Raw genomic sequence first — 71571 nt, 5'->3', positions numbered from 1 at the left:
GAGACGATTAGGCTCGAAGATTCTAAACTCTCTTTAGCTCCACGCCTTCGTCACTGCTGAGCTGGGAATTTCATAATTATAACGATGGGAAGAATCTTAGAAGTCATCTGGCTCAGAGATTCTCCATTCTTTAGACTTTATCAAAACTGGAAGTTTGAAAACTGAAGAGGGAGAGGGAGAGGTCTGAGAGCTTTTCGTCTGGAAAACCACAAATATCAAATACACACAGCTATCTTGTGTGGCAGCCATCGCTTTACATTTGTAGACCAAAAGGCAGAGGATGGTTACATTCTCTTAGTGAGGTGGCCTTAAACAGAAGACATGCAGCATAGAAACGGACACACTTTACGTGGGGACATGGTGGCACATGCCTGTAGTCCCAGCACTTGGAAGGTGGAGGCAGGGGGATTCAGGCATTCAAAGCCATCCTCTGTGACACAGCAAGTTCCAGGCCAGCTCGGCTTTATTCACGCTTTTCTCCTCGTTCCACGCGTTAGTGCCTGACAGAGGGCAGGCACTTGAAATCTACTGCTCTGCTTCGCTGCTTTTGTTTGTTTTTGAGACAGGGTTTCTCTGCATAGCCCTGGCTGTCCTGGAACTCACTGTGTAGACCAGGCTGGTCTCGAACTCACAGAGATCCGCCTGCCTCTGCCTCCCGAGAGCTGGGATTAAAGGCGTGCAAAATCAATGCTGGTGGTTTGCTGCTCTCTCTCTCTATATATATATAGTAGCGCAACGCCTGCACTACGTTCTAAGGTATGGTTCGTGAGTAGGGCAAGGGGCTGGAGACTTAAACACACACACAAACACGGATAATGCCAAGAATGCCTCTTTATTGTGTTCTAGGGCAGCTTATATAGGGTCTCCTTCCATGCCCTAACTCTCAGCTGCAAGCTCACCGGAAACTACTCTCCTAACATCAGGAACTCCTGAGGGTCTCGTGCTCAGAGCAGCTGCAAAACAAGTTGTTTGCACAGAGCAGCTGAAAGCATAGGAAAACAAATTGTTTACTCAGGCAGGGGTCACAGTCCCCAACTCTCTCTCTCTCTCTCTCCTCTCTCTCTCGTCTCTCTCAATCTCTTAGTCTCTCTCATCTCTCACTCTCTCTCTCTCTCTCTCTCTCTCTCTCTCTCTCGTGTGTGTGTGTGTGTGTGTACATTTGTGTCATGGCATGCATCTAGAGATCAGAGGGCAGTTTACAGGAATTGGTTCTCTCTTCCCACCATATGGTCCCGGAAACTGAATTCCGGTTGTCAGGCTGAGCCCAATGTCACTTGGGCCTTCACTTCTTGACGCCAGAACACACGTCTCTTCACTACTGTATGCTCAGAGCCATCGTGAACTTCATCTGCCAGATTAACGATACCATGAAACCATGGGACCGAGAGCCCTGAAAACAATGAACATTCTGGGTATGGTGGTGCTTGTCTATAATCTCAGCATGTGGAAGACTGAGGCAGGGGGATCCAAAGTTCAGGCTAGGACTGGAGAAGGAGGCACAGTCGTTTAGAGCACCGGAGGCTCTTGCAGAGGGCCTGGGTTTAGTTCCCAGCACCCACATGACAACTCACAACTGTCTGTAACTCCAGTTCCAGAGGATCCAGTGCCTTCTTCTCACCTCTGAGGGGACCAGGCATGCATATGGTACATGTCCCACACATGCAAGCAAAACATTCATATTCATAAAAATAAATAAGTCTTAAAAAAAGTTCAGGTCAGTCTGGTTACATGGGGTCCTGTCTCAAACAAAAAGCAATAAAGAAAATAACGAACATTTGTTAAATATGTAATATATCCCCCAGCTTCTGAAAAACATGTCTTTTTAATTGTATGTGATTATGGAGGAGGTGTATGCATGTGAATGTGGGAGCCTAAGTAGGTAGATGTCAAATCCTCTCAGAGCGGGAGTCGCAGGCAGCTGTGAGCCATCTGACATGGTGCTAGAAACTGTACTTGGTTCACAGTAAGAACTCATAAGTGTAGACCCATCTCCCCTGCCCCTGTTTCTTTTCTTTTTTTTTTTTTTTTTCTTTTTTCTTTTTCTGGTTTTTCGAGACAGGGTTTCTCTGCAGCTTTTTTAGAGCCTGTCCTGGAACTAGCTCTTGTAGACCAGGCTGGCCTCGAACTCACAGAGATCCGCCTGCCTCTGCCTCCCGAGTGCTGGGATTAAAGGCGTGCGCCACCACCGCCCGGCTCCCCTGTTTCTTTTTATTTTGAATTTATTTGCATGTGTGCAGTTGTTTTGCCAGATGTCATGGAATAATCTTTTGTATACTGTGAAGATGTGTCTTTTTTAGGTGCCTTCTGATTGGTTTAATAAAAATGTTGCCTGGCCAACAACTAGGCAGTAAGAGGTTAGGTGGGAGAGCCAAACTGAGAGGATGCTGGGAAGTAGAAAGGCAGAGTGGCAGGGTTGCCAACCAGATGCAGAGGAAGCAGGTGATGAACGTGCCAAGCTGAGAAAAGGTACCACCACGTGGTAAAGCACAAATAAGAAATATGGGTTAAGTTGGAAGAGCTGGTTAGTAACAAACCTAAGCTATCATCCGAGCATTTATAGTTAATTTTAAGTCTCTGTCCATTTATTGGGGACCCAGAAGTCCTGACAAAAAACTTCACCTACAGCCAGCACATATGTGTGTACATGCATGCATGACCTGCGTGGGACGAGAAGAGGGAATCAAATCCCCTTGAATTTGAAATACAGATGGTTGTGAGCCACCATGTGGGTGCTGGGAATGGAACCGGGTCTTCTGGAAGAGCAGTGCTCTTAATTGCTGAGTCATCTGTTGAATTCCAGCCCAAGGTTCTTAATCTGTGGGTGATGAATTTATGGGGGCCTCATGACTGACTGTGGGAAGCCCTGCAAAGATTGGCAACCTTAAAATGTTTCTGAATGTCCACTGACCAAAAATTAATACGCTACCCCCATGAACCCAAAGGTATCTTTGGATTAATCATATTCGTCTGTGTTGTATTGTCAGTGTTCACTATATATATATATATAAACAATGTTTGCTTGGTTCTGAACACACAGCATGCATGCAGTGTGCATACAATCAAGCCACGCAACACCAACATTTGCCTGAAACATCTTGGCTTAGATTTGAGATCAATGTTATGAACTTGCAGTGTTTTATTGTACATACAAAGCTTTCTGTTCTTACAAAAACATAATGGTTTAATTACAGAAAGCAAAGACTCAATATTTTCTCACTGTCTTTCCTCAGCTGTAAGTTAAGTATCAAATTAATATATCTCTGGATTGTAGTGTGTTAGAATGCCTGGCATAGAAATTTGCTGACTTGAGTTTCATTTAAAAAAAAAAAACAATTGTTAGCTGGGCGGTGGTGGTACACACATTTAATCCCAGCACTTGGGAGGCCAAGGCAGGCAAATGTCTGTGAGTTCGAGGCCAGCCTGGTCTTCAAGAGCTACTTCCAGGACCAGCTCCAAAGCAACACAGAGAAACCCTGTCTCAAACAAACAAACAAACAAATCATTAAGTGAGGCCTGGCATGGTGGCACACAGATATAGGCGGGATCAGGAGTTCAAGGCCATCCTCAGCTGCATAGTAAGTTGAAGGCCAGCCTGTGCTATGTGAGACTGTTTTAATAAATTCCTTCTCCCAAAAAATAATAAATTTTATTACCAGTTTTCTTTATTTTTATTTGGTGCATATGGACGTATTGTTTACTGTTCACGCATGGCCTGGCTCATATGTGGAGGTCAGAAGACAACTTGTGAGAGCCTGTTCTCGCCTTTCATTATGTGGTCCTTGGGGATTAAACTTGGGCCATCAGGTTTAGTGGCAAACACCTTTATGCTGTGGAACAAGTTTTCTGTACACTGTGGATATTCATTACTCTCATGGGTTTAGTAAGGGCTGAATGGCCAATAGCTGGGCAGACAGAGGTTAGGCAGGACTTAAGGGGAAGAAGAGGGCAGAGTCACCAGGAGAAGCATAAAGAAGCAGGATGAACATGTCATGCTGAAAAAAGGTACCACCACACAGTAAAGCACAGATGAGAAATGTGGGCTAATCTAAGTTGTAAGAGCTAGTTTGTAGGAGGGTCTTCTTTCTATGTGTTGTTTTCATTGGTTGAATAAAGAAACTGCCTTGACCTTTTGATAGGGCAGAACTTAGATAGGCAGGGAAGACAGAACTGGAGGCTGGGAGGAAGAAGGCAGTGTGTCAGATGCCATGCTTCTCCTACCCAAGATGAACGTTGGTTAGACTCCTGCCGGTAAGCCACAGTCAAGTGGCAATACACATTAATAGAAATGGGTTAATCAAGATGTGAGAGCTAGCCAATAAGAGGCTAGAACTAACGAGCCAGGCAGTGTTTAAATGAATACAATTTGTGTGTTGTTATTTCGGGGTGTAAGCTAGCCAGGTGGGACGTAACAAAAGGGCCCCCACTCCTCATCACTACACTAGTTGGTAACAAGCCTAAGCTATTGGCCAAACATTTATAATTAATATTAAGTCTCTATGTGGTTATTTGGGAGCAGGAGGTCCTGACAAAAAACTCCGCCTATGCCTTTATCTACTGAGCCATCTTGCCAGCCATACATGAGCTTTTGGATTGGTACTAGGACAGGAAGTTCTAACAATTTTTTTTAAAGATTTATTTATTTATTATGTATACAACATTCTGCCTCGATGTATGCCTGCACGCCAGAGGAGGGCGCCAGATCTCAGTACAGATGGTTGTGAGCCACCATGTGGTTGCTGGGAATTGAACTCAGGACCTCCCGAAGAACAGCCAGTGCTCTTAACCTCTGAGCCATCTCTCCAGCCCAAATTCTAACAATTTTTGAAATGGCTCTAAACATGCTTCTGCCTTTCTTTTTCTTTTTCCTTTTCTTTTTCTCAAGACAGGGTTTCTCTATGTAACAGTCCTGGCTGTCCGTCCTGGAACTCACTTTGTAGACCAGATTGTCCCTGAACTCACAGAGATCCACCTGCCTCTGCCTCCCAAGTGCTGGGATTAAAGGCGTGCGTCACCACGACCCAGCCATGCTTCTGCCATTTTGCACTACATATTTATCAAAGTGGCATTCTCAGCATTGATGATTATAGATTCAAAATGTCAATCTACCAGGAAAACATTGAAGATGACCTGTGTTTTGTAGTATCAAATATTAAGCTAAGATTTAATTCTTTATGTGAAAATAATCAAGCGCCTCTGTCTCATAGGTATACAAATTTGCTCTACTCTTGAATAAATAATAGAATTATATGTATACCAAATAATTTAAAAATAATATATATATGCATATTTTTGGAACTGAGGACCCAACCAGGGCCTTGTGCTTACTAGGCAAGTGCACTACCACTGAGCTCAGTCTTCAACCCTTAAAAATATTTTGCTTTTGAGTCAGGTGGTGGTGGTGCACAACTTTTATCTCAGCACTCGGGATGTTGGATCTCCGAGTTCGAGGCCAGCCTGGTCTACAAGAGCTAGTTCCAGAATAGGCTCCATAGCTACAGAGAAACCCTGTCTCAAAAAAAAAAAAAAAAAAAAAAAACAAAACAAAAAATTGCTTTTGAAGTTTTGGCCCAGGTATCATATAGCTCAGGCTAGCCTCAAACTCACTATAGTGATAATTCATTTGCATTTTAATAAATAAAGCTTGCCTGAAGTTCAGAGAATAAAATAGCCACACTGGTCAGTCTTACAGACCAGGCAGTGGAGGCTCACACCTCTAATCCCAGCAGCCACACTAGTTTGCCATAGAAACCGGGTGGTAGTGGTGCATGCCTTCGATCCCAGCTCTAGAGAGGAACATAAGATGGGAGGAGATGGCTCTACACACAGACTCTGAGATTCCTGGAGGCAGGGTCGCCATTTCGGACTGAGACCGAGGTAAGACCCAGTACCTTAAGGTTGAATGCCATTTTTTTTTTTTTTTTTTTTTTTTTTTTTTTTTTTTTGGAGAAAGGGTTTCTCTGTAGCTTTGGAGCCTGTCCTGGAACTAGCTCTTATAGATCAGGCTGGTCTCGAACTCACAGAGATCCGCCTGCCTCTGCCTCCCGAGTGCTGGGATTAAAGGCGTGCGCCACCACCGCCCAGTTCAGAACCCCAATTTTTGTCGCTAGGCTTTTTATTAGTTGTGCTACAACTCACTATGTAGTAGAGGATGACATTGAATTCCTAATTCTGCCGCTACCTCCAGAGTGTTAGGTCCAGGTGTGTTCCTCCACACACATTTTCAGGTGGTGCTGGAGATCAAACCCAGGGCTTTGTGGATGTGGACGTCACATAAGTCTCTACCAATGGCACTAGACCCTCATCATGTGAAATAACTTCCTTATGATTTACTTTCAGTAAGTGTTTTATCGGAGTATCTATTTTATGCTTATTTTGTTTTGTTTGTTTCTTGAGACAGGGTTTCCCTGGGTCGACCATATTGGCCTCGAACTCAAACTTGGTCTGCCTCTGCCCGATTAAAGGCATGTGCCACCATACCCTGCTGTTGTTTTATATACCTGTGTACCTAGCTATGGTCGTGTGGGAAATCCTAGGCAAAGGGGAGTCACCAGTGAAAACTTAAGAAATGCTGCTGTGTGCTATGTGTGCTTATGTGATTTTGACAAGGAACTGGCTTTACATCAGGGCACTTGGAAAAAGATGAAAATGATAGTAGATGAAATATTTTGTTTGAAAAGAACGTTTCTCTGAGTAGTTCCGAGATGTTTGTGCAAAAAATGTGTAGCATTACTGCTAGTGATAGCAAAAAATTGGCACTAACCCCAATACCAATCAATAGGGAACCTGTTCACAACCTGGTCTGTAAGCAGCCTCTACAAAGAACAAAGTAGACCTGGATGCGCCTGTGTGGAAAACTGCTAGAGACACGCTGTTTAAGAAAAACGGTTCTATTTCTGTTCTACACACAGAGAAAGAGGAAGGGGGCGGGGAGAAATGGGCAGAAAATCTGAAAGGGTAATATAACCCGAATTGTTGATAGTGGCTCTTTCTCTGAAACAGCAGATTTTCAGGGATCTTTCCCATTTTTAAGCATTCATCTTTCAGTAATGATGATAGTAATTTAAAAAAAAAAACATGAAGCCGAGTAGTGATGGTGCACACCTTTAATCCCATCTCTTGGGAGGCAGAGGCAGGCAGATCTCTGTGAGTTTGAGACCAGCCTGGTCTACAAGAGCTAGTTCCAGGACAGCCAGGGCTTTTACACAGAGAAACCATGTCTAAAAAAAAAATTGAAGCATGTCTTGTCAGGTACAGTGGTGCCCATGTGTCCATTTGTGTAGTCCCAGGTACCAAAATGGCTGAGGCAGGAAGATCACAAAATGCAGGCTAGCCTGAGCAACAGTGAGATCCTGCCTCCAACAAATACCCCCAAAAACATAAATAGGAGAAAGACTTTCTGTTCTAACCAGATCCCTTCCCCACCATGTCTCCATTCCCTCTAAGCCCTGTGTCAGGCCCTCAATATCCCTTGGTGATCTAGGGACCTCATTTTCTGGGTCTTTTAATCCCAGCATTTAGATCTCTTGAGTTTGAGGCCCAGCATGGTCTACAGAGGGAGTTTCAGGACAACCAGGGCTACACAGAGAAACCCTATCTCATAATAAAAACAAACAAAATTTTATTTATTTTTAAAAAATATTTATTTTATTATGTAAACAATGTTCTGTCTGTGTGTATGCCTGCAGGCCAGAAGAGGGCACCAGACCTCTTTACAGATGGTTGTGAGCCACCATGTGGTTGCTGGGAATTGATCTCAGGACCTTTGGAAGAGCAGGCAATGCTCTTAACCTCTGAGCCATCTCTTCAGCCCCCAAAATTTTAAATTATTTTTAGGGGCATCTCCTTGCAGCTCACATCGGGATGACAGGGGTGCTGGGAACTGAAATCAGGGTGTTTGGAGAGCAACAGTACTCTTAACTACAGGGCCATCTCTTCAGCCCAGTTAACCTGAGCCTCTAAAAAACATGTTTGTACTCAATGACTTCTGAGGTTCCTTCAGATGTGAATTCAGGGGAGTTGGCAGCTCTGGTCTCTCCATTTTTAAAGTGTGTGTTTGGAGAGGGAAGATTTGGTCATTTCAGTCTTGTTAAATGAGAATGGTTAGCTGAACAGTGGTGGCGCACACCTTTAATCCCAGCACTTGGGAGGCAGAGGCAGGAGGATCTCTGTGAGTTCGAGGCCAGCCTGGTCTACAGAGCGAATTCCAGGACAGGGTTCAAAGCTACAGAGAAACCCTGTCTCGAGAGATAGAGATAGATAGAAAGAGAGAGAGAGAGAGAGAGAGAGAGAGAGAGAGAGAGAGAGAGAGAGAGAGAGAGAATGGTTTGACCCAGCTTTTCTCTCTAGTGGTGTTTGCATTGGAAGGAAAGCTAGCTTGCCAGCTTTGGTTTTAAACCAAGAAAGACTCCTACCATTGTGCATGTAAACTGAGGACAGGGTAAGGGACACATTGTGGGGGACAGAGGGAGGGGTGCACTGACAGTTTCTACAGCATCTTTGGAAACACAACAGGAGATAAGTGATCTCTGATGTGGGTAGCAATGGGTGCTGGAGATTAAAGCCGGGCACTGTGGGGAAGGGATCGTCTCAGTTTCGAAGGCTGACCTTGATTGCCTTGCTTAACCTGGCACTTTGAGTTCTCAGGGTGTAAGAACAAGAACATGATCTGGATGGGGTGCACATATTAAAGATTTACACAAGCACCGATAATCTTGTTGCTCCAGGAAGGAGGTTTAGCCATTTAAAGTTACAGTCCAGAGCACAGGGAGAGCCCCACTGCAGCAGAGATGTGGGGCTGTGGAAAAGTACACACTGTGCTTGGCTTCCTTGGGAAAATATTCGTGGAGTTCAAATTCTCCTGTCCCTATCATGTATTAGTTGATTAAGAGGTAAGAATGGGGGGGGGACCCCAAGATTGCTCAGTAATGATGGCACTTAGGGCCAAGTCTGGTGACCTGTGTCTGATCCCGGGGTCCTGCATGTTGGAAGGAGAGAATGATTCCTGATGGCTATCTGCTGACCTCCAATGCCCTCTGTAGCACTCCACCCGGCTCTCCTAACAAAATAAATAAATGTTCAGTTTTGAAAGGTAAGAATAAGATAATGGGCTGGAGACAATTAGTGGTTAAAAGTACCCACTGTTCTTCCAGAGGACCTGGGTTAAATTCCCAGCACCCACATAGCATCTCACAACTGTCTGTAACTCCAGTTCCAGGAGACCTGATACCTAAGGCAAAACACAAATGCACGTAATATAAAAAAGTAAATAAAGAAAGAATAGGAATAATAGTGCAAAATGATAATACTACCCATTCTCTGGGGGCTACTAAAATTAAAATATCTAGCTGGGAGGTGATAGTGCACACCTTTAATCCCAGCACTTGGGAGTCAGAGGCAGGAGGATCTCCAAGTTCGAGGCCAGCCTGCTCTACAAGAGTTAGGACAGCTAAGGCTGTTACACAGAAAACCCTGTCTTGAAAAACAAAACAATCAAAAAGAAAGAAAGAAAAAAGCCAAATCAAGATGGGCACAGTGGTGCTCTCCTTTAATACCAGTATCTGGGAGGCAGAAGAAGGCAAACTCTGTAGGTTCAAGTCCAGTCTGGTTTACATGGTGAATTCCAGGACAGCCAGAGCTACATAGTGAGACCCTGTCTCAAAACAAACAAAAGCCCCCAAATTAATGCGTGTGTAAAATGTTTAGACTTACAGGGCCTTGGCACTCAGGAAGTACTTAATAAGGGTTAGCGCGAACTACTATTTCCGAATCCCTTGTGGGTGTAGGGAGACTTGCTGAGCCTAACAGTTTTAGCTTCAGTTATTAATAAATCTTTGACATTTTCCTGTTGCCAAACAGGGAAAGCGAGTCGCGAAGCATAAGGAATGCTGTGAGTTGAACCCGAGGGGGCAGATATCAGCGCGGGGTCTATGTTTGGTTCTCAGGACCTTCTTGGGTAGATAGACACTCTCTAAGCCTCAGTTGCTCCATCTGTAAGACAAAACGATGCCTGAGCCTCATTTCTCAAGTTTCCCCCTCTTCTGACAGTTCTTAAAGCCGTTTTTTCCTTCTATAAATCTAAATCCAGTTACACCTGACTCGAAGACGGGCACCTGGATTGCTGACTACTCAGGGAAAGAAGCTCGCCTTGTGACTGCCCTTCGGGTGCAAAGTAGGCTCTAGCCGAAGCTTTCCTGTTCCAACTGGCACCAACACCAGGAACTCTTGTCTTCCAGAATCCACAGCTCCTCCCACTCCCCTCCAGGCTCCCCCAAACCCGAGCGCGCTGGGGAGGATGCTGCGAGCACGCCACCGGGTGTGCGTCTGACACCCCGGCCCCCGGGCTTCCTGTACCCGAGGACCTGCGGGCGGGGGTGGGGGAGAGCGGCCTCCGCTGAAGACTGGAACCAGCACCCTGTCCCCTCCACTTCACCCCAGGGAAAGAGGGCTGTAAAATTCCGGAAGAGAGATTAGAGGCAGGGGATGGGTGGGGCGGTGAATCAGTACATTCCTTCCTCCCCCTGCCTCCTCCTCTAGGGTTATCACTCTTGGGAGGGTTGGGCCACTTCTCACAGCTTTCTCTCTTGCTTCACTGGCATGATCCGGACAAACTGAGCAATGCTAGGCGGGGATTTCCCATGTTCATCTGAACTTTGTAGAGCCTGGTTGACTTAATTTGCAGCTCATGACCCATTTGATTTCGGGCCGAAGAGTTTTAGCTGGGACTTCCAACTTGGCCCTGTGTACGCATTCATCAGGAGCCCCTAGCACGGTGTCAATCGCTCTTAAGTGCCTATAAACTTATATTTAGTGTCAGAGACAGGGAAATCTGGGCTCAGAAAGGCTAGGTAACTTCCGCCTGGTCACGCAGTGGCTGAACCTGGAACAACTTCAGTTTTGTTGGTTGCCTGTATTTCCCACCACACCCAATTACTTCCTTTACTTGAGGTCACTGAAAGGCAAGGCTTGTTTGTAAAAGGGGCGGGGAAGTAAAGAGGATGGACCACTGCCACTGTGCCAGATACTTTTAAATATGGTGTCCTTAATTTCTAGGTTCCCACAACTAGGATGAAAAAGATGTGACCACCATGCTCTGGTCTAGATGAGGAAGCTTTAGCAGGCAGGAACTTTTGAGTTTCAAGAACTAAAATCTCTGTATGTAGAGTTATAGTATGAAGTCTCTGCTCTTTTTGAAGCCATAGGGGTAAGACAGGGCCTCACGCTGTAGCCCAGGCTGCCCTGAAACTCACTATGTAGCCTAGACTGGCTTCAAACTTGTGGAAATCTTTTAAAACACTTTTAAACCTTTTCTCTGTGTTGCTGGAAGCTGAACCCAGGGCCTTGCGCATGCTAGGCAATTGCTCTACCACTAAGCTATATCCCCAACTCAGTTTTTTTTTAAGGATTTTTTAAAATTTTATAATTTATTTGTATTTTTTTTGTACATTGATGTTTTGGCTGCATGTATGTCTGTGTGAGGGTATCAGGTCCCCTGGAACAGGAGTAATGGACAGTTGTGAGCTGCCATGTGGGTGCTGGGAATTGAACCCAGGTCCTCTGGAAGAGCAGCCAGTGCTCTTAATCACTGAGCCATCTCTCCAAGCCATCCCCCACTCCCGCTTAATTTTTTTAGTGATGGCATGTCACTAAATGAAAAAGTTAATCTCTTTATTTCATATGTGTGCTGGTGAGCATGGAGGCCAGAAGGCAACCCTGGGTGTTGTTTCTTAGGAGCCACCTGCCTTGTCTTTTTTTTTGTGGGGGAAGGGGTGTACAAGACAGGGTCTCACTATGTAGCTCTGGCAGTCTTAGAACTCACTATGTAGAACAGACTACCCTCAAACTCAGAGACCTCCCTCCCTGCTTCTGCCTCCCAAGTGCTGGCATTAAAAGTGTGCACCACTATGCCTGGCCACTTTGTCTTTTATGAGGCAGGGTCTCTCACTGGCCTGCTACTCTCTAATAGGCTAGGCAGGCTAGTCAGTGAGCCCCAGGGATACACCTGTCTCCACTTCCTCAGTGCTGGGGTTTCAAGTGCTTATCACCACTTGAATCACCGGGTTTTTTTTTTCCTGTGAGTTCTGGGGCTTGAACACAGGTCCTCAAGCTTGAAACAAGTACTTTACTAAGACTCACTTCTTAGCCCTTTCTTTGCATTTCACAGAAGGGGAAACTGAGACTCTGAAAGGTGATATAAGGCTCTAAGAGGTCTTAGTTTGCCTGCTAGTGCTGCGATAAACACCATGATCAAAAGGGGGCTGGGAGCAAAGGGTTTATTTCACAGCCCATCTTGAAGGGAAGTCAGGGCAGGAACTCAAGCAGGCATGGAGGAGTGCTACTTACTGACTTGTTCTTACGGTTTGCTAGCTTCTATCTTATATATACCCTAGGACCATCTGTCCAGGGATTGGCACCACCCACAGTGGGCCAGGTCTTCCCACATCAATCATTAATGAAGAAAATACTACAGACTTGCCCATAGGCCATTCTAATGTAACATTTTCTCAACGGAAGTTTTCTTCCTGAATGACTCTGGCTTGTCCCAAGTTGTCAAAAACAAACAAGCAAACAAAACCCCCCAAAACAAAACAAAAACCTAACCAGGACCTGAGGTTACATAGCAACTTTGTGACCATGTAAGGATGCCAGGTGAAAGGGTATAGACCCACAAAATGGGAAACAGGTACCTGGGCTGTCTCCCAACCTCAGCACCTCAGTTTCTTTGCCATACCTTCCTTACTTCTTTGGTACTGCCTTTATGACAGGCCCACACACAGCTTTGGCCTCCAAAGAGATCATGAGCCAGGAATACCGCCAGCTTAGCTTCACAGGGGTGCTGGGAGGATTAATAAGCTAATGGCACTTGGACCTGCTTCAGCAATGGCCCTGGATAAACTCAGAGTACTTATGTGTGAAACTCGCTGCCAAGGGTGGTTTGTGTTTAATAAGGCACCTGCAGCCTGGTTCCCAGTCTGTTTATGGCGAGGAGGCAGTAAAGCCGCAAAACAACCTTCTCTGGGAATACATCTAAATTGGAGAGACTAGCACACCTCCTTGCTGGCCTGTGGGTGAGGGCAAAGTTTTGATGACCCTGCGGTCTCTTACCAGGCAGGTCTCCGAAGACTTGAAAGCTTTCCAGCTTAATCCAAGGGACACCAATTATTGACGGAAGTCAGAAACTAACGCGATCATTTGAACCCCTGAGGCAGACAAACCTGGGCCAAGTCCTGCTTCTGCCATTTCGTTTCTCCATACTCTATACTCTTAAAATGAGTTAATAATACCTTCCTCATAGGGTTATATAGAAGCATAAATTTGGTAATTTATTTAAAAGCACCTTGCCCAGAGCATGGAGTAGAGTAAATGCTTTAAAAATGGCTATTAGTGTAGCTATTATTGTTATCCTCATGTTGTTACGTTACTTATTTTTATTTTAGGGCCAGGCTGACAGCCAGATGGAGGGGAAGATTCGTTCGCTTGGCTATCTACTAGTTTGCCCTAAGTAGACCCGCCAAGCAGAGGAGAATCATGAACACAGGCATTTCTAGTTTGTTGTACTTGCTATGATAGAGTGTGCATAATATGGTGTTTTGAGACCATAAAGGGAGCATCAGTAACCAGGAAATGCAGCAAACGTTCTGCAGGGGAGTTAGCTCTTTCTTTGCATGCTGTCCTTTGAGAAAACACTGCCTGACTGAGGCTGGTAGAATAACTCAGCTAGCCTCTGAGCTTCCTTCCACACGCCAATGCCAACCAGGGGCCTTGATTCTAATCTGCAGGCTCTCTTGCTCCTCAAGGCCTTTTAACTCCTACGCAGCAAGGACAGCCAGTTTTGCCCTAAAATACCCCTTCCCGGGCCACCTGCTGGCAGTAAACAAGCTGAGTTCTGTGCTGTGGCTCGATGAGGAAGTCTGGTCTTTAAGATCTTTCCTTTTACCCCCCCCCCCCCAAGATCTTTTCTTCCCTTTTAAATCTAAGTTGTGATGGAAGGCTCTGGTCTGCCTTGTGGGAAAAGGCTAATGGACACCAACCACGACTGTGATCCTCACAGTGCAAGGGCAGGATTACTGTGTTGGGGATAGACAGCCCAAGCGGCATTTATTTTTTATTTTATTTTTTATTCTGAGACAGGGTTTCTCTGTAGCTTTAGAGCCTGTCCTGGAACTTGCTCTGTAGACCAGGCTGGCCTCGAACTCACAGAGATCCACCTGCCTCTGCCTCCCAAGTGAAAGTGTGGGCCACCACCGCTGGGCTTCAAGGGACATTTCCATTTTCTTGTAAATAGGTGTCAATTCTGGGCAGGTTAAACTTCCCAGGATGGATAGTAAGCACTGACTTTTCTCCTCCCTCCCATCTCTCTGGGGGAAGTCTACCCACTTCTCAAACTAGCCTCCAGGGCCTTTTGCTGCTCCATCTGGCAACAGCCCAAACCAGTCTCCCAACTCACGGGTAACTACATTTTCCTATCCAGAACTCAGGACACATGAACTGGCAAAGAATTTCTGGCCAGGTTTCAAATGCAAAAGGCAAAAATGTTCCCGATGGAGAATCTCTAGAATTATCTTCAACTTGTTAAAAGGGGCATTGATTAGATTGGCAATTAGACATCCAACCCAACCACCCTTTTTTTGAGGGATCAAGAGTCAATTTAGGGAGCTATAGAACCAGTTCCACAGTTTTTTTTTTCTAAATCACGCTTATTCTTCATAATTTATATTGGTACCGAATAGCATCTGTGAAAATGAGATTATTTCCGCTTAATACTTGAGAATACTTAGGAAAAAACTTGTTCCTTAAGTCTGTATTTCCGTCTGCCAAGGAAGGTCTGTGTTTTGCTAGCGGGGGAGTGGGCTGGAGAGGCGGACAGAAAGAGCCTTCGCGAAGTACACGCCATTCGAGGCCTCCAGGAAGGGCAGCCAAGTACTGAGCTACTCGGTTCCGCACTTCTGAGCAGGAAATCCCCATGCTCAGGCCTCAGTCGCCGCCCAGTCCCAGTCCCAGCGGGATCTGGCCCGAGGACTCGCCACCCGGGAACGGGAATCCGCCCGCGACCTTGCGGGTCACTGGGCGGCCAGAGGATCTAACTTACACCCAGGTGTGGATGGGGCGGTCGCGGCGTAGACGGGCGCTTTCCTCGGCCACGTTTGTCACCCCGCTCCCCCCACCCCGCGCCGGTCACATGGACGCCTCTTCCGTCGCCCCCAGTGTCGAGTGGAGCAAACCACGAAGAGGCGGAGCGCGGCAGGCGCCCAGGGCAGTGGGTCGGCGCCCCGTAGGCAGGGTGGGCGGGGCCAACCGCCGCGAGCCGCCGGTAGCCAATCACCGGCCCCGGGGCGTGGCTATGGCCTCGCGCGCCGCGCCCCGCAGCGCCCCCTGAGGGGCGGCGGCGGGAGCTGGTCCGGCTGCGCGCGCAGCGGTGGTGGCGGCGGCGCGATCGGCCAGGCTGTAACCGTCGTCCGTCCGGGAGCGGCAGGAGCGGCAGCGGCGGCCGGGAACGGCGCGAGGCGACGCCAGCAGGCAGCGGCGGTAGCGGGGGCAGCGGCGGCAGCGGGGGACGCAGCGGCAGCAGCGGCAGCAGCAGCAGCAAGACGGACTCGTGGACACGCGCCGCCGCCGCCGCCGCCGCCGGGCCGGGCCGGGTGTCGCGCGCCGAGGCTGGGGGGGAGTCGTCGCCGCCGCCGCCGCCGCTCCCGCCGCCGCCGCCGCCGCCGAGGTGACTGAGGAGAGAGGCGCCTCCTCGCTCCCGCCTCCGCCGGCCTTCAATGCCCAGTCCCCAGCTCGCCAGCGTGAGTGCGCCCCTCCCGGGCGGCCCCGCGCGGCGCCCGGGCCTCGGGCAGGGGAGGGCGGGAGGCGCCGCTGCCATTAGAGCAGGCCCGAGACACGTCCCCGGAAGGAGGGCCGGGCCGGGCAAGGGGCGGGGAGCGCGGCTCGAGGTGGGGGAGCGAGCGAGCGAACGTGAAAGAATGCGGGAGAAGGTGCGTGTGCGGGCAGCATGTGTCCTTGTGGGGGCAAAGGTGTGGCGAGAGAGAGCGGGGGTGAGGAGGAGCGTGGCGGTCGAGGAGGTGTGCAGGGGTGCGCCTGCGTTTGTCCGGCGCGTGAGCACAGGCATCCTGGAGGCCCCTGGGTCTTTGTGTTGCTAGTGAACCTCCGTGTCCAGGGTCTAACTCGCTCAGAAGCGTGGGATCCGTGAGTTGCGGTCAAGTAAGAGAAAAGGGTTTGAGTCTCCCATGACGCTGATCTTTGGCGCTTTTTTCCCTCCTTTCGTAAAAATGTATGTAAAATTTTGAATTTCTAGAGATGTCTTTGCCATCTCCCCACCCCCCATTTCCTAGCGCTAACTAATCAAGCTTGACTCCTGCCCGGGATCCCGAGTTTTTGCCGGTAGCGTATTGGGAAGCGTAAACTTTTTTTTTTTTTTTTTTTTGTGGGTAAATGCTTAGTGTCCAGGTCAAGGATATTTAGTGAGGTAAACTGCAGTGCCTTTGAGGCCGTGACTCTCTTACCCTTCTGCAGGAAAGCGCCTAAGAAACAGTCGTAGTATACAATGTCGATAAATGCCATAGTCAAGTTTCTGTCTCTGGATTTGTCAAGAAATATAAAGTGACTAATCTAGTGTCATTGTAGGCATTCAGCAAATGCGTCGCTATACCTGGATTAGTATATGTATTTACTTGTTTCCGCGCTCTGTGTTCTGAGCAGTTTCAGACAGGAAGTGAGAGAAGTTGAGCCTTGTTAGGGTGCAAACGGAAACTAAGGCTATAGAAGAACACATTATCAGGACTTCGTTTTCTGATCTGGACATTTTTAGTTTCGGATTGAATGATCCGACTTTATTGTTACTGGATTTTTCTCTGTTTGCGCTTGAAGAAGGAATTCGTTTCATTTGTTTTATTTTACTACTTTTAGATATTCCAAATAGGATCCTTCTTGTAGTTCAGTATGGTCTCAAACTCTTTGTAACACAGTTTGGCTTTGAACTCTGATCTTGGTCTTCCAAATATTAAGATTATAGGTGTATAAGTAGACTGAATTGGGGATTGGAGATGAAGAATTGTTGAATTTTATACCTTAATGATGTAATCATAGATGGTAATTGGAAATACGTAAGCAAAGTTGAAGTTGGTGCCATAGCTCTGTAATCTCTCCTACTTTGGGGTCAGAGGCCAGAGGATGGCCGAATCAAGGGCAGTTTGTGAAACTTTGAGAGCTTATCTGAAAATAGTAAAAGGGAGTCTGGGGAAATAGCTCAGTGGTAGAGCACTTTCCTTGATATAGAGAAATCCTAGGTTTAATTCCCAGTGTTACTACTACCAAAAAATGTTGGGAATCAGGAAAGTTTAAAAAAAGGCGGTTCTTTTTGATAATGAATATAGACTTACAGACAAAAATCAGTATATTACGTGAAGTTAAAAATTTTACATGTATGTAATATCTGCTAAAATATTTTTAAGAGTGAAAAGTTTGGTTCTGTAGCCTGGTCTGGAACTTCGCAGCCCATGCTTGGCCTGGCATTTGTGGTAGTGCTCTTGGAGCTTCCCCAGTGCTGGGAATGCAGGCATGACCCACCAAGCTTAGGAAGAAATTAATGGTTTTCTTAGTGTCCCTTTTCTCATACTGAGCTTGAGAAGTGGTTTTGTCATTCCCTGGAAGATGGGGGTGATTAGTAATAAGTGCCACTGTGCTACAGGTGTTTTTAATACTCATTCCCTGCTCATATCCACAAAAAAGTTGGAGGATATCCTCATTAGATACCTTGGCACATTTGTGAGATGCTTGTTTGCCAGTCACTAGGGATTTGGTGATGTGCCCCCTTGACTGTATAGTGATGGTGTGAAATATATGAGGAGCAGTTACTTTGTTCAGTAACACAAGAACTGGATTAAAAATTAAGGTCATCTAAAGTCCCTGATTTTTTCCAGGACACCAAACCATTCTCTCAGCATCGTGTCTGACTTTGAAATTTCTTGTTGTTAGAGTCATTCAGCAACTTGCACACACAGGAGCTGTGGAAGCTAATGGAGAGGACTAAGTGTCTTTGAGGCAAGAGGATCCTTGTAGGAGATGCTGACTTGAGGCTTTTGGGTGCCTAAGCTAGGCTTTCATGTGGGAGATTCTACCTTGAAGCTGTCTTGGGGCCCCAGGGTGTGTGCTTTGAGACAGTTTTTATGAGGCTCCTGGGGTATGTCTGGGAGGAAAGTCTGATTAAAGAAATGTAGCAGACTTTATGTTTGTTGATTTTGTGTGTTGTATGGGGTGCGTTTATCGGAGCTGAGGAGTTCACTGAAGTTGCCACTTTGAAAGTTTGTATCTTGGGATGTGCAAATAATTAAGAGATTGTAAATCAGTTGTAAGAGAATACACTTGAAAGTACTCTGTTAATTATAAGTTGGACTCCAGATGCATAGTATTACTAAGACAACAGCTTGTTACATTTAGTGTCTACAAAAACTGGCCTTTCAGAACACCTTCACCAGTGAAAAATAGTTCAGAACTTCTGAACTGGGTATTTTCTGACTCAGAACAGAAGTCAAACCACTCCCTCTATGAGTCAGTCAAGTAATATTTAATTTGATTGAACCAAGTTTATAGGCAGAAACCATTTACAACATCACTGAACTTTGGTGGCATTAGGGAAGGAAGAGTAAATGAATGCTTCTGCTTTTTGTTTGTTCGTGTTTTTGTTTTTCAAAATAGGGTTTCTCTAGGTAAGAGCTCTGGCTGTCTGTCCTGGAGTTCTCCCTTGTAGACTAGGCTGACCTTGAACTCCCGGAGATCCACCTGCTGGGATAAAAGGGGTAGTGCTACCGTTGCCCAGCCTGCATGTTTTTTAAAGTCAAAGTTTCATATGTGTATTTATATACTTGCTGAAAATTGTGAGCAGAGTAAATTGTAATTCTTTTTCTCGAGTTAGCCTCCCCTTACACCTAGGCCTATACTCAGCTGCACTTTCAACCCTCTAAGTGAACTTTTTCTGTCCTTCACAGATAGTTTCCATTATGTAGTAATTGCAGACTACAGTTTTGACACAAAGTTGAAATTCAGTAGGGATTTACATTACAGTTTGACGGTTTATTGGAATTTGTGGTTGGAGATCAGTAAAGCCTCTGGAGAAAGCATTGATAGAACGCTTCAAGAGAGCGACACACAGCTTTCAGACTTTGACTCTGGAGATGGAAACTTCAGTTAGAGCCAAACCTAAGTAATGCATAGGTAGAAGTTGGGGATCATTAAATAAAATTTTGAGTAGAAATCAGGACTCCGTTTAATGTGGTAGAGCAAATAAGCTTAGTAAGGAGGATAGTGGTAGAATGTGGTTTGGATGCTTGTCAAGTCCATTAACCTTCAGTGCTCTGGGTTCCAGCATCCCCTTCTTTAGAGGCCTTTTTATGTCTGATCACAAACCATCACCTTTATGTCCATCCAGGTGACGGTTCATCAGGTAAGGGTGCTTGTTGCCAACTGACAACCTGAGTTTCATCCTTAGAGCTCACAAGAGACAAACTGCAAGCTGTCCTTTGATCTCCACACATATGCTGTGGCCCTCACAAATGCACATGAACTCACAATGGGCAAAATAAATATAAAAAAATCCTAAGTCATCACATTCTAAATTAATCCTTATAGTGCTAGTCTTTCATCTTTACTAGTAAGGAGATTGGTTTATAGAGTAAATGTTGGATTCCTAGTTTTGGAATCTAAGCTAACAGAACAAGGTTGTGAGTGAAAAATTGTTTTCCTTTTGGAATTAAAGCTCTTACACTCCTGCTGAAGCAGTGGATGCTACTAATTGACTTTGGGAAATGGCCATTTGAATTTAATTTGTTGGACACAGGAAGAGTCTCTCCCCCCCCCCCCCCCTTTCAACTTCAAAACTATTATACACAGATGTGTCTGGTATCTTCATGAACTAAATGATTATCCATGAATTACATTCTCTAGTTCACTTGGCTTCCTGAACTGCTTTGGGCCTTGGTGCCTTATCCAAAGGATTGTCTGGTGTAGAGCTGAAGTGGGTGTTGTACATAAAGCTCCAGCTCCTGGAGTTGTAGAGGTCTGGGCCATTGTTAAAGTAACCGTTTTCCCTGACCTCCATGAAGAGAAACTGCTTAAAGCTGTAGGCTCTCTGTCTTCTTCTCACAAGTCCTCAGGAAGTTGCTAGGACTTGGGTGAGAAAAATAACCTTTCTTTACGTTCTACACCTTTTGATGGCATTTTCCCTCTACTATATTCTCTCTCTCCCCTCCCACCACCTCTTTTACCCCCTCCTTCCTGCCTCCTCCTTTCATTTTCTTCCTGAGACAGGGTCTCTCTAACTATCTGGCTGTCCTGGAATTCGCTGTGTAGTCCAGGCTGGTCTGGAACTCTTAGAGATCACCTGCCACCACCTCGTAGTGCTGGAATTGAAAGTGTTTACTATCACATCTGGGACCCTTTGTACTATGTTTTCAATTATTGTAGATTTTTAAAGCATCAAAATCTTTCCAAGAAAAATTTGAAAAGTTGATCAGTTATATTTTAGTTTTTGTTATTTGATTGCGTGTTCTTGTTTGTATGCACCAGTTTTTATACTTAGGTTCAGCCTAGAAACTTAATTTTTATTTATGTAATTTATTTTTGTTTTTTCAAGACAGGGTTTCTCTGTGTAGCCCTGACTGTCCTGGAACTCATTCTGTAGATGAGGCTGATGTCAAACTCACAGAGATCTGCCTGCCTGAGTGCTAGGATTAAAGGCATGCACAGGGACTTAATTTTTAATTTTTTTTTTGGAAACATAATTTTTAATCTAGAGGCTGAGGATGTAAGGGAGCTTTGAGGTTACTCTGGGCTACTATGAGGCTATGTCTCAAAATGTTCTTTTTCTAAGTCTAAATCTATCAGGTATTTAAAGACGAGGCTTTTCTGTGCTCCTTTCTTTGCTAGTTGAGCCTGGTCTGGAATAACACACTTTGACCATTAGAGCAATATCCTTTAGAGAAATGATGTTTAATTCCTTTCATAGTACTTTTGGATTGAAATTTCATTCCTCTCAGAATATTAATTACTTTGGCATAAAATGCACCTATGATATATTTGTTTTAGCAGTTCTGATAAATTATATTTTTATTTCTGCAGTGGTAAAAATGTTAGCTTTAAGTAATGTATCATTTGACAGCTCAAAATCAGATCTGCTTTCTTCTAGTTGTCTTACAGCTTTAGGCAAAGTTTGAACATCTCCCCTATTGTTTTACAGGAGGTACTATATTCTCACTTATTTGTGTGTTTAACCTGTATGAATGTTTGGTATTTATGGTTGTTAGTAGCAGGATGAGTTGATGTGTTTTCTACCTTGCATTACAGTGAAAAGCTTATCATAAGGGAACAGAGTGGCTGGTTAGTACAGAAGGATATGTATGAGTCATCAGCAGGGTTTGTCAGCAAATTGAGAAGGATGTGATAGAGGAACAATAGATTCTAGTGACATGATTCTCCACTTCACATGTGTGGTTACAAACAAGTTTTCATCTGGTTGTTAGTTTATTATGTAAATATGAGAAGTACTTCAAACATGAGTCACATATGTACATATACATGTGGTGTGTGTTCTGTGATCGATGGGAAGCTAACACAGAGCCTTTGGTATGCTACTTAAGGTATATCCTCATTCCTGACTGTTTTGACAGAATCTTGCTATGTGACCCCGGACCCAAACTGTCAGTACTCCTGTGACAGTTTCTGAGACCTAGATGGAATTCATCATGTTCACCATACCCAGCTAAGCTATGTTTTGTTTTGCATTTCTAGTGAAATGAGATCTTTAGTTAAATTCTGTTCCTGGGAGAAGAAAAAAAATATCAGTGATCAAGTATGGTTAATGAGTATAGAATTTGTGGGGGGTGGCGTTTTGAGACAGGGTTTCTTAGTAAATAGCTTTGGGGCCTGTCCTGGGACTAGCTCTTGTAGACCAGGCTGGCCTCAAACTCACAGAGATCCACCTGCCTCTGCCTCCTGAGTTCTGAGATTAAAGGCGTGCGCCACCATCACCTGGCTGAGGATATTTTTGTTGTGAAGTTTTGTCTGTGTGTGTGTGTGTGTGTGTGTGTGTGTGTGTGTATACGCGCATCTGTGTGTCTGTCAGAGGAGGCAATCCCACTCTGACAGTATTTGCTCAGCTCTTATGATCACTATTCCACTTTGGAATTTTTAAGGATCTTAAGTGCAGTTTGAACTGACCTGAAATTCTCTTGTATGGTCAAGGTCTCCTCCAGTGTTAATCTGGTTGACCAGAGGCTAGTCTTTTCTCAGGTCACATCATGTCTTTCACTGTGCTTACTTTTTCACTGTTCATATTTTTCTTTAGGAGTCTTTTCTTTCTATTAGGTGTGTGTCTCTGTGCATGTGTGTGTACATTTGTGTGTGACAGAGGACAATTTAATGGGAGTTGTTTCTCTCCTTGGACCCAGTAGACTCCCACTTTTATGCTTGGCAGTAGGTACCTTTACAGACTGAGCCAATTTGCTGGTTCTCTTGAAGTCTTGATCTTCGTGATCCCTTTTCACTCTTTTCCTAACCTATGTAGTGTTAACATGAAAACTTCATGTTGATCTTGCAGGAAGGAGCTTGATGCTGAGTAGGGTGTATGTGGTGTACACAGCTGTACAGATGCCTGGTCACAGATTTTGGTATCATTCAGGACTGGTGGGGTCTTACAAATGGAGGAAGCATTTAGAAGAAGAGGACAAGAAAGACTTGATTTTATGTTCTTAAATTAGAGCCCGTGTTAAACTAAGTGGCAATAAAGATTCTTGGCAAGATATCGGTGATTTCACCAGTTTTACTTCACACTCATACATAACATACACCATTTATTTTCATTGTGAGTTTTTTAAAATCGGAAATATTTCTATGTTTAGTGAAAATAACCATGCCATTATTGGACAACTAGTGATTAGATAACATATTAAAGAGACCTACAGACACACATATGACTATGAAATGGGATTCATAAAAACAAGCATAGAGGAAGTGAGGTGTAACTTAACCAGTTTTCATCGAAATGCAGACAAAAATGCCCTAACAGCAGAATGTTCTCTGGGGCTCAAAACAAAGGACTTTATGCTGACAAGATGGGTTTTTGGAATGTCTTATTTGGTATCCTGAACATAAAGAATCTCTTCCCCCTTTCAGGGGTGGATACTGGACAAACTGTGGTTTTGTCAATGTATTTGTCAAAGTGAGAATGGAAAGTTCTGTTGACTATGCATAGCTGGGAAATTCTGAAAGACTGTATTATAGATGCTTAAAAGGGCCATTGGGTTTTTGCTTTGCATGCTGCTCCTGTGTGGTGGTTATTTTGAAAGGTGATTCATATAACCTTTTCCAAATGTCTGTTTTGCAACCTCAGGAACTTGCAGCTGCTCAGTCATTTCAACTGTCCTGATGGCAGCGTAGAAACATTTCAAAGTGGTGTTGACAGGCAGAAGCCAGGTGTCTTGGGATTTTGCTTCTTGAATTTGCTTTATTAAAACTGTTAACAGTTGGAAGTCAAGATTTGGGTGGGTTTGTTGATTGGTTTGGTTTAGGATTTTGATTCTGGAGATTTGAGCACACTAGCCAAATGCTTTTACTACATAATAATACCCTAAGCTCTCAAGTGTATCTGTTAATGAAATAATTCAGTAAGCAGGTTTTGAATTAATGTGTATGGTGAAGTTGAAAGTTGAATTAAAATGATTAAGATTTAGATTGTTTCCTAGGGAAACTAGTTTAGTGAGATTAAAGAAATAAAGATAGAAAGAACAAGAAAAACAAATGTTTTTTTTTGTGGCAGAGGAACTAATTGGAGGTAGTTCTTATTGTGTGAGAAGGTTACAAAGTTGTTTAGAAAATGAATGAGCATAACTTTACAATAAAAGGGGCTTTGAGTGTCCTGAAATGCAAATAACTAGTCTTTAAACATAAAGCCCATAGAAAGGATGGCCTTGATACTTTCCTTTACAAATGACAGTGTGGATGAGTAGAATCAATATAACAGGAGTTTATTTTATTTTGGGTTTTTGTTTGTTTTGTTTTGTTTTTGTTTGAGACAGTGACTGTCCTGGAACTCATTCTGGAGACCAGACTGGCCTTGAACTCATTGATTCACCTACCTCTGCCTCCTGAGTGCATCACCACCATCTGGCCCAGCTGTTTTAATTTTTAAAAGATTAGCTGAAAATAATTAGATGAGCACCCAATGTTAGGATTATACCATTAGGTTTTTTTTTTCATATTATTAACCAGTATAATTTTTTTAAAGAAAAAAAATTAACCCCTAATATTGTGAATTTGCATTGCATGTATTTTTTTTTTGTTTTTGTGCTTTTCAAAAAAATGATTGTTATTTTAAATTGTGTGTGTGCATGCGCATGAGTGCAGGTGGCTGTAGAGGTCACAGTTGTTGGTTTCTCTGAAGTTGGAGTTACAGGTGGCTGTGAACTGCCCTGTGTGGGTACTGGAACTGTAGTTGGGCCTTTTGCAAGAACAGTAAAAGCTTTTAAACCTCAGCCAACTCTCCAGGCCATTTTGTGTTTTGAAAGTCTCATTCTGTAGTTCAGGTTGGCCGGGAACTCACTGTAACCCAGGTTGACTTTCTAGTTTATGGTGGTTCTATTGCTTTTGCCTCCTGAGTGCTGGTATTACAGGCATGTGCCACCAGGCGCAGATTAATTTTATTTATGGAAGGAAAAAATGACAGTTTAGGACAAAATATTTATCTGGAGAAATGCTAATTTTTAGAGGAAAAATATATCATGCTGTTGAAAAGTACATTTTCAAATGTGGCTTGAAAAATGCTACAGCGCTTGTCTTAAAACTTTGTAGAGGAATATATCACTAAAAAAGGGATTTTTCTAATCACCAGGATACAAATTTGGAAACCATTCCTTTTCATTTGGGTGGAAACAGGGCCCACTGGATGTGAGTGAGCAGCTGTCAGTGTTCTCAGAAGCAGGTGGTTGTTGGTTAATTGCTTTCCTTTCCGTTTTGAGTGGCAGGCCATGTGTCTTTGCTGATTCTGAAATGTGAAGACATTTCCTACCATCAAGGTCATAGCTTCTTTTTATAGAATGGATTATTGATTTCTGTACTGGAACTTCGTTCTCAAGTTCCCTTCTTAAAGGAGGAAGTGCAGGAGTGGGAATAAGCAAGGAGTGCCTCTGAAATTCTGAAAGCTGTTCTCTTTAACCAGTTAAAGATGCTGCCCTGCTATTTTTATCTTATTTATAGATATTTTGGTTCCTGCTTTGTAAAAAACACAGCAGATACTTTATTGTCTGTGATCAGAGTCAGTGGAAGGAGGGAAATAATATGAATCTTAGAAGTTTCAAGAAGCTGTGCCCCTAGTTTTTGTTTGATAAATTGTAGCATTAGAGGATAAAACAAGCTGGGTGACCCATGCTGGAGAGAGCAGTTGTCTCAGCAGTGTTCAGGTTGGAGTAAGTCAGGAAAATGAGCAATTTTAGTTTGAGACTAGTTAACCAAATGAGAAGTGTTTAATTGGTAAACATGAGTTCTCTTCAGTTTTCTCAAATAATCAAAAAAGTACAGTATATTTTGTTCAACAGTCTCCCTATTTTTGATGGTCAAGATGATTTCGGTCTCTAGTCTGAGTAGGTGCCTATGAGTTTTACAGTTACTCAGGACCTTAAATTTTACCTTCAGTATTCAGTGTGTGGACACAGCCCTCTAGGTTCTGCTTCAGAATGTCTCTGAAGACTGACTTATGTTATCCTCTGGGTTGTTACTGTCTTCTAAGCTGCCTTATTTCCTAGATTGTAGCAACAGGCCCCCCCCCATCCATCTTTGTGCTTCTACCCATATCATTTTTCCAATCTGTTTTTATAAAGCAGCTGGAGTGATCTCTTATTTAAAACAAATTGTCATTTTTGAAAGAAACTGTTAATTGCTTCATTTGAGGGTCATTGTTTTCTGAATGAAAGCCAAAACCTTATGGAGCCTTTAAGGTTCTCACTTCTGACTCTGCATTTCTTTGTCCTCTTTTCCAGTAGCACTGGCCCTCCTGTTTTTCCTGGAACACCCAAAGCATGCCATTTATGATTGTAACTACAGCTTATCTGCTTGTCTAAAATGCTCTTGAGTATTTTTTTGGATCACACCCTCTAGGCTTGGTTAAAATGTCACTCTTCTAGCAAGTTCTTTCTTTTTAAAAAATTGGAATCCCTGTTTCTTCTGGAACTACAGATTGTTTTGCTTTGCATTTTTCTCTAAGGAGTGGTATTATATTTATCTTTTTTTCCTACTAAAATATAAAATTTATTTCAATAGAGGAATTTTTTGTTTTTGCTACTTGCTCTTTGCCTTAGGAGTATATGACAGTATAAATCCAGTAAATATTTAAATTAATACATTCTTAGCTAGACACAAATTTTAGGTCATCTGGATAAATTCAGATTAGGTCATTTGTGTTTATTTTAATGGGAGATACAGATATTTTTGTTCATTTTGTTCATGAAGGTTGGATTTGTTTTAGAGAAAATGCAAGGTTTTGGCGGTGCATACAGTGTACATTTGGCTTTAAGTTGCCTGACCATAGAGACTAATCAGACTCATTTGCATGACTTCCTTTCTTTCTTTCTTTCTTTCTTTTTTTTTGAAACAGGGTTTCCCTGTAGTTTCTAGAGCCTGTCCTGGAACTAGCTCTTGTAGACCAGGCTGGCCTTGAACTCAGAGATCCATGACTTCCTGTTAAAAAAAAAATAACAGTATATAAACTTGTGTTTTAGACTTTGGGGTTCAGGTTCTATTTCCTTCTGTCTAGAATTCTTTTATTGTGCATTTATATTCTAATGTGCTGTTTTAATGTGGTGAATACTGGCATAGGTCATCACATTAGAGGCTTATATGACTTAATTTGGAGCTGAAAGAGGTGGAAAGCTTGATGGGAGTGGATTGAAGTTATTAAGATTGGATCAAATTAAGTAGGGCTGATCTCTCATGCCTTTGAAATATTGTATTCAGAGTTGAACAGGACTGTAGTTGCTAAGGCATAACTTGAAATTTGCTGAGTCTTTAATAAATATGAAAACTTCTCAGAACTGTAGTAGTTACAAATTTGCCTGGGATAGAGGGACTAGCGTTCTGGAAGTATTTTCTAACCCTGTGATTATTATAGCATTGTTTGGAACATAAATTTAAGTCATTAGAGATTCTTTATCACCCTAGAATTTTTTTTAAAGATACGTAGTATTACATGGAAAAGCTAAATTCATCTAAAAGGTGTATGTTAAGATAAGCAAATTATGCTTCTGTCCTTTAGCCCCTCCCCACCCTTTCTCTGCCTCCAGGAAACCTTACCCCCTTGTCTTTGTAACCTTTCAGATAGTCCATGGGTATGGAAGTGCACACATGCATTTCTAAAAGCATACCATTTACTCTGCCCTCCATCTTTAAATTTGCTTTAAATTAGTGTCTTTCATCTATCTTTACATATTTGTTTATTATATAGATCTAGTTTACTACCTTTGCCTAGTTCTCCATTTTAAGAATATACCCTCCCTGTCTCGAAAAACCAAAAAAAAAAAAAAAAAGAATATACCCTGCTGCTGGGCGGTGGAGGCACATTCCTTTAATCCCAGCACTTGGGAGGCAGAGGTAGGTGGATCTCTGAGTTCGAGTCCAGCCTGGTCTACAGAGTGAGTTCCAGGACAGCCAGGGCTTCACAGAGAAACCTTATTTTGAAAAACAAAAACCATACATATACTCCAGTTAAAGGATGGGTACTGGGTTATTTCATAAAAGTTGGCTGTAGATTCTCATTTAAATACAAGCAGTAGAATACTGACCCCAGGATTTATCTCTTTGTTTTATACCCTCAGAGTTTTAAGTAGTTTCCATACTGTCTCAGCTAGTTAGGACTCTGCTTGCTTGCCTATTCTTCTAAACCCCTACATCCTTCCCCTCTACTCTCTATCTCTTCTTTCTAGCCCTCCGCTTAGATCAAAGAGATTAAAGGGATTTCTGTTGCAGATTATTCTTTTCAATTCTTCTGTGAAAGTATATTCTTTCGCTGAAATTTAAATATTACATAAAAATGGAATTGTATCAAATATAACTTTCTTTTTAGCCGTGTATATGTCTATGGAGGTATATACCAGTGTGAGAGGCCAGCTTTGTTGTGAACTAACTGCCTGACATGGGTGCTGGGAACAGTGTTGGATTCTGCAGTGTTTGAGCATTCTAGCTGTGGTAGATTATGGTGGAGATTTTGTTTTAAAAACAGGTTGTTTGCTTTGCATTGAGTGTCAACTGCAGTTAACATTAGTTCATCTGAAATGATAGGTGCAAAACTTGTACTGTTTGGTGTGTAATGGAACTCCTGGGAGAATGGGTGGGACAGAAACTTGCTTTTATTATGTGTCTGTGAATTTTGATAGAACATACTGTTTCTTTTGGCAGAAATTCTGTTGTTGGACCTCTTCAGTATTAAGAATTGAAAATCTAATAAAAAGCTATCATTGTTCCTGGAAATGGCTCTTCCAAAATGAAGTAAGAGGAAGAAGATGGGATAAAGCTTGTTTTGTTTGTTCAGCAGGCAAACACCAGAGACTAGGTAGAGAATTTGATGCTAGAACTGTGAGCTTTTAAGTCTGACTGCCACCACAATGCAAGCCTTTTAGTGCCTCAGCTCAGCTGGTACACATTAGCTGTGATAATACTGAACCAAAAGATTCAAATGCAGGTTAGAATTTCCTTGTGTTTTGCTGTGCAGTGTATGTAAACCATTGTTTTTGAGTAGTTTCTTGTAATCTTTTCCTGACAGAAGTCAGCAGTTGCAGATACTTGAAGAAAAGTTAGGCTTGCATACAGAAAGAATGGGACTTGAAGAATATGTGAGTGCATCCAAAATGGAAGGAAAAAAATAAGTCAGGAGATCTAGGCTCTTGTCTTGATTTGTTCCTAATTAATAGTGTTGGTCTTACTTAAAACATTTAACCTATTTGAACAAGATCTTTGAATTTTTAAAAGGTCAAACTAGTTTATTTCTGCATTTCTCCCAGCTTTGCTCTAAAACTCCTTTGCTGCACAAGGAGTGTTCTGTAAAATGTCTTGTGTAAGCCTGTAATTGAGATTGCAACTAGAATTGAGAATTATAAGACTAGTCATAGACAGTTTTGCTTTTCTTCCTTCCTTCTTTCCTTCTGTCCTTTCCTTCTTTCCTTCCTTCCTTCCTTCCTTCCTTCCTTCCTTCCTTCCTTCCTTCCTTCCTTTCTTCCTTTCTTTCTTTTTTTTTTTTTTGAGACAGGGTCTCTCTTTGTAGCCCTGCTTGTCCTGGAATTTGCTATGTAGACCTGGCTGGACTTACAGAGATCTGTAGTTTGATCAAAAATTTCTGTGTACCAAGAGTGACCTTGAATTTGCCCCCCCCTTTCTTATCCTTAGATAAGAGTTTTACTGCATAGTCATAGTTTGTTCTATAACTTACTCTGTACACCAGGTTGACTTCCAACTCAAGAGATCCTCCTGCCTCTGCCTCCCAAGTGCTGGAAATTAAAGGCGTGAACCATCACTGCACAGCTCTCTTTCCTTTTTTACTACTGTATATTTTATTTTTATTTTATGTACATTGTTTGTATTTTGCTATGGGTGTTGGGTGCCCTGGAACTAGAGTAAGAGACAGTTGTGGGTGATCATGTGACCCTGTGGATTGAACCAGGGAACTCTGGATGAATAGTACGTGCTCTTAACCACTGAGCCATCTCTCCAGCTCCTCTCTTTCCTTTTTTAAGACAGGGTCTCAACTCTGTAGCCCTGACTGGCTAGGAATTTGCTGTATAGAGCAGGCTGACATTCGGTTGCCTCTGCCTCCTGTGTGCTGGTTTAAAGATACGCACCACAAGGCTGGACCATATTTTAGGAATGTTTTAGTTTTGTGTCCATGGTAATATCACAAATAATGCCATTTATAAAATGAAAATATAAGAAAGATGTGAGAATAGAAGATGTTTGTCAGTCCAGGTTCTCTGTATTTCACTTTCTTCACTAAGTGACTTGCACCAATATATCTTTCATATTCTTTTCTATCTGGTCATATACAGCCTTATTTTTATTTTTTGTGCTGGGGATAGAACCTAAGGCCTTGCGCATGCTGGACAAGCCCTTTGTCACTGAAATGTACCCAGCACAAATATATTTATTGTTACAAATTTAATATATTTTTTGAGACAAAGTCTAAAAATGTAGCCCTGGCTGTCCTGGAACTTGGTGATCCTTCTGCTTCTGCTTCCCAAGTACTGGGATTTACAGACCTGTGCCACTATGCCCAGCTTTTAAAATTATTATTACACTGATTTTTGCAGTGCTGGGATATCAATCCCAGGGTTTTATGCCTGTTGGGCAATCATGCTACCTCTGGGTTATACTTTCAGCCTTGAAAACATCAAATAAGTATTTAGTTGTTTGTGATTTATAGATGAGGCAAGAAAAAGAACTTCTTAGACCATGTCTCTGTTTCCAGAGGAACCTACCATCTTACTGAGCCTGTTTGTAATGAAAATCTTAAACTTTTTCAAAGCAACAGGCCTAAAATAAAATTAGGATTCTGCTATTGCTCTGACTTATCTTTTGTTTTAGTAATATTTGGAGAGAAGAATGCTGTGGGATCACTGACCTTCAGATAGATAGCTTTATTTTTTTGTTTTTTAAAATGTATGTGGGTGTTTTGCTTATATGTGTAGCTGCTCCTAACATGCATGCAAGAGCCTTCAGAGGCTAGAAGAGGGTGTCAGGTTGTCTGGAACCAGAGCCACAGACAGTTGTTAGCCACAGTGTGGATGCTGGAAACCAAACCCAGGTCCTCTGAAAAACCAAGAAATACTCTTAACCACTGATTTCACATTCCTTTTTTCCTTTTAAAATTATTTTTTTAAGGCCTGGAGAGATAATGGCTCAATGCTTGTTAAGAGCGTAGACTGCTTTTCCAGAGAGCCCAGATCCCCAGCACCCACTAGGTGTCTCACAACTATCTATAACTCCAGTTCTAGGCCCTCTTCTAGGCCATAGACATTACATGTATATGATGTAAAGATATGCAGGCAAAACACTGAAACACATAAAAAATAATAAGTCCTAAATTTTTTTTGTTTTATTTATTTTTTTAGGTTTTTCTAGACGGTTTTTCTGTGGAGCCTTGGCTATCCTGGAACTAGCTATGTAAACCAGGCTAGCCTTGAACTGATAGAGATTGGTTTACCTCTGCCTTCTGAGTGCTGAGGTTAAAGGTGTGCTCCACCACACCCAGCTCCATAATTATTTTTTGAAAGATTTATTAATACTTCTAACCTTATTTGTATATGTGTGTTGGGTATGCGCATATGAATGAATGTAGGTGCCCTTGGAGGCCAGAGGTTTTGGATCTCTCTGGAGCTGGAATCACAGGGTATTGGGAGCTGCCCAGTGTGATACTGAAATTTGAAGTTGGGTTCTTTTTTTGCAGTATACTCTCTCAACCAGTGAACCATCTCTCCAGCCCTAGAAAGGGTCTTACTATGTAGCCCTGGCTGTCCTGTAATAACTCATTTTGTAGACCAGGCTGGCCTCAAGCATACAGAAATTCATCTTTCTTTACTTCCCAAGTGCTGGGATTAAAGGCATATTTCTCCAACTCCATTTTTTTTTTGAAAAAAAAAAACTTCCTACATTATTTTTGATACAGGGTCTCACTATGTAGCTATGTAACCAAGGAGGGCCTAAAAATTCACATTCCAGTCTCAACCTCCTGAGAGCTGAGATTACAGATGCAATGTACCATGCCTGCTGATTCTGTAATCTTGAGGCAGTCGTGTGAAAAATAGTAGTAAGGGTAAAGTGGGCTGGCAATAAGAGGTTGGGTTTGTACATGAGTGGTCAGCAGACAGTGGTGGTAAATCACAAAAACCACAGGGCTAATAGAAGACTTTAGATTGAGACCCAATTAATTCAGGTGACTTGAGACAAGTCCTTTCACTTCTTTTCACATACATACATACATACATACATACATACATACATACATACATAGATAAATAAATAAGCAAGCTGCAGGGGCGGGGGAGCCCAGACTTGCCCTCTTCTTCCCCCCATTCATTCATTTATTTGTTTGTTTGTTTAGGCATGCCTTCTTTGAACTTGCTGTGTAGCCAAGCATGATCTCCCTGTTTCTACCTTTCAGGTCTAGAATTACTGGCCATATGCCACCATACCCAGTTTATGAGGTGCTGGTGATCAAAGTAGGCTTGTGGATTCTAGGCAAGCACTCTACCAGCTAAGTTACAGTTCCAGCCCTAAAATAAAATACTTGACATGCTTAATGGATTAGTATTATAATTGCTGAGGAGGGCGATGTGTACAATTTAATAAGATCAAACCTTTGAAGTAGGATTTTGTTAAATGTCCTCAGCCTATTTACAGATAGATACCATATTTAAACAAAGAATATATATGAAAGGTTTATCAAAAGCAGAAAAATACAGTATTTTTGTGATCTGAACAGCTAAAAGTTGTTCAATGAAAGTTTTCAAGTAATTTAGGATTTGAATGAATTTTTAAGATCTAGATATTGAAAAATGAGTTAGAAATAAGTTATTCCCCCATTAACTGTATTGAATAAGTTTTGAAAAAAGACATAAGACTGGTGTTTAAGACTCTTACTGTGTGTGCACAGTTCTAATCTTTACAGATGGCGGTCATTGGTCTCCTTTGACCTATCTTGGGCTCTTAGAGAGTGCATTCTTATTTAAGACTTCATGTTTACTTTGTTCTTAATCTCACTTCCTTTTCCGTATGCTTCTCTTCTCCAGGTTTTTCGTTGGAATATACGTTGCACATTTATGGCGATTCTGAGTGTGAGGGCAGACTTCTGCCAGGCTCAGCACAGCATTTTCGCTGACAAGTGAGCTTGGGGGATATATGTGCCATAATTAACATTGCCTTGAAGACTCTGGACACCGAGACTGGCCTCAGAAGTAGTAGGCTTTTTTTCTTTTTAATTGCAAGCATATTTCTTTTAATGACTCCAGTAAAATTAAGCATCAAGTAAACAAAAGTGGAAAAGAACCTACACTTTTAACTTGTCTCACTAGTGCCTAAATGTAGTTTAAAGGCTGCTTAAATTTTGTATGTAGTTGGATTTTTTGGAGGCTGAAGGTATCCATCTGCAGACATTGAGGCCCAAGTTGAATTTGGATTGAAGTGGATTCTGAATACTTCTGCCTGTGTTGAAGAGAGAAGCTTTATAAGGAGTAAACAAGTTGAATAGAGAAAATAGTGATCAATAATAGGCATTTTAGTGGTCTTTTTAATGTTTTCTGCTGAGGAACATTTCAAGATTTATTGAAGCCCCCCAACCCCATTTTCCCTATTACACTCACACACGCACGCTCAACACTTTTTATTTGCCATAATGAACCGTCCAGCCCCTGTGGAGATCTCTTACGAGAACATGCGTTTTCTGATAACTCACAACCCCACCAACGCTACTCTCAACAAGTTCACAGAGGTAAGATTGTAGCGTAATCTACTTTTGGGATTGATTTATAGTTAAAATCCTATTAAAATTAACATAAAATTGTGTGATCTAACTATAAATGGTTTATCCTATCATAGTTTATATTGGGTTGAATTGTTACTGTAGAGTTTTTGAAAGAATACTTAGGAAATTTGGGGATACTGTGATTAGTACTTTAAATCTTGTGTTCTTTCTCCATTTATTGGCAGTACTTTCTGTCATTTTCAGTAATAAAACACATTTGTTGAGCACAGTATATATTCAACATTGCAGTAAGCACTGAGCACTGTTTCTGTCTAGGTACAAAAATTCGATATGACAGAGGCACTCTTGTTCCCTTCCTCTTACAGATAGTACCACTCATTTTCAAAGCCATTTATTTAATTTGCCCAGTGGCTCATTGTATTTGGTAGAACTGACACTGAAGTCTGTCATACTGACACTCAGTTTAAGGGGTGAATGAGATGGGTAAAGGAGCCAGCTGTCAGGTATGACAACCTGAGTTTTATCCTTAGGACTATGACAACTGATTCCCCCAAGTTGTTCTCTGACCTCCACACACATGCTATCATAAACGTGTGTGTCCCATGTACATTAAATTAAAATGTAATAATTAAAGACATAAACTTATGTTATACTTCAAATCTCAGTGAAAAGATACTCCAAACTACTTAGTAACAGTAGTTAGCACAGTATAGGAACCCAGAAACTTGGGGAAGGAAGTGGTCATGGTTAGTAGAACAGAGTCTCATTCCTCTCCCCCCACCTTTTATAATGAAGAAACTCTACTATAGCAAATATTTAAATGTAAAGTTTTTAATCTTTTATAGATTGTATCGTCAAATGCGAATTCTGTTGATGTGTATAGGGTAGAGCAGCTGGGACTCTCATTTTATTGAGGGAAAAAGCTGATATTAAATAGATTTTTTTTTTTTCCGAGACAGGATTTCTCTATAATAGCCCTGGCTGTCCTGAAACTCACTCTGTAGACCAGGCTGGCCTCGAACTCAGAGATCCACCTGCCTCTGCCTCCCAAGTACTGAGGTTAAAGATATGTGCCATCACTGCCCAGCTGAAATTAATTTTTAAAATTCCTAGCTGGGAGCTCACCAGGTGAGATAGTTCAGTGCGTAAAGGCACTTAACCACCAAACCTAATGGCCATCAACCCATATGGAAGGAGTGAACTGAAATTTGAAAATTGTCTTGGAATCTCCATGTGTGCATTGCTGTATGTTCATAAGCATAGGCTCAAAAATGAATAAATGTAAATAAATTTTTTTAAAGATAGGGTCTCACTATATGGCCCTGTCTGTCCTTGAACTTTAGAGATCTGCCTGACATTGCCTCTGGAGAGCCATTCCTGGCTGTATTTTCTTTTTAAAAGAGCAAGGCATTTGTCTATAATTTTAAATCACTTTTTCTTCCTAATTTCAAAATTAAACTTTTGTGCTTTAGAAAATCAATAAATGCTTATTACACAAATACCACATGCAGAAAAGCAAAATAAGAGCCAGGCTTGGTGTTGAATACCCTTAATCCAGCAAGACAGAGGCAGGCCGGTATCTTGAGTTTGAGGCCAGACTGGTCTACAAAGGCAACTAGGGTTATTACACAGAAAAACCCTTGTCTTGAAAAGCAGTCAAGAACAAAATCCAAATAAATAAAAGCAAAATAATATAAACCAAAAACACCGAATTGACTAGGTGTGGCAGAGCAAACCTTTAATCCCAGCACTTGGGAGGCAGAGGCAAGCAGATCTTTGAGTTCAAGGTTAGTCTGGTCTGTAGAGAGTGAGTTTCAGGACAGCTAGAACAGTTACACAGAGAAACCCTGTCTCAAAAAAACAAAAAGCAACAACAAAAAATAATGAATTATTAAATAACTTGGCCTCTAGATTTTCCCCCCTTACGTGTTGTGTATGCTTATAAGTACACATATGTAAGATCATACCACATATTTAAAACTTTCCCCAGTCTCTTCAGTATTACTTTTATAGCTGTCATAATATTTGTATGGGTGTACCATCCCTCAGCCATTTCCTTTCTTGGGGAACATTAATAAACATTTCTAGTGTTTAGCATTCTGTTCTACCTATGATGAAGATGCTGTGTAAGCTGTTCTGTCTTAATTACCTCTTTACAATGAAATCCCAAGAATAGAATTTCTGGGTCAGTGTGCGTATGAACTGTAAAGTTTTTGTGCTGCGCTACTACATTCCCCTTTTAGAAAGATGAATCTTCACACAAGGAATGTGTCTGTTACGTGTTGCTGCAGTGAGATCAGTTTTGAACTTTGCCTAAGAATGACACCGCATAGTTTCTGTTTATAATAGTACATTTCTAAAAAATCAGGTTTCAGAGGCCCCCAAAAAGTTCCCTGATGCCTTTTTTTTTTTTAAAGGAACTTAAGAAGTACGGAGTGACAACTTTGGTTCGAGTTTGTGATGCTACATATGACAAAGCTCCAGTTGAAAAAGAAGGAATCCACGTTCTAGTGAGTGTATAATGTGTAATGATTGTTGTGTCTCTTACACCTGTTTAAGGTATTGGCAGAACAAAGAACAAAGTTAAATTAAGGGAAAAAAAATTTAGGACCAAGGAATTGAGGGGGATGTATCTGACCTGTTTAAGGTGGATCCTTTAATTCATTCCCTGAAACTCACAAGAATTCTTTGGGTTTGTGAAAACAGAAGTTTTAGACACATACATTGTATAATGACTGTGACATATTTTTGTACAATGAAAAGTATTTTTAAGACTATGGAAGGCAGCACGAGAGAGAAATTTGATCTGAAATTTGTTTGGTTGAGGTTGTTTGTTTTGTTTTGTTTTTTTTTAAAGATTTATTTATTTATTATGTATACAGTGTTCTGTCTGCATGTATGCCACCAGACCAGAAGAGGGCACCAGATCTCATTATAGATGGTTGTGAGCCAACATATGGTTGCTGGGAATTGAACTCAGGATCTCGGGAAGTGCAGGCAGTGCTCTTAACCTCTAAGCCATCTCTTCAGCCCAAGGTTGTTTTTTTTAAACTGGCAAAACCTCTCAGCTATCAAACTGTATCAGAGATCTTTGAGAAGGATTTTACTTGAGTTACTGATTAAAAAATGACAGAGAACTTACTTGGTTGGCACCCATAGCTACTCTTTAGGGTCCTCCATGGTTGCTGAAGGTTGCATTTGCCTTTGCTGTTTAGCGGAGGGCCTGCCAGGCTCCAGAAGGTCCTGTGGTCTAAGAAATCTGTAGGAAGACAAGTCTGCCTTGACCTGAGCTGCTAGGCTGTCAATTCCAGTGATTCTGTCCACGACTGGAGGTCTTTAGTTTAGATGAAAGGCAGTTTTTCCCAGTGGTGAGCGCTTGGCAGTTGAAGCGAACTGCGGATGGACATTGTTGTGTGCCCATTTGTCTTCTGTCTTCTTTGGAGGAAGTAGTGTGCTGCTACTAGGAGCCAACCTGTCTTTTTGTTATGAAAAGTTTTTTAATAATTAAATATTTAAATATCATATTCCCCAGATCTCTGAGTAGTTGAGGGCTATATATTAGGTATAATTACAGCATAGAATACGCTTGGAGAGCTGGGTCTGAGCTTGAATGCATTGTCTCTTAACAGGTAAGATCTACACTCGTAAAAAGGCAGAAAGAAGAAACTGCTTGCAATAGAAGGTTAATGGCAGAACTGACAATAGTAGAGAACATATTAATATATTTTAAATGAGGGTTGTATTAAATATAAAGTATTCTTGTAAGAGACTTAAAAGTACGTACCAGTTTAAAACATGAGACTTATTGTTTTTGTAGTCTGAAATGAGATGTAATGAACAATTATAACATTAAGCATAGGTGTATTTAAGTTACATGTATGATCACATACAGAGAGTGAACAGGAATTGGGCAAAGTGGATGTTCTTGGTGGTCACGGCACCAAAATGTAATGGAAAAATTAAAAATGCTGCAGGATCACTGGCGGCAGTAGGCAGCAGAAATGCTGTAGGTCCCCAACGGTGGTAGTGGGCCGTGTGGCAGTAGGTAGCGGGCCCTGGGAGCAGCCAGTCCCAAGCGGAGATGGCTGCCTGTCCCCAAGCCTTAGCTGGTCCCTGGCAAGGAGACATGTGGAGGGCGGGCAAGAGACAGAGACATGGATAGGCATGACATGCAGAGTGAGGTTGAATTCAGGGGGTTATGGAGGGGAAGGAAAAGGGGAGAAGGGGAGGGAAGGAAGGAGGGGGAGAGGAGAGAGAGACAGAGACAGAGAGAGGAAGGAGGAGGAGAGGAGAGAGAGACAGAGAAGGGGGAGAGAGGCAGAAGCGAAGCTGCCTCTCCATAGGCCGGAAGCTGAAGATCAGCCTGCCTCAGCCGATGGGGGAGGGAGTGGGCGTGGCATGTCTTTTAAAGAGACCCAACAATCATTACATTATGTCTTTGTTCCTACAAATATATACTGACATTCTCAAACACTGATATTTATAAACCTTGTTACTTAGGTGCCAAGTTAATAAGCAGTTTTGATAGTAGTCTTTTGAGTTTCTTTGGATTTATTAATACATGAGCAGCATTATTCATTGTGTCTTTGGAGTCTACAACTGCAATGTATTTTCAACAAATGTAAAGCAAAATTGAGTATACATTTATTTCTAAAACATGGAAATTGAGGACTGGGGAATATCTCACAGGATGAAGTGCTTTTGTCAAAGCATGTGAACCTGAGATTGACCCTCAGAATCTAAACTAAAAGACCATGTCTCAGAAATTTTAGGGGGAAAAAAAAAGAGAGTGGGTATGGCAGTTCCTGTCTTTATTTAATTCCAGCATTTCGGAGGCAGAAGCAGGAGGCTCTCTCTGATTTCAAAATCATCTTGGTCCACATAGTTTCAGGCCAGCCAGGGCTACCACAGTGAGACTGTCTCAAGACTCACCATGTGCCCACACACACAATGAAAACTGTCATTCTTGTATTTTAGAGATTAATGCAGTATTTAGCTTTTGTTTCTAGGCTACTGATTTGAATATAACAAAGTAATTTCCATCAGAAATACTTCATATGGTAATATCCTCTTCCATTTTGTAAGTACTAGATTAGTGACTTAATATTTTGTGGATAATTTGTAGAGAACAAAAAGACAGGCAAACATCAGCTAAAGGTTGGGAGAAGGCATCTTAGTATAGAATAACGCTTCAGTAGGTTTCTTTAGGAGCTCTAGTTAGGGTTAGAGTTAGTTCAGTTCAGTTTGATACAAAGCAAGTTTGCCAACGGCTATTTCTTTACAGACAATAAGAGACTCGAATAATTTTTTTAAAAAGGAAAAAAAGCTCTGCCATTTCCCCTGAATAATTGGCTCACAAGAGTTAACTCTTAGGCTTAGGCATGAAATGACTTTGCAGTCTTCAGTGCTGCGAGGTCTTGTGTGCCTTTGTGAGAGCAGTGTAGGGGGAAGAAAGCTGAGGCTTTTGTAAGTGATTGGGAAAAAAGCAATAAGGAGAGGTAGACCATTCTGTGTGATTCCAGGTACTGCCCTGGGCAGTGGCTTGGAAGGCAGTTGATGCAGATAGGTAGTCATTTCATGTCTGTGATCCATACTTTTTTTGGCTTTTGCTTTAGTAGAAACATTAAAACTACTTCCGCATTGTGTTTTAAGAAAAATCGTTTCACTGCAGGGCTGGAGAAATGACTCAGTGGTTAAGGTCACTGACTGTTCTTCCAGAGGACCTGGGGTCAGTTTCCAGCAGCCACATGATGATGGCTCATAACTGTAACTCCTTTTGCAGGGGTTCTGACACCCTCACACAGACCATACACAGCAAATACTAATGCACATAAAGTACAAATAAATAATTTTAAAACAATTTGAATGGCATTGAAACAATTGGCTTGCATTTCTATTCTAAAAGACTCCAGTCCTTGGGCTGGAACTGCTGTCGGTAAGAATACATGTGTACAGTGCAGTTCTGTCATTTTATCTTTTGAGGCAGCCTCATGTTGTAGGTAGGCCTCAAACTCACTGTGTAGTTGATTCTCCCTTTACCTCCCAGTGCTGGGGTTTACAGGTATGTGCTGGTGCATTTGATTTATGTACTTTTGGGACATGAACCCGGTACTTCATATATGCTAGGCAAGCGCTCTCCCAACTGAGCTATGTTCCCCAGTTCTGTTTGTTGTTGTTGTTTTAATTTTAAAATGTTAATATTTTTGTGTGCATATTGTGTGTTCATGTTCTGATCTGCTGAAGCTACAAGTGATTGTGAGCCATCTGATAAGGGTTCTGATATTGAACCTGGGTCCTTGGTAGAACAGTAAGTGCTCTTAAACACTGAGCCATCTCGCAACCTTGTTTTAAACTTTTATGAATAAAATTTTCTTTCCCTCCCCCAGCCCTGTGTATTTTAAGGAAAGATTTTAGAATCTTGAACTGTGGTGCATCTCTGACTTGGGAAGCTAAGCATGAAAATTACAAGTTCAGGACTAGATTCGTTACAATGAAGGAAGGTCAAGGCCAACTAGAGCTTCATAATAAACCCCTGTTTCAAAAAACAGAAGATTCAGATTCTGAAATTAAGATGAATGTGGGTTAGTTTTTCCCTCTTCTGTGTTCTTTAGTGGGTACATGAGAAATCACCTTGTTTTGATAATGAGCATGCTGCATGAGGACTTTGGATTGACCATACTCTTTGAATCAGTAATGTTGGCAAACACCTTTATAAAACAGAATGAACTAACAACCCTAAATTAGTTTGTAGAAGATAACGTTAGGTCTGGGATTTATTCCAGTCCTTTTAAGTTTGGCTTTCTATTTTGTTTTAAATAGCTTTGCCCAGATAAAATTAAAGGTCTAACTTAAACTTGAAGAAAATAGGGAAGTTACCTTTTCCTACACAGGTTTATTTATATTTTCCCAGGAAAAAGGTTTTGGAAAGAGTCCTCTAGAAGGATAGTCACCTTTCAATTCTTAAATGCTCTTGCAAGTCACCAGGTACATTGAGATAAGCTAGCTAGTGGTGATGTTACATGTATCGTTAGTGTATAGGTTCTGATGTCTCTAAATTATGATGCTTCTTTTAAAAGGACTGTTAAGTCGGTCTGTTAATCTCAGCACTTGGGAAGCAGAGGCAGGCGGATATCTGAGTTTGAGGCCAGCCTGGTCTACAAGAGCTAGTTCCAGGACAGTCTCCAAAGCTACAGCAAAACCCTGTTCAAGAAAAAAACAAAGGGGGCTGGAGAGATGGCTCAGAGGTTAAGAGCATTGCCTGCTCTTCCAAAGGTCCTGAGTTCAATTCCCAGCAACCACATGGTGGCTCACAACCATCTGTAAAGGGGTCTGGTGCCCTCTTCTGGCCTGCAGGCATACACACAGACAGAATATTCTTTACATAATAAAATAAATAAAATATTTTTTTTAAAAAAGAAAAAAACAAAACAAAAAATGACTGCTGTTGTGTTGACTGTGCCTGGAATCCCAGCACTTGGGAAACTGAGGCAGAAGGTGGGGGAAGCCAATTTGAATTACATTTAACAAGTAAAAGAGCTAAGTATGGTGGTATACTTGGGAGGAGGCAGGTGAATGTATGTGAAATCGAAGCCAACCTGGGTCTACATAAGTTCCAGACCAGCCAAGGCTGTATACTGAGATGACCCTGTCTAAAAATGTAAAAACCCAAACAAAAAATCCACAGAAAGAAACTGCTTTTCTGTAAGGGCAGCATGTTCTGCGCATTGTTTCTTATCCAGGTGTGCTGTAAAGGAAGTGTTGGAGGAAGTCAGCTCTCCTGTAGGGTGCTTGTTTACAGTTGAAGTGTAGTGGCAACTGTTAGTAATACTTTATATAGTATATAAAATATTTATATAGTTAGTAGCCCTTTATATAGGACTTCAGTGACAATTCAAACATGATTTGCTTTTGTGACCAGTGGATTACTTAGAATGTTCCACTAGTGTCAATAATGATTGCTGAATTGGTTTAATGCTTGTTGATTTTCTAGGGTCCTTAGTCTCAGTACAGTAGTCTCAAGAGCTTTAAAACAATTCCCCATTTCATTTTTGTCCTTTAGGAGGGGGGGAAGTGCATAAAATGTGATGAATCTTGTTCATTTCTATTGGAGTTATTAGGAACTCGTTTGGTTTTTTTGAGACAGGGTTTCTCTGTGTTGCTTTGAAGCCTGTTTTCCTGTTTGGAACCAGTTCTGTAGACCAGGCTAGCCTCAAACTCACAAAGATCTGCCTCTCAAGTGCTGGGATTAAAGGTGTGCGCCACCACCACCTGGCTAGGAACTCTTGCCTAGTATCAAGGAAGATTTGACAAACAGGTGTGCTGTTAGGGAAGTGCAAGGACTGCAGGACAGCTCATATCTATGCTGGACAGAGGAGCTGGATGTGCTCGTGTTGGAACACACCCTTAGTCCCAGCAATGGGGGACAGAGGGCTCTGAGAAGTTCAAGGCCTGGCAGAGCTATCTGGAGACCCTGTCTCTTCACTAAAAAAGTGGGGGAGGGTATTTCAGCACATGTCTGTAATCCTAGAATTTGGGAGGTGGAAGGATTCTCAAGTTCAAGACCAGCTTAGGCTACATGGGGCCATAAAGACAATGTTTAAGAAAACAGTCTCAGGAGCCTATAATTGGCATTGTCCTTACTAACTGACATATGTATAATTTGGGTGGTTTAATCTCTCCCCACCTAAAACTAATTTTATTCACACAAATATAGTAGTATCTCAGAACGAAATGATAAAGGTGATTTCAGGATACCTTTTTCTAAGGAAAAGATATTATAGCCAAGGGGAATAATTCTCAGAAGCACTTGTGAATAAACCAGTGGGATTCCATCTGGCACACATGACCAGGCGAACGTACATCACGTTAGCAATGTTTGGTCTCAGCTTTAGTAGTTTTTTTTCTATCATGTCTACCTGCTACTCTGACCATACAACATCTGAATATGTGACAGAGATTTTGGTTAAGACAGTGCTTGGCGGGGATGGGGGTGTGGGGAGGTTGAAGAGATGGCTCAGAAGTTAAAATCATTGACTGTTCTTTAATTCCCAGCAACCACATGGTGGCTCACAACCATCCATAATGAGATCTGGAGCCCTTTTCTGTTGTGCAGACAGATATGTAGACAGAGTACTGTATATATAATAAATAAAATAAATCTTAAAGATAGTGTTCAGTGTTGTGGTAAGAATGCTTGCCTAGTATCAGTAAGTCCCTAGGTTCAGTTTGCAGTATTTTATGTGTTTGTCTGTCTTTAAATGTGTATGACATTGATTATATTTCATTTAAGGAGAGTTGGCAGATTCACATTTTGGTCTTGGATAGTTTTTCAGCGGTGATCAAAATTGTGTTAGGAATAGGTGTACAGAGATGGGTGGTGGTGGTACATCCCAGCACCTGGGAGGCAGAGGCAGGCAGATTTCTGAGTTTGAGGCCATCCTGAGCTACAAAGCAAGTTCCAAGACAGCTAAGGCCACACAAAGAAACCCTGTCTCAGAAACAAACAAAAGAATAGGTTTAAGTGATATAGTTAATTCAGTTAAGCCTGACTGCCTGCCTGCCCTGACTACTAATTTCAGTTCATCTGTAGTAGGGTGTTAGTCCCATTTTAATATACGAAGTCATTTCTTTTCAGGATTGGCCATTTGATGATGGAGCTCCACCCCCTAATCAAATAGTAGATGATTGGCTAAACCTGTTAAAAACCAAATTTCGTGAAGAGCCAGGTTGCTGTGTTGCAGTGCATTGTGTGGCAGGATTGGGAAGGTAAAAACTCTTTTTTTTTTTTCCTAAAGTCATGTATTTAAGTAAACCAATTGAAAATTTCACCTTGGTAGAATTTGTGTTTAGTAACTAAATGATGCTAAATTACTGGAAAGAAAATGAGCAAATGCCAGTGTAATAAGCTCTCTTAAGAGCCAGTTGTGTTGGGTCTGGATCTGATTCTAATGTTATATTGCCTGTAATGAGGATTCCTACCCCATTTCAAGAAATAGCCATATTTAGGTCATTAAGTGGGCAACAAATTAAAATAATTTTAGAGATTAAACTATATGTACGTAGTTGAGTTTGGATTGAGATGAAGGAATTTGACAGGTTACTCTAAACTCTTGAACAGTGATGTGTGGACAGTGAGAACTGACTGATTTTAGAGCCTTTTTTTTGCTAAGTATTGTTTGAGATAGTGTTTCAGCACTTTGATCAACAGAAGGTTAAATGCCAATTTATGGTGTGCTCTGTGACTCAGAATATTACTGTGAGATGCCATTGCCTCAAGGTGATGGTGACTTGGGCCGTTTGTGCTGCTTACTGCTTGTCTCAAGTATTCAGAGATGGTGTCCTATTAATGGGCTTTCCAAGACACTTTTCTTTGGGTGAGGGTGGGGTGTAGGGAAGCTGAGTATAGTGGTGCTGGGAGGGAAAGACAAGTGAGTATGAGCGAATGTGAGGCCAGCCTGGTCTACATAGTGAGACCTTGTCTCAGAATAAAAGAAAACATTAGATTACCGAGTTAAAGAGAAAAATATTGAGTTTTTTTCTTTATCTTCTCTCTCTCCCCCTCTCCTATTTTTCTTCTGAAGTTGTTGTGTTTAAGTAAACCAATTGAAAATTTCACCTTGGTAGAATTTGCATTTAGTAACTAAATGATGCTAAATTACTGGAAAGAAAATGAGCAAATGCCAGTGTAATAAGCTCTCTTAAACTGTTTTGGAGACAAGGTCTCTCTATTTTATAATCCTGTCTGTCCAGAGCTCACTCTATAGACCAGGCTATCCTTGAACTCACAGAGATCTTCCAAATGCTGGGATTATTTAAGGCGTGTGCTACCACACCCAGCACAAAGCTCAAATTGGTAATGTATACACATTCAGTTTAAAAAACAAACAAAAATCCCTTTACTTTCTAAAGACTGTGGATACATACTTATGATGATGACCTCCTCTCTGCAGGGCTCCTGTGCTAGTGGCACTTGCATTGATTGAATGTGGAATGAAGTATGAAGATGCTGTTCAGTTTATAAGACAGTGAGTATGAAGTTGTATGTTCAGGAATCCCAAGTGGGAGCTATGTGTGAGAAAGAGGTTATAGAAAACAGTCATTTGGAATATGTAAGTGGCTGGTTTGGGCTTAAAATACTATTTGAAAATAGAGGAAAAGATAAAGGCAAGTGACAAAGACTACCAGGAGTTTATAAGATTGTTCTTCTAATTTAGATGTCAAATTTGGGCATAATAGTATATGGTTGGATGTCTAGGAATCTTGACAATGAGTAGATTGATCAGTGTATTTTGTAATAGCACCCAGTGCAATTTCATATGACCAGCAGGCAAAAGGAGTACATGAAAAAACAGATTAGTCACTTGGTACTTTTTAAAAAAAAAAACAAAACAACTTTATCTTTTTAATTTTATGTGCATTGGTGTGACGAAGTTTCTGTTCCACTTGGTTCTGCAGCCATTCAGTCCCAAAGAAACACACAGAAGCGTATAACAACTATAAACTGTTTGGCCTATTAGCTTAGGCTTATTATTAACTAGCTCTTACAACTTAAATTAACCCATAATTCTTGTCTTTTATTGATGAGGCATTCTCATCTTGCTTCCTCTGTGTCTAGCTGGTGACTGCAGACTGAGCCTTTCCTCTTCCCAGAATTCTCCTAGTCTGGTTGCCCTGACTATACTTCCTGTCTGGCTACTGACCAGTCAGTGTTTTTTAAACCAGTATGAGTGACAGATCTTCACAACACATTGGTGTTTTGCCTGCATATATTTGTGAGGATGTCAGATACCCTGGAACTGGAGTTACAAGTAGTTTGATCTGCCATGTGGGTCTTGGGAATTGAAACCAGGTTCTCTGGAAGAGCTCTTAAGAGTGAGCCATCTCTCCAGCCCCCAGTTGGTACTTTTTTTGTTTTTTTGTTTGTTTTTTTGTTTTTGTTTTTGTTTTTGGAGATAAGGGTTTCTCTGTAGCTTTGCAGCCTGTCCTAAAACCAGCTCTTGTAGACCAGGTTGTCCTCAAACTCACAGAGATCTGCCTGCCTCTGCCTAGGATTAAAGGCGTGCTCCACCACCACCCAGCCACTTAGTACTTTTTAACAACCTGTTGTCATACAAAATTATAGTGGTAGTAACCTGGCATTCCTGACATTGGTCTGAAATAATAGGTCATGCTGTTCCTTTCTTTAACAAAGGAAACTGAAGACTGACAGGAAACATGAAATGTATGGTTCTCAGCTCTGGGACAGTGGTGTCCACTATCTGCCACCTCAGTCTGTCCTGAACCTGAGGCTTTTTGTCTTAGTATGATCTAGTTTTAGTTTTTAAGAGTACACTAAATACTTGTTTCTCATTCTGATCTGAAGAATCTGTTCATCTGGGTTGGCGAGATGGCTCAGTGGTTAAGAGTTCTGCCTGCTCTTCCATAGGTCCTGAGTTCAATTCTCAGCAACCACATGGTGGCTCACAACAATCTGTAATGAGATCTGGTGCCCCCTTCTGGTGTGCAGGTGTACATGGAAGGAATGTTGTATACATAATAAATAAATCTTAAAAAAAAAAGAATCTGTTCATCTAATTGGACAGAGTGTAGCCAATTATCTGTTCTCGATAAACCGATAAGCCTTGCTGATCTTTTTTAAAATAAACTACTGTTACAGGCAAAGAATGACATCCTACTCAGCCAGGTGGTGGTAATACACGCTTTTAATCTAACCAAACTTAGTGGCAGAGGCAGGTGGGTCTCCGAATTGAGGCCAGCCTGGTGTACAGAGTGAGTTCCAGGACAGACAGGGCTACACAGAGAAACCCTGTTGAGGGGAGGGTGGGAGATGGGGAGGGAGAGAGGTAGGTAGTGGCAGATACCTTTAATTCCAATACTTAGGAGGCAGAGGCAGGCTGATTTTCATGAGTTTGAGGACAGCCTGGTTATAAAGCAAGTTCCAGGACAGCCAGGGCTACATAGGGAAATCCTATCTCACACACATACTCCCCCCCCCCTCCAAAAAAAACCCCATTCATGTTCTAACTTTTTAAAAATGATGTGGTATGGGGAATATGCAGGTTTTCATTTGGGGAGAGCTAGCTAGAAGGCATTATACTATAAATAGTACATTTCAGTAAGCCATGCAGCTCTGGCTACATGATAATAGTGTACTGTTCTTGTATTTTCAGAAAAAGAAGGGGAGCATTCAATTCCAAACAGCTGCTTTACTTGGAGAAATATCGACCTAAGATGCGATTACGCTTCAGAGATACCAATGGGCATTGCTGTGTTCAGTAGAAGTAGAGGAAGGCTTACTGGATCGTGGCATTAGAGGGAACTCTTGGTACCTGGAAATGTGAATCTGGAATCTTACCTGTGTCATCAAAGTAGTGATGGATTCAGTACTCCTCAACTCCTAATGATTGAGAAGAAAGCAAACGATAAATCCCTCTATAACACGAATAAAATGTTTAAGAAAAGAAAAAAGAAAGGAAAAGGGATTAATTTAGTGAAAGATGATTTTGCTCCTAGTTTTGGAGTTTTGATTTCTGCCAGGATTGAATTATTTCAAAATCTCCTGTGTTTTTTAAACTTTTTTCAAAATAGATGTCTGAGGAAAACCAGCAGAATATTAACCAGTGTGGAGCCAGTTGTTGGGGAGCACACACTTCCATTATGCTTGGCACATAGGTCTCCTTGTGGGATTTGGGGAGGTGGATTTTCCCCATCTTCTCTCTTCCTTCCTGCTCCTACCCCTTCTTCCACTTCCTGATACCTGTAGATGGAATAGAAAGAGAAGCCTTGTTGCTCTAGATGTGTGTCTGGCAGCCTTAAGCCCACCTGGGCACTTTTAGGAAAATTAAAAAAAAAAAACAACAAAAAAACCACAAAACACCACCCCTTCCTCCCCCAAAAAAAGTGAGCAAAGGAAAAGCAGTACGAATATTTTATACCATCTAAGAGGTTTTTGGTGGGGTGGTCATCTTAGTTTCTTTTTCTCACGACCCTGACCTGACATTAGGTATGAAAGTTAGCCAGGAGCCTTTTTTGGTAAATGGTGCGGAAATGACATCTTAAAGAGGAGTCTGTCTCCTGGAACTTAGCTGAGAGTAGAGTCCTTTTTCCCAACAGTGGAAGGAGTGGGCATCCCAGAAACTTTATTGAAGAGTCAACTCCAGGTCATCGATAGCATGTCCAGGAGAGTTAGGATGCTTCTAACTGTAGAGCTGTGGGTTGTGGATTTGTTCTCCGATAGTGTCATGGGAAAGCAATAGTAAAACTTTAGAGCTGATTTCAGAAAAGAGGAGCAACAGAACATTTACAGTATTTTGGTCTTGAGGAATGTCTGGTGGTGGTTTTCCAAATTATTCTCTGTAGGTATAGTTAGTGTAACCACCTATTACCTTGTTACTACTAGATTCTTCTGAGATTAAAGGGGAAAAAAAATCACTGTCAAAGCAAGTAATGCCTAGAGAGTGTGTGTCCACAGGCTGTCACAGGCAGTGTGGTCAGCACTAACGTGAGTAGTGAAGGGGACTGCGCTATGGCATCAGGTGGTAGCGTTTTTCATGTTCTCTGTTAAGTGGGCTGACACAGAAAAGCTGCTTTTCCCTGTTTGTAGAAGACAGTTGGCCAGGCTGCAGTGACAACGCAAGTAGAGGGGCATCTCCAGGGACTCTGGACCTCTTCCCCTAAATGTTCCTTCCTTGACAGCCCTGCTGCCCAAGCCCTGAGTGCAGGCCTAGCATCATCTTGTCCCAGTGGAAATTTATTATGCAGAGCCATAAACTTCCCGTTTTCTTAGTATTGGTTAGGCCAGTAGGATGGATGGCATCTCATTTGGTCCCTCAGATGCTGGCAGCTTTGTGCGTTGCCTCTTTACTGTTGCTGGAATTGTTCTGCCTTTAACTCAATTTAGATCTGTGGAATCCTTCCTGCCTTCCAGAAAATGAAAAATAATGCTATTTTTTGACATTGTTTCTAGAATTTAAAGTAGAAAATGATGATACAATCCAAAATTTTCTTATTTCAGAACATGACAATAGATTGCTTTAACATAGACTCAAGATCAAAATATCTTGCTCTCTAACTTTAGATTGACTGTTGACTCCAGGGGTTTTGATCAAAACCAGCAAAGCCTTTCCACTAGACATGCTCAGAGCTTTGCTCTGTGCATTTGTGCACGAGCACATGTGTTCCTGTGAGGGTGTGTGCATGCAGGTGTCCATCAGTATCAGTTCCTGCCTGAGACAGAATTACAGTCCTCGTTTTGTGTGAGGAGAAGGGTGTATAAAACAGCATAAAACAGCCCTCATTTTGTTTTAAATAAGACTAATGTTAATTGTTCTCAGAACTGGACTTTTTTTTTCCTCAAAATTAAAACTTTTTTATTTTTCTTTTGGATTTAATGAAGTATTGCTAGCGAAAGCCAGTTTGGCATGGTGAGAGATGTCAGACTTTTGAAAGGTGTGCAGCCTGATTTAAAACCAAACCCTGAACCCTTTTAAAGAACAATAAAACATATTTTACATGCTCTTTGTGCATTTTTTCCCTACCTCCAAATTGACTTTGTTTGCTCTCCTGTCTCTGGTATTCCCAAGGCCCCAGTTGTGTCCTGATCATGTGCTTCCAGAGGTGAAGTGAGAGGTGTTCAGTAGGATGTGCCTGACTGCAGTTCGGATACAACTAGTACAGTTCTGGTTCAACTCTTGGGTGAAACAGAGTAATCCCAGCATCTTAGTTTAAAGAATTTGTTTACATCATAGGTCTGGATAAGGCATTACAATTTTTCTTTAAACTCTTAAAAGTGGAGAATTAGCTGCTTTATGTATCATATAATTTCTCTTTAATCACTGGTAAGCTAGATAATTGCCAAGGTACAAAGAAAAGATGAATGCTATGTTAGAGGACCTCAGTTGTAAGGAAACAAAGTTACAGTGAGTAGAAGCTGGGTGTGGGGTTATCTGTAATCTAAACACTTTGGCTAGGGGCATGAAGGATCAGGGCATTCGAGGCTACCCTGGGCTACATGACAAGAGCCTGTCTTGGTAAACAAAGTTATAGTGGATGGCTTTGTGCTATGTCAGCTACAAGCTGTCCCACAGTTTAGTGTTAACTTCTTCCTCTGTATTAGCCCCCTTGGATTCAGTGGCTGGTTGTGATGATTGCTCTTAGTTCTACAGGAAATTGTTACACCTTGTCATTCTGCCTGGACTGTGTGTGGTTAAGCCAAGTACTCCACCGTCTCTGAAATTGTGCAGCTAATATGCTGATGAGTCTAAAGTCTTGTGGCCTCGACCTATTGTCTCACAGACCTGCCACATCTGTCCGATTTACTCTTTATTCTCAGAGGGTACCAATATCTTTAATGCCTTTTTCCCACCCTCTTTTTAGCTGATTTGTTTTTAAGCCTAGAAACAAAGGGCCAGAAAGACTGCTCAGCAGGGAAAAAGCTGAGTTCATCCCTGGAGCCACTTAAAGAGCTGGATATTTATAATCCAGCACTTCTGTGGAGAGATGGAAGGCAGAGGCAGAACTGTCTGGAAGCTCCCAGGTTAGCACTGATAGTGCTGGATAGTCTCAGTCGTGATGCTTTGAAACAACTACAAGCAAACCCTGTGCCTTGGCTAGTGTGCCAACACCGAACCAAAGCTCTAAAAACCTTCACAGCTCTCTGACACACATCTTACCCATCTATGATGGACACTTAAGTTGTTAATACCAACACATTGGACCCCTGTTTAAAGGGTCTGTTCTATAAACACTATTTTTAGGATTTAAAAAGTGCATATATGTGTGCCTGCTTGAGTTTGTGTGTACCACATGTATGCTGGGGTCCATGGAAGCTGAAAAAGACAGTTGGATCTCCTGGAACTTGTGCTTCAGGAATCGTGTCCTCTGCAGAACCAGCAAAGCACCTAACCACCAAGTATCTGCCCAGCCCTCTCACTCAGGTTTGGTTTTTTTTGTTTTTTAAGCTTAAGGCAAGCATTTTCATCTGTTTGACTTCATCCCTTATTTGAATAAAGGGTTTAAATTTAAATTCCTTTCTCTGATGCCCTTTTCATTTTCTTTCTAGATCATCCCACCAACCTATAAACATGCTATTTCTTGCATACAAAATCAGCTGGACCTGGTTGCTCATTCCTTTAATTACAGCTTCTGGTGATAGGCCGATCCCTGTCAGTTCAAGACCTCCTTGGTCAGTTCCAGGATAGTCAGGGATATGTAGAGAGACCCTGTCTCCCCCCCCCCCCCCCCCCAAAAAAAAAAAACCAAACTGCCAGGAGGTGGTGGTTCATGTCTTCTGGAGGCAGAGGCAGGTGAGTTTGAGTTTGAGGGCCAGTCTGGTCTACAGAACCAGTCCCTGGACAGCCAAGCCTACACAAATCCTGTATTGAAAAACTGAAAAAGAGAAACATCTTTTTGAGGAACTTGCAAGATGGTTCAGGAAGTTACAGGCAAGTGCCACCGAGCCTGACAGTTACGATTCTTGGAGCCCATGCTATGCTACATGTGTGCACCTGTACACATGTAAAAAGATAGAAACCTGCTGATTCCATGCCTACCTCTTCTCCACCCCTGTCCTCCATCCCTTTTACTGGGAATTAGCTTTAAAGTTTTTAGCATGCTGGGCAAACACTACCATCAAGCTTCCTTAATTGCAGTAAAACCAAACCTGTATTCTCTTTTGAACCTGGTCCAGCAAAGATTTTCTCTTGTGATTTTTTTTTTTAAATTTGTTTTTGAGACAGGGCCTTTTTAGTCTAAGCTGGTCTAAAATTTATTTAGACTAGGCTAGTCTCATCTTGGGGTTTTATCATCCTGCCCCTTTTAAATGCTGGGAGTTAGGAATTCATTATACTTGCTGGTGCCCAGTGAAGATTTTGACTTCACTGGATTTGTCCTCTTCTTTTTTTTTTTTTTTTTTTTTTTTGGCTGGGGGTGGGGTGTTGTGGTTGAGACAGGATTTTTCTGTAACATTTCTGGCTGTCCTGGAGCTTGCTCTGTAGACCATGTTGTCGTCCAAGTCTGAGAGATCTGCCTGCCTCTGCCTTTTGAGTGCTGGGATTAATGGCATGTATCACCACCGCCTGGTGGGATTGCCAGAAGCTCTGTTGTAGTTCAATGATAGATTCTCCAAGCTTTGGGCATGTCTACATGATGGAATTAATGACATTTTGACTTAATGGTCCCTCAAAGTAGCACACACCGTAAGTCCTTGGGCCCTTTGAATATGAACCTGAGTGTGAGGTGACTTGGAGAATGTGATTGTATCGTCAAAATAGGCACTTCCTAGATGACCTGGTTGATCAGGACAATTGCTGGCTTTGAAGATGGATGAAGACCACAAGCCAGCATTACTGACAGTACCTAGGGCCGAAAGAAAGCAAGGAAAGATCCAAGGAGGAGCTGCAGCACCTGGGCTTTGTTTCCACTGGGATCCACGGAACCATAGCAGGAGAACTTCCACTCTTTGTTATATAGACAGGTTTCACTCTGGCTCAGACTGGCCTGGAGCGCCCACCCTGGTGATAGTGCTGGATGACAGGTGTGTGCCATCATACTTCACTGCAGACCTTCATTTTTATCCCTGTCCAAACCGGAGTCTCACTATGTAGCTAGCTTTGGTTGTCCTGGAGTTCACTTGGTACACAAGGCTGACATTGAATGATTTGCCTCCCAAGTACTGGGATTAAAGGTATATACCACCTTTTGACTTTGAACCTTAAGTTAAGAAATTACATTTGTGTGTGTGTGTGTGTGTGTGTGTGTGTGTGTGCGCGTGCGCGCGCGCGCATGTGTACTCTACAGCATTTGTGTGGAGGTCAGAGGACAACTTGCAGGAGTTGGTTCTCCCACCATGTGGGTCCTAGGAATTGAATTGGGGTTATCAGGGCATGATGCCAACCACCTTTACCTTCTGAGCCATCTTGCCAGCTCTTAATTTTTATTTTTATCTTTTTTTGTTTTGGGTCATGTAACCCAGGTTTGCTTAGAACTCCCAGTGGCTTTTCTTCTGCTTCTACAAGTTACTGGAGTTTCCTAATAACCAAGGGGCTCATTGTGGTATACACCTATAATTTCAGCCTTGGAAGGTGGAGGCCTTGAGTTTGGTCTAACCTGGGCTACATAGCTCCTATCATGATTCGAGATTAAACAGCTTGTTGAGAGCTGACACTGAACCCCGTTTACCCCCTGCTGTAGGCACTGAAAATATGGAGGGGAACATGACAAACTAGTGAATTCTTGGTAAGTTTTCAGGTCATGATCAGTGCTGGGAAAACAGGAAGAAAAAGCACAGCATAGTAAGCAGTGACTACAAATGAAGTTAGGTGGGAGGGCCAGGGGACTGCAGAAAGAGCCCGTTTTTCAAGCAGTTTGTGTAAACTTGAAACCCTGCTTGGTTTGTGTGGGCACAGCAGTGCAGATCCAATGAGTATAGTTGGGTAGGTGGTTTGTGATGTGATTTATGGCCGGCCTCTCAGTAAATGGGCAGTGTATTTCTTGAGGGGATAGGCTTAGTCATGTGTTTATTCATGTCTAGATATCATTCGGAGAGTTTTTTTTGTTTGTTTTTATTTTTTTGCTTTTGATTTTTTTGAGACAGGATCTTGTATCACCCATGCTGGCCTTGAATGGGCTATAAATGGTGGAGAATGACGTTGAATTCCTAATCTTACGGCCTCCATCTCCTGAGTGTTGGTGTCAGAAGTCTATACTACCAGTTTTGTTTTTGAGACAAGATTATGGCTAGTTTAGGCTAGAATTTCCAATCCTCCTGTCTCAGCGTCCAAGGGGCTGGGATTACGGGATCAGAATGACATCCAGCACACACACCAGCTGAATAAGAGCTTCTTCCTGCAGATTGTTGCTTGTTGCAGAGCAAAGCCACTGAAGATCAGCAATTCCAACAGTTACAAGGTCAGATCTCTGTAAAGAAAAGGTTATGTAAGAATCTCCTTGAGTTAGAGGCTATATTTGTAAGGTGTGACTGATCTGTACTGTGTATATGGTATGTGTCAGCCAACTAAATAAGAATGAACTGGAGAGGCTAGAAGCTGAAGAATCCTAATGGCTAATGACCAGCTGCTGTGGTCCAGGACAGGTTTCAAGCCTTAACGAGGGAGCAAGAGAGGCCTAGGGTAGAAAAATTCACTTCTCACCAACATTGTAGATCTGTGTGAAAGGCAAGAGGTATATTCTCAGTTAACAGTCCAAGGAGTTAACTGGTGGCCATAGAAAGACGCCCACCTTTCTCCCCTCTCCATAGATCACATAGACAGGAAGCAATTAGAATACGTCAGGCTTGCAGCTCTGCCATCTGCCCTGCGAGAGGCCACTGGCAGGTGTAGCACACTGTGGCACTGGTGTCTCCTTGTTTTAAAGATAGGGAGTTAGAAATAGGGCAAAGCAAGGGACTAACACTACCAGTATCTGTCTAGTTCTACTGTTCTTAGGGTTTTACATGCCTGTTGGAATTTAGTCTTCATAGGCCTCACCGCCGGTCCCATTTATAAGTGAGAGACTACAAAGTAAAGAAAGAGTGAGCAGGCCCTGGCAGGGTCAGGATACTAATCCTGGAACGGACTAAGCTGGGCCCTTTGCTGCCCAGCTGGTCCGCTTTGTAGACTGGGAAGAGATCTGCTGGGGATTTCTTGGGCATAGGACATTGCAAAGGAGCTCTTGTTAATTGAGCTGCATCCTTATATTCAGTGTGGGGTCTGGAGAGGGTTGGCATGCTTATGCATTTGCGTGTGTATAGCAATTCTGACTTGTCAGTGGCTTCAACTTGTGCAAACTGTGTGTAATGGGCCTTGCCAGTAACAAACCAGGACATTTGAGCCGAGTGGTTTATAGTTTATAATTGGCTTCTTATTACTGTTGGCTGCCTTTCCTGCACATAGAGTATTACCCCAGGATTGGTATTTGATTTAGGAAATTTTCAAATTGATTTTATCTTCAGTGCATTAATGCGTGGCCTCAATTCCTGCAGAGGCATCAGATAAAACCAGCCTGGATGTGTCAGCCTGAATGTGTTTTAGGAATCGTAACTGGATCTGAGCTGCCAGTGGCCCAGCTTTCAGTCAGCAAAGATAAATCACTTTTCTGAAAAAGATATTTCCTACCTAAGTCCATCGACTTCTTAGGGCGTCTCAAGTTTAGGCCCCATGCAACTGGAAAATGTCTTCCAGATAACGCTAAAACTCATAAATGGGAATTTGTTAACATGGGTCGGTCGAATCACTCTCTTCTTCTGGAACTCAACACATAAATATTCAAGGAATTATTATGGAAATCAGCCTGATTTTCAAGGGTGCCCAATTGTGATGCCTTTTCAAAATCTGGAGTGTGGGGTGTGACCTCAGTAACGAAAACACTGTTAGTACAGTTGAGTGCATGGAAAACTGGAGGGTGTTCTTTCTGCAATTTCATGAGGATTAGCATAGGTAAATGTTTTTAGTTGGTTTTTTTTTTTTCATCTCTAGAAGTGCAGATTAGATTGCAGCTGTGTGGAAATGCCTATTAATCATCTAATGCTTTTATGTAAATGCATATATTTGACTTTCATTTAGAGTTGCTATTAACACCTAGGACTCTAAGATGGATAATAGGTAAAACTCTAATGAATACGTAAATATTTGAGTCATGTTTAGGTTAATTTATAGCCTCTTTGTTCCTTACTCATGTCCTCCTGACATCGAAAACTCACGGGGTAAGACAGGAAATAGGTGAGGAGAGAGCTTTGAGCTTGGTGTATGTTTTTGTTGTTAAGATGTATTTGTTTTTATGTGTATGCATGTTTTACCTGTGGTATGTATTGCACCGTGTGTACCTGCTGCCTGAGAAGCTAGAGGAGGACGTCGGGTCCACCAGCATAGGAGTTACAGATGACTGTGGCCCCCATCTGGGTGCTGGGAATGAAGTCCTAAGCTTCTGGACAGCAGGTGCTCTTGGCCTCTGAGCCATACTTCTATCCCCCCACCCCATTTTTGGGGGAGACAGAATTTTACTGTTACCCTGGCTGGCCTACAACTTACATGTAGATCAGGCTGGACTTGAACCTACTACAGAAATCCACCTGCCTCTGCCTCTATTCTTTGCAAATAATTAGGCTATATCAAATATATATGTACCAAGAAGATGTTTTGTTTCATGTTCTAAGAATATAGATCTTCTTTATATTATTATATTGGTCTTGGGGATTTTTTTGTATTTGTTTTTGAGTCAGAGTCTTGGCTTTACAAGCCTGACTGCCTTCAAATTCACTGTGTAGACCAGCCATGCTGGCCTTTGACATTTATCTGTCCTCCTGCCCTGCCTCCCAAGTGTCCAGATACAGGTATGTGCCACCACATGTGGGGTTTTAAAATACAAAGTAAAATTATGTATGTATGTATGTATGTATGTATGTATGTATGTATGTGTCTGTGCATGTATGAATAAGCCCTTGAGGGCAGAGGTAGGTGTTGGAGCCAGCTCGTGCTGGGAACTGGACCCAGGTCCTCTACAAGAGACGCCAGTGCTCTTCACAGATGAGCCCTGGACTGTCTCCAGTCCATACCTGTCTTTTTTATGTCTTCTAAATGACATTTTTTTCCATCCTATAAATTTTTAAAGGTTTTTGGATTTTCAGGACTGGAGAGATGGCTCAGTGGTTAAGAGTATTGACTGCTGTTACAGAGGGCTGGGGTTCAATTTCCAGAACCCACGTGACAGCTAACAACTGTCTATAACTCCAAGATCTGACACCCTCACACAGACATACACACAGGCAAAACACCAAAGCAAATAAAATCATTTAAAAAAAAAGTTTTTGGTTTTTCTTTTTTTTTTTTGGATTTTTTTTTTTTTTTTTTTCTTGTTTTTTTTTTTGTTTTTTTTTTTTTTGGTTTTTTTTTTTTTTTCTGGCAAGGTCTCAGAAGCCTAAAACTTAACACTATAGTCCAGACTGATCTTAAATTACCACAATCCTCCTGCCTCGGCCTCCTTGATGCTAGAGTTATAGGAATGAGACACTATACTGAACTTAAAGATATTTTCAGGATGAAAATTAAAATGAGTTTATTGTAGAAAAAATTGAGTATTGTATTAAAAACTCTGTCCTAGCTGGGTGTGACTAGCTTTTAGTCACAGCTCTCAAGAAGCAGAAGTAGGCAGATCTCTATGAGTTCAAGGGCCAGCCTGGTCTAAACCAACCAGGACTGCATACTAAGACCCTGTCTCAAAAACAAACAAACAAGCAAACAAAAACAGAAAAATTGTCCTGCCACCCAGTAACCACCATTACTAACAAGAATTTATCCCTCATGAATTATTGTAATTGTATAATTATGTGTCCTGTTTCTCACTTAAGCAATACGTATGATGTCATCTGAAGGTGAGTTACCATATACCTTGCACTGTGCTCAGAGTTTTAAGTCCAGTATCTTTTGAGCAGGCAGTGATAGTTTCCATGAAAGCTCAGACTGAGTGGTGACTTGCCTGCTGTCATATGTCTAGGAAGTGGCAGAGCCGTAATTCTTACCTGTCCAGTTCAGAAACATTGATTGAGCGGGGCATGGTGGTACAAGTCTGTGGTATCATCACTCAGGAAACTGAGGCAGAAAGATCATGAGTTCCAGGCCAGCCTGAGCTACATAGTGAAACCTGGTCTCAAACAAACAAAAACCAAAACAGAAATACTGACTGTGCCACCCGATGTACCCACTTTCCTCTCAGTGAGAACCTTGGTGCATTAAAACCAGATTGTTTCTTGAACACACGACTTTCTTAGTAACCTAAAAAATGGAGGCTGTTCATTCTATGACCCATGCACTAAAGGGAGGTGGGAACTGATGGGTCAGCTCACCATGATTATGTTCAGACTTTTTTTCCCCTCTTGAATAAACCGGTTTTGAGATCGTGCCCTTCAGGTTGTCATTCCCACCCCACGGTCTCTGGTCCCTGCTGCTCTCCCCATCACGCAGTAAATAGAGTTCCTCGATCCCACCTCAAGCAATTGATTTGTCCTGGGAGTTCAGTGGCACTTGTAGCCCCTCACCACTGAAAGTCTTAACACCTCTGATGGTGGGGCCCGTGGATGTGAAAGTCAGGAAACTTGCAAACATCTAAAGGGAAGGCAGTTGTGTGGATATATACACAGATCCATACATGTACATGTAATACTCACACGACAACACTGTCTTTAGCAATAGCGCGTGAAGTACTCATCATGGAATTAGCTACTTGACTCCACAGGACCCCGTGCTCTAGCCAGTATGCGGTTGTGACTGACAAAGCAAAGACGAATGTTGACTTTTCTCCTGAAGGCCCAGAAGTAAAAGAAGACAATATTAAAATCTCATCTGTTGGGGCTGGAGAGATGGCTCAGTGGCTAAGAGTACTGGATACTGTTCCAGAGGTCCTAGTTCAATTCCCAGCACCCACACAGTGACTCACAATCATCTAAAATGGACTCTGATGCCATCTCCTGTCGTGAAGGCATATACACAAATAGAGCACTCATGCATAAATAAATAAATATTTTTTAAAAATGTTGTTCATTGGAGGTGTGTGAGGTTTCCGTGGGTCTAGATGACAGTCTTTAGAAAGATGCTTCGGTTTGGGGTGCATTATTCCAACATCATTATTGAGGACGTGGTGCGCTTCTAAATTTAACTGCACCACTACCATTTATTACTTTATTAAGTCTAGGTAATCAGGAGGATGAGCCCCTATTTGTTTCACATGCCAGCTTCCACAGCTTGAGTACTCCAGTTGATGTCACTGAAGGTAGACTTGAGGGGGTGAGCAAATTATTGTATTGTCTCCATCATACGTACATACATTATACATACGTACATCATACATACATACAGATATACAGTGAAGTAAGTATAAACACAGGTGAGGGCTGGAGAGATGGCTCAGTGAGCAAAGGTGCCTACCACCAAGCCTGGATGATTCCTGGGAGCCGCATAGTCAAAGGAGAGACCTGAACGCCCCAAGTTGTCCGCTGTCATGCATGGCACGCATGGCGATGTGATGGCAGACATGGTGCTGGAGGAGTAGTTGAGACTCCTACATCATGTGGGCAGCAGGAAGCCAACTGAGACACTGGTTGGTATCCTGAGCATAGACAACCTCAAAGCCTGCCCCCACAGTGACACACTTCCTCCAACAAAGCCACACCTTCTAATAATGTTACTCCTTATGAACTTATGGGGGCCAGTAACATTCAAACTACCACCCCCTCACACACACACATTAAATGTTAAAAAAAAAATAGAACACAGTTGTATGGCTGGGTGTGGTGGTACACACTTTTAATCCCAATACTTGGGAGAAAGAGGCAGGTGGATCTCTTTGAGTTCTAGGCCAGCCTGGTCTACAGAGTGAGTTTCAGGACAGCCAAGGCTACATGGAGAAACCCTGTCTTAAGCAAAGAAAGAACATAGAGTAGTAAAATAATTAGAAACATGAATTTCAAGAACTTACAAATTTTTTTAGTTTCTACATTTCTTTTTAAAGACAGGATTTCTTTGTAGCTTTGGAGCCTGTCCTAGAACTAGCTCTTGTAGACCAGGCTGGCCTCGAACTCACAGAGATCCGCCTGCCTCTGCCTCCCGAGTGCTGGGATTAAAGGTGTGTACCACCACCTTCTAATGATGACTCTACAACATTATTTTTTAAGACAGGGTATCAACCGTGTTAACCCTGACTGGCCTGAAACTCACTCTGCAGATCAGGCTGGTCTCGAACTCAGAGATCTGCTTTTGTCTCCTGGATGTTGGAATTAAAGGTATGTACCACCACACCCAGCCATGCAACTCACTTTTTGATATTGGCTTTATCTAACCAGGTTGAAATTTTTCTGAAATTGGGTGGACAGTGGTGGAAGCTGGTTCATGGTCCCCTTATTCATTATCTCCGCAGCTCTCTGGCCACAGCCCATCATTCCCCCCGTTCTCCCGCCTCAGCTGTAGCAGCACGCCTATCCTTTGGCTAGTCTTCTGTTCACCCCTCACCCCACCATGACCTGACTTTTGTATTTCCATGACAGAACGTGCTAGAACGGAAAGGCCCTTTCCTCCACCAATCCCCAGCATCCAGGGTTCCCTGGGACTCATTTTAGAAGTCTCTATTTCTCCTCCTATGCACTCTGCTTCCGTGACAGCATCCTGACCCCTGCAGCTAAGTGTACTGATGGCCGCACAGCCCTCTAATGTCCCAGGCCCATTTGTCCAACAGTCTGTTCAGCAATTCGCTGCCTCATCCGTTCGAAACACATTACAGTAGGTTCATGGCGTCCCTTCTCTCGGAGTCAGCTGGCCAGACACCTAGCGGTCATCCTGGCCTCCTCTCTGCTTCACGGCTCTCACTTGCTGCTCTGGCACCAGCCCAGACTGACCGACGCATCCATTCATGTATCCGTTGAACTTTTCAAAATATCTGTGATAGCAGTTGCACAGTGTATTGGGTAGGAGCGTTAGAGCTTGAAGGCAAACCTGCGCACATAATTTTTATCTCTGTCATTTAACCAGCTTTGTGAACTTTGCCCCACCACTCTGTTTCAGTTTTCCTAGATACAGAGTAGGGATTACAGAATCTCCCTTATAGGCAATCTCAAGGAATGTTGAATGGGCCCAAACACTGAAAACAGCTTGCCACAGAGTGACATTCAAACTGGAGCCGTTGATGTTGCTGCACTGCTATTTATGCATCATCCACAAGCAGCGGTGCATTGGTTTCCTATGGCTGCCATTGGAATCAGAGGACAAATTTATCTCTTACAGTTCTGGAGGCTAGAAGCCAGAAATCAAGCTGTCAGCAGGGCTGCGCTCCCACTAAAACCTCCCGCGAATCTCCCCTGACCTCTCCCTAGCTTCTGGTTGTTTACTGAAACTCTTGGCTACTTCAGTGTAATTCCAGTCCCCGACTTTGTCATAACAAGTGTTCTCGCTGTGTGCTTCTGTCCTCACATGCCTGGTGGAAAAAGACAACAGTGGCTTTGGCTTAGGTTCTGCCCTCCCGCAGTGTGACCTCGGGAATTACATCTGTAGCAACCTTGTTTCTAAGTAAGGTCGTATCTGGGGGCACTGAAGCTTAGGACTGCAGCATAGGAGTTCTGAGGGATCACAACCTACAGTAGTTGAAATGTTTATGCCCTTCCAGACTTCCTGTGTTGAAATCTTAGCCCCCCTCTAGCTCACATTAGCAAGTGGGGCCTTTGGTTCTAAGGCACTGGGATTAGTGTCTTTATTAAGGAGTCCCCTAGACACTGTGAGGACACAGGACAGTGGCAATGGAACAGGAAAATGAAATAGTCTGATACCGCACCTGCCTATCTGACACCTCCCTTACCTGCCTGGTCTGACACTGCACCTGCCTTTCTGACACTGCACCTGCTTTTCTGACACTGCACCTGCCTTTCTGACATTGCACCTGCCTTTCTGACATTGCACCTGCCTGGTCTGACACTGCACCTGCCTGGTCTGACACTGCACCTGTCTAGTCTGACAATGCACCTGCCCTGTCTGACACCGCAGTTGCCTGTCTGACACTGCACCTTCCTATCTGACACCACACTTGCCTGTCTGACACTGCAGCTGCCTGGTCTGACACTGCAGCTGCCTGTCTGACACTGCACCTGCCCTGTCTGACACTGCACCTGCCTATCTGACACCACACTTGCCTTTCTGACACTGCACCTGCCTTTCTGACACTGCACCTGCCCTGTCTGACATTGCACCTGCCTTTCTGACACTGCACCTGCCCTGTCTGACACTGCACCTGCCTTGTCTGACACTGCACCTGCCCTGTCTGACACTGCACCTGCCTTGTCTGACACTGTATGTTTCAGTGCCTTGATCATGGACTTTTGCTGTCTCTAAAACTGTGCAATGAACTTCTGTGGTCTATCAGCAACCTAGTTTATGGTATCTCATTGTAGTTACTCAAATGGTCTGAGATACAATCTAACCCAGAACAAGCAGGAACTATATAATATAGGAATTGTGTCTGACTGTTGACCTTATGCCAATGTTCTACTCTTGTAAATAAGACTGAAATATCTTTTTTCAAAAGTTTTTCAAATTAAAGATGATTTAATCACTCAACAACAAAAGACAATTCAATCTGAAGATGGGCAAAATATGTGAGTAGACATTTATTTATTGTAGCCCTGGCTGGCCTCAGACTCATTGTGTGAACTAGGTTGGCCTTGAACCCATAAAGATCCATTGTGTCTGTCCCTTGAGTGCAGGTATTAAAGGTACAGATCACTACCTGCCCTTGAATTGATGTTTCACCAAAGAAGCCATATAAAAGCACATGAAAGGCTACACAGTTCCATTATGGAAATGCAAAACAGTAAGGTACCACTTTTAGTGGTAAAGGGCTTAGCACCCACGGGGTCCTAGGTTCTAATGCCGTATGATAATACATAAAGTTAAAAAAAAAAAAGAAAAAGAGGGGACAGCTGGCTCAGTAGTCAAGAGCATTGGCCTCTATTCTAGAGGACCAGGGTTTGGTTTCCAACACTCTCACGGTGGCTTACCACTGTCTGTAACTCTAGTTCTATAGGATCCCACATTCTCTTCTGGCCGCCATGGGCCCTGCATGCCTGTGCCCAGACATACATGCAGGCAACACATTCATACAAGTGCTGGAGAGATGGTCGAGTGCCAGTTAAGGGCAGTTGTTCTTCCAGAGGACCCAGGCTCAATTCCCAGCACCAGCATGGCGGCTCACAGCCCTCTGTAGCTCCAGTTCCAGGGGATCTGATGCCCTCTTCTGACCTCTCCAGGCACCAGGCTTACACCCGGTGCACATACATACATACATACATACATACATACATACACGAAGGCAAAACACTTAAATGTAGAAAAGAAATTTAAATCCGTATATATAAAATGAAAACAATAATAAAATACATTAATTAAGAAATAAAAGTAAAGTCATCAGTGTGGCTACCTGTATCAATACTTATCCGCCTTGAGGGTTATTCCTTTACATGGGACTTAGTTTGTTCACCCACTTGTCTACTGATACATCCTTGAGCTGCTTTTAGTCCGGGATTATTAACAACCACTGACACAGGCTGTCGTACCCTTCACGCACATCTTCACGCAGACACATACTTTCCTTTTTCTTGACCAGGAACCTAGGAGCTGGGCCATGCATTACTCTTACACTGTAATAAATGGCAGGCATCTGCCGTTTGCTTAAGCCAGTCCCCCGCAGGACTGAGACTCGGTTCCCTCTGCCCTGACGTGCCCCTAGCATACGCCCGTTCTGCAGATAGAGCTGGCGCCGTTATCTTCCCGAGCACGTCGCCTGCGAGAAGCAGTGTTGTCTCACAGAAGCACACCGACCTCTTGCTTTCCAAAGTGGAAAATCATGACATCTTTGCCAGTGTGCTCTTGCCGCCTCTGGCCCTGCATGCTAATGTTGGAGGGCTCGTCTGCCTTGACTGTCTGAGTAAAATATGCTGTGGCCGGACAAGGTCAGGGGCTGACTTGGGGAAGGAACACTTTAGATCAGCAGTTCTCAACCTGTGGGTCGAGACCCCTTGGGATCGAACGGCCCTTTTCACAGGGGTTACATATCAGATACCCTACATATCAGACATTTATATTATAATTAATAGCAGTCGCAAAATTACAGCTATAAAGTAGCAACCGAAATAATTTTATTGTTGGGGGTCATGAGGAACTGTATTAAAGGGTCACGGCCTTAGGAAGGTTGAGAACCACTGCTCCAGATGAGGAGTGTGAGGAACAGAGAGCTAGGGGGACTTCTGTGGGCATGTGCAGAGATAGAGGCCTGAGCAGTCAGCAGCTCTAGGCAGCACCAGGCACGGGCAGCAGCTGGTTTAGAATTCAAATGCAAGGCTAGGTGTACAGTACTGAGAGGAAGTGTTCTCTAAGTCATTTCTCCAGTCTCCTGATGTCCCCAGAGGTCACCCCAGCTCCTCTCACAACAGTATTCTTGAATATTCTTTCAGAGATTTGCATATATAAATACATGTGTGGCCCAGCAGTGGTAGGCGCACGCCTTTAATCCTAGCACCAGGGAGTCAGAGGCAGGCAGATCTCTGTGAGTTAGGGGTTGGCCTGGTCTACAGAGCTAGTTCCAGAGCAGTCAGGCATACACACAGAGAAACCCTGTCTGGAAAAACCAAAATAAATAAATAAAACAATTATGTGTGTACTTTGAAGTGGGCTTTTTTCTTTCGTGATAGTCTTACTATGTAGCCCTGGCTGGTCTGGAACTTGTTATATGGACCAGGCTGGCCTGGAACACACAGCATGGGTTTTTAGTATTATCAGACTAACCATGTTGCTTAATACTAGTGTTTTTACTATATATCATTTATTTATGTTTTGTGTGCTTGTGTGTGGGCATGTGTACCACTGTGTGCCTGTGGAGGTCAGGAAACGACTTGTGGAAGGCCATTCTCTCCTTCCTCGAAATACTGGAAATTGAATTTAGATCCCGCTGCTTGCTTGGTGGCCACCTCTCCAGCCTCTACTTCATGTGTTTTATAGTGTAGTCCGCAGCACAGGGGAAGACCCTCTTCGTTTATGTTCTGTATCTTTATACTCTTCTGTTTTACTATCCGAGTCGAGGCAGCATCCGAACACTGGTGTTGGTAGGAGCAGGGCCTCCAGGGGTAAATTTAGTGTACAGTAAATAATAGTGAGGTGGCAGGGGACACATGACAAGCTCACCTGTGATATATTGTCCACGACAGTAGATAAAAAGACAAGTCACATTTCTGTGGCCTGATAGGCCTGTGGTGCCCTAGGTGTGGTTCTTAGACTCTCGGGAGTTGAAGTATGGCCAGGCAGCTGGCCTTCACCTCCCTGCCCAGAAAGTCTTGCTCACTGTAGCCTGAGGTAGTGGGAGCTCATGATTCCAAGACACATGATCCTCCGAGAGTTTTAAAAAGCTTGCTTTGCAGGAAAGCAAGCAAGTAAACAAACACCACTTACCACCCAGCTTCCTCTCAGGGAACAGCCAAGTGGATCATTAATTCAGATGGGGAAATGATTTTATTCCCATGTTTTCACTGCTGGGGAGATTTAACTTTTTACGAGCCAGTGAATGCCTGTTCCAAGCTCCTGCGGAGGGCAGGCAGCCACACCCTACCAGCCGGTCCTTTTCCTTTCTGCCTTTTCTCTGTCTCTCTGGGAGTCCTGCCAATTGTCACCTTTGAAGAGACCTTCCTCCATCCCATGCTGCAGGGAGGGCCACCCCAGTGGAGGACGTGGAGCTGGTCCCTTGTCAGAGGCAGTGTGGTGGGCTAGGGGAGATTTGGGGGTCCTGTGTCAGGCTACGTGATCCTCGTGATAAACTTGAAAGCCATCTTATAGTAAAGATAAACTAGATTCATTTCTGTTTATGGTTAAATCTGTCTCTCAGGGAGTGGGCTCGGCCCCACCTGTAATCTTCGCTACAAATAGTTCTGTGCTGCCTGTTCCAGAAAACGCAACTATGTTGTTGATTCAGGAGGTTGTTTGCTTGGTTTTTGAAGACAGGGTTTCTCAGTAGCTATGGAGCCTGTCCTGGAACTCGCTCTGTAGACCAGGCTGGCCTTGAACTCACAGAGATCCATCTGGCTCTGCCCCCTGAGTGCTGGGATTAAAGGCGTGCACCACCACACGCCACCGCCACCACCCAGTGATTCAGGAGGTTGTTATGCCCACCTTGTAGTCAAGTCATTTCAGGAGGTTGTTCTGACCGATGTGCTGTGCCTATGTCCTGCTCCTGCCTATTCGCCTGCCGGATCCCCCATTAGGAAACCCCTAGCTCCTGAACTATAAAAAACTCTCTTACCCATGTCCAATGCTGGTCTCTTGAACTCTGCCATTAGGGAGAGACCGCTAATGTACATAAATTTTTTTTTTTTTTAAAAAAAAGCTTGTTTTAATTAATTGCTTGCTTTAGTTAATCTGACCATGATTGGAGTCAGTGGTCTTTCTCCTGAACTCTGTGGGATTAACAGTTAACTACTCCTTGCTGTCTGTGCCAGGTGATGAACTCAGTACTTTTACATGTAGTATCTCATTTAATCTACACGGACCCATTCTACCAAGAGGAAAACTGAGGCTGGTCTGCTTGGCAGTTTGTCTCACATAGAGGATAGGTCTTCCTGCTAGGAGATGGGGCCAAGTCCTTGGATTCGGGTCTACAGCCATTACTCTTCTTTGTTTTATCTACTTACCTAGCTATTTATTTTTTGAGACAGGGTTTGTCTGTGTAGCTCTGGCTGTCTTGAAATTGCTTTCTAGACCAGGTTGACCTTGAGCTCAGAGATCTGCCTGCCTCTGTCACCCAAGTGCTGAGATTAAAGGTGTGCCATCAGCACCTAACTAAAGCCTTCGCTTATTTTATTTAAAGTGTAAAGCACTTAGTTCCGGAAATCCCTCAACCTCTCAGGGTCTTGGGCTTCCCTAACACCGTGGAATTCACCCCGTGCCTTTCCTGGCCACCCTGCCAGGGCTGCAGGGACACGTCTGGGGCCAATTCTCTGTCACTCGTGTAGCACACAGTGGGCACCCACTAGACTGGACACCTGCACTGGGTTTGGGATAAAAAGGCAGCAAAGGTTAATTCTTCCAAGTGTCACGACCGACTCACCGGCCCTCTTGCTTCCAGTAGGCTAGTTTTAGTTTTAATAATTTTTTAAAAGAAAATTTAGACTGCTTATGTGCTCCACGAAGTTTAGAGAATTCTTTTTAAATTTAAATTTTGTTTGTGTGTGTGTGTACGCACATGTGTGCATGTACGTGCATGCGCTTGTGGTTTTCTCTTTTCACCTTTACGTGTTTTGGACTTAGATCATCAGGCTTTCATGGCAAGCACCCCACACCACCCCCATCCCCTTTCAGAGCTAAGTATCTGGGGTTAGGGTGTCGCTCCAGGAATAGGGTGTGTTTAAGCATTTATAAATGGCATGGTGATGACTTGTCCCTATGTAAGTGGACTGAAACCTGGCTTGCAGTCAGCCATCTTATTCTGTCCCAAACCCAGCCATGTCCCAGAGAGGCTGGAGAGAAGAGAATTCAGATCTGAGCCAGCTCACCTGTAATGACTGTGGCAGGAGGGACAGGGTGGCCTCTGGGCTTGAGGTGGCTTGCTCCCACGCCTGTATTTACCTAATGCAGTGTACATGCACCTGAACCCTCGGAGCCTGAGAGGCTTGTCTGTAAAGTGGGGACTGTGGTACTCACTCGCTCAGAGGGCTGCTTCCCAGACTCAAAGGATGCAATGGATTCCAGGTCCTTGGTCTCATTTCTGGGGCTCAGCAACCGCCTGTATTGCTTACTTTTCTGGTTGCTGTGACCAAACGCTTGTCAAAAACCAACTTGAGACAGGAAAGATTTACCCTGGGTCATGGCTTAAGAGGGTCCAGTTTATCACAGCAGGGAAGACAGAACAGCCGGAGCTGTGATGGTGGCCTGTGTGGGGCTGCTTGCTCCCATCTTAGGAAGCAGAGTGCTCGGGCTGGAAGCATTGCCAGGCTACAGTGCTCAAAGCTCTTGATCCCACAGCCAACGTCCCCTACATCCCTCCATTCTTCTGTCTAGAAGATTCCATAGCCTTCATGAACAGCACCACCAGCTGGAGATCACATGTTCACATATGTGAACCTGTGGGGGACAAAAGTCACTCTGCATGTTGAATGTTAGTGGGACCTCAGGGCAGGGCGGTTGGGTGTGTTAGTTACTTTTATTGCCATGGCAACAAGACTACCAGCGCAACTTGAGGGTGGCAGGACTTGCTGGGGGTTCCCATTTCAGGACTTTCCATCCATCATGGGGTGGGGGGGAAACGGCTGGAGAACTCAGTTCGTGGCTTAGTGGAAATCTGTGGCAGAGGCTGTGCCCGCTGCGTTTGAGCAGAAAACAGAGTGAGGCTGAATCCGGGTGCCAGATTCAACCTTGGAAGGCTCGCTCCTCCCTGGTGGCTTGCTGGGGTTAGCTAGACCTCCCCTTCCCCAAGGTCCCAGATCCTCCCAAAGTAGCTCCATCAGACAGAGGATCAGTGCGCAAAAGTGAGCCTGCGGGGGCATTTTAGACTCCCTCTATGAGAGTGGCCTTCAGTTAAAGCTGGGTGAAACGTGAGTGCTAGTAGCAACACTATTTACGAGAGCCAGAGGGCTGGAAACAATCCCGGTGTCCACTCATCAGTGAACGATGATGCAAATTCTCCCTCCCTCTCTCTCTCTCTCTCTCTCTCTCTCTCTCTCCCATCTCCCTCCCCCACTTTCTCTCATGAGGGAATATTAGTTAGCCTTTGAAAAGGAAGAAAAGAGCCCTGGAAGTGGCCCTGTAGGTAAAGCACTTATCAAGCCTGACAACCTGAGTTTCATCCCTGGAGCTCACATTACGAAAGGAGAGAAGTGACTTTCACAGCTTCTCCTCTGAATTCTGCTCATACCTTGTGGCACCCCAGCACCCCTAAACACATACACGCACACAAGCACACACACGCGCGCACGCACACGCACATGCAAGCGCACGCACACAAATAAATTAAAGAAAAAGGAAGACTATTCTTTTTGTAACTTGGATGAGCCTTGACGACATCCCACTCCCCCAAGGGAATCAATCCATCTTGAAAAGGCAAATGCCCAGGGCTAGAGAGATGGTGCACAGGTTGAGAGCGTATGTTGCTTTTGCAAAGGACTTGGGTTCGATTCCCCACTCACAGAGTGGATGACAACCATCTGTCGCCCTAGTTCTAGGGAGATCCAACAAGTACACACGTGGTGCATATTCCTGCATGCAGGAGAACATTCATACACGTAAAGTAAAAATAAGTCTTAGAATATATTTTTTTTTTTTTTTTTTTAAAGAAAAGGCAAATGCCACTTTAACAAGGTACCTAGAGCAGCTGGTTCTCCCCAAAGCATCAGAATGGTGCTTGCCAGGAGCTGAGGAAGAGGGAGGGTGGGATTCTGTGCACGGAGGGCGGAGCTACAGTTTGAGGACAAGAAAAAGGTTTAGAGGTGGAGGTAGTGGTGCTCTCGCGATGCCGCCCGCCTCCCGTCAGCAGAGCCGAACCACCCACTTAAAAACACTCCAGCGCCACATTTTTGTTGTTGTTGTTTTTATTTTTCGAGACGGGATTTGTCTGTGCAGCCCTGGCTGTCCTGGAACTCGCTCTGTAGACCAGACCGGCCTCGAACTCAGAGACCCGCTTGCCTCTGCCTCCCGAGTGCTGGGATTAAAGGTGTGCGCCACCACTGCCAGGTAAAGTAGCACATTTTATACCATCTGTATTTCACCCCCAATAACAAGAGCCAGGTGAAGCTTCCTCTGTTCCAGAAGAGAAATCGGCTCGCTTCTTGGTTGTGTTACAGGATGCGTCAGGAGCTCCTTTTCACCCTGGACCATGGGATTTTATCTTTTCCTTTATGACTCCATTTTATTACATGGTCATTACTCTAAAGAATTAAAGGACAGTTAAGCAAAAGGAGAAAACTAGCCATGTGCCCGTCCCGCGGCAGCAAGTGTCGCTAGTGCTCAGCATGCCTCACTAGGGCCTTTGCTGGCACTTTGCACGTCATTACACACTTGTCCATAGACATTTCTACTGTCTTGCATTGAGGCAGAAAATCAGGTCGTAGTGTAGAAGAGTGATATGTAGCCCACTTTCCCTGCTAAATAATAAATATGCAAGCAGCTTCTACATCAGGCAGAAGTCCGCATCATCGATTTTAACAGCTGCCTGCGTCCCCCTGAGCATGCGGGTGTTATGTCCTTGTTTAACCAAGTCTCCAGCCAGAGACTCCAAAACGTTCCAGCGTTTGTTGCTGTAAGCAAGCTGTGATGGACATAATAATACTGGCATCGTTGTTGTTTGCTAGGTAGCAGACCCCTCTTTTTATATAGCAGAGGCTGGCCTCAGATTCAATATGAAGTTCAGAGAGGCCTTGAGCTTGTGACAATCCTCTTGCCTCAGCCTCCTGAGTGCTGAGATTAAAGGTTTGTGCCACTGGGCCTAACCCCACCTAGCGCTTAAGAAGCCAAAATGGTGTCAAAAAGTCCTGGGCTGGCTGCGTCCTCGCAGGCTCCATCGATTAGTGCTAATTAGTGCAATTCTTGACTCTCATCAGAGAAGGGTTTTTCACCCCCCTCCCCCACCAGTGGATGGAGGTCGATAGAGCTAGTCAAAACAGGAGAACGAGTAATTTTGGAGTCCCTGTCCCTAAATGCGATTGTCTGTGCTGCACCTGCTCCCACTAAGGCTGGAGAACATCACTGAAGATTGGGTGGAAAGAGTCTAAGAACGGAGGGACCAGGAAAACTCCTTCAAATTATTGTCATCTGGACACGATAGGGAAGCTGCACGCATGGACACCCCCCCCCCAATATGCGTGATGACCGCACATAGCTGAACCAGTCGCCATTCCATCACAGAGACGGGGTGGGTTCACTTCTAGTTGAGAAGTCACATGCCCTCCAAAGTTGTTAGAAGAGGGGGACTCAGGTTTCTCTTCAGGGGGTGGCCCCTGGTGGGTGGCCCGTGCTCCAGTGGATAGCCCTGAGTATCCGGGCAGCACCTACTGGACTTAGTAAACTTAACACAAAAGAGGGTTGGGTGTTGTGGACACACTCCCCCCCCCCAACTATTTTTTTTCGTTTTTCGAGACAGGATTTCCCTGTGTTTCCCTGACTGTCCTAGAACTCACTCTGTAGATCAGGATGGCCTCAAACTCACAAAGATCTACTTGCCTCTGTGTCCTGAGTACTGGGATTAAAGGAATGTGTCACCACCTTCCTGCTCCCTTGTTTTTTGAGACAGGTTTTCTCTGTGTAGCCCAGGCTGTCCTGGAACTCTGTAGACCAGGCTGGCCATGAACTCAGAGATCTGCTTGCCTCTGCCTCCATCACACCTGGCTGTAGCCCGCACCTTTAGCCCCAGCACTCGGGAGGCAGAGGCAGGAGGATCTCTGTGAGTTCGAGGCCAGCCTGGTCTACAGAGTGAGTTCCAGGACAGGCTCCAAAGCTACAGAGAAACCCTGTCTTGAAAAACAAACAAAACAAAACAAAAGCAAGTTCCTGAACTGACTGGGCATGCTCCTCTGCTGGGAGGGGGTGCACCTCGTGTAAGTGAAGCCCAGAGCTTAATCCCCAGCACTGTATAAAACGGGGTATGGTGGTGCGTGCCCACAGTCCCAGCGCTCAGGAGGGAGAAGGTCAAGAGTTCAAAGGCCAGTTTGGGCTACAGAAAACCTTGGGGACTGTAGAGATGACTCAGCAGTTATGAGCACCGGCTGCTCTTGAAGAGAACCCCGGGTTTAGTTCCCAGTGCGCATTGTTGTTCACAGTGGTCTGTAACTCCGGTACCAAAGGATCTGACACCCTCGTCTGGCTTCTATGGGCACCAGGAATGCACTCAGAGCACATACAAACCCACAGGCAAAACAATCATACACAGAAAATAAAAATAAATAAATGTTTTTTAAAAAAACAATGTTTGTGGACTTTTTAACAAAGATACCAATTTCTCCCGTGGCCACTGACAGCCTTTGACCTGGGTGGGCACTGCCAGGCAGCAGCAGGCTGGGTCATCAGACGCTTGGTCTGCTGCCCTCCGAACCCAAGAGAAGCACACTGTGTGCCTCAGCTTGCCTTGGCAGCAGAGGCCTAAGAGGTGAGGCGTCCAACCCTAAATTCTGAGCATCCTTATCAAAGGTTCTCAGATTTAGCCAGCCCATTGCCTCTGTGTGTGCATGTCCTCTGGAACAGGAGCCACTCACACAGGCCTGGGAACTAACAGAGAAGTCAGCATCAGCTCCTGGAGACATTGGTTGACATTGCCATACGGGGCTTAAGGGAGGGCAGGAAATGCTAGCAGGTGGAGGATAGCCGGGAAGGGTGAGCCGCAAGCAGAGATCCCTGGGAATGTGTCTCAGACTGTGTCCAATGAAGCCAGGTTTGGCCACATGTCCTCAACGAGGCAATTAAAAGAGCCAAGTTAACAGAGGAAAACAGAAAAAGATTTCAATGTGGGCACAGCCGGAAGAGGGGCAAAAGATCCACTGACTCTGTCACCCTCAACCCTGAGTCTGTCTTCAACATCCTGAC

General features: G+C 43.3%; 1 protein-coding gene across 3 annotated transcripts; it reads left to right on the top strand.

The window, feature by feature from the left end:
• Positions 1–15629: 15629 nt before the first annotated feature.
• Positions 15630–49015, top strand: Ptp4a2 (protein tyrosine phosphatase 4A2). 3 transcript variants are annotated; one of them, XM_038332819.1, is made up of 7 exons: positions 15682–15782; positions 28429–28518; positions 32808–33505; positions 35917–36009; positions 43134–43264; positions 44449–44523; positions 46669–49015. In XM_038332819.1, the coding sequence occupies exons 3-7, from the start codon at positions 33410–33412 to the stop codon at positions 46775–46777; spliced, it is 504 nt and encodes a 167-aa protein (XP_038188747.1). In that variant the 5' UTR covers positions 15682–15782; positions 28429–28518; positions 32808–33409; the 3' UTR covers positions 46778–49015. The 3 variants fall into 3 exon arrangements, with proteins under 3 accessions (XP_038188746.1, XP_038188747.1, XP_038188748.1); XM_038332818.1 differs by lacking the exon at positions 28429–28518 and having other exon boundaries at positions 15630–15782; XM_038332820.1 differs by lacking the exons at positions 15682–15782; positions 28429–28518 and adding an exon at positions 15914–15971.
• The last annotated feature ends 22556 nt before the right edge of the window (positions 49016–71571 follow it).

The sequence above is a fragment of the Arvicola amphibius genome, chromosome 6 (genome assembly GCF_903992535.2).
Source record: "Arvicola amphibius chromosome 6, mArvAmp1.2, whole genome shotgun sequence".
NCBI classification, from domain to species: Eukaryota; Metazoa; Chordata; class Mammalia; order Rodentia; family Cricetidae; genus Arvicola; species Arvicola amphibius.
The sequence above is the reverse complement of the archived record's forward strand: the minus strand, read 5'-3'. Positions and strand labels throughout refer to the sequence as shown.

Excerpts from the sequence above, each read along its gene's own strand:
- Ptp4a2 (XM_038332818.1), top strand. The coding sequence starts at position 33,410 with ATGAACCGTCCAGCCCCTGTGGAGATCTCTTACGAGAACATGCGTTTT. Across the intron at positions 43,265-44,448 it reads TGTGTGGCAGGATTGGGAAG|GGCTCCTGTGCTAGTGGCAC; the intron begins GTAAAAACTCTT and ends TCCTCTCTGCAG. Across the intron at positions 44,524-46,668 it reads GCTGTTCAGTTTATAAGACA|AAAAAGAAGGGGAGCATTCA; the intron begins GTGAGTATGAAG and ends TTGTATTTTCAG.